General features: G+C 36.5%; 4 protein-coding genes across 14 annotated transcripts; 2 read left to right on the forward strand and 2 right to left on the reverse strand.

The window, feature by feature from the left end:
• Positions 1-3,770: 3,770 nt before the first annotated feature.
• LOC103708551 (Got1/Sft2-like vescicle transport protein family) lies at positions 3,771-22,048 on the reverse strand. Of its 9 annotated transcripts, none has more exons than XR_015972577.1 (9): positions 21,928-22,048; positions 20,119-20,205; positions 16,061-16,152; positions 15,884-15,964; positions 12,298-12,395; positions 12,136-12,211; positions 11,990-12,032; positions 6,964-7,025; positions 4,342-6,841 (listed from the first exon to the last, which is right to left on the reverse strand). XR_015972577.1 is itself a non-coding variant. In XM_026805207.4 (8 exons), the coding sequence occupies exons 2-7, from the start codon at positions 20,144-20,146 to the stop codon at positions 12,000-12,002; spliced, it is 408 nt and encodes a 135-aa protein (XP_026661008.1). In that variant the 5' UTR covers positions 20,147-20,205; positions 20,431-22,013; the 3' UTR covers positions 3,771-4,303; positions 11,990-11,999. The 9 variants fall into 9 exon arrangements, 7 of the variants coding, with proteins under 7 accessions (XP_026661008.1, XP_008791740.1, XP_088565721.1 ...); XR_016398188.1 differs by having other exon boundaries at positions 6,152-6,837; positions 20,431-22,013; XM_026805207.4 differs by lacking the exons at positions 4,342-6,841; positions 6,964-7,025 and adding an exon at positions 3,771-4,303 and having other exon boundaries at positions 20,431-22,013.
• Positions 22,049-29,495: 7,447 nt separating this feature from the next.
• Positions 29,496-31,910, forward strand: LOC103708600 (Proline-rich extensin-like family protein). The gene is made up of 3 exons (XM_008793611.3): positions 29,496-30,102; positions 30,878-31,482; positions 31,585-31,910. The coding sequence occupies exons 1-2, from the start codon at positions 29,526-29,528 to the stop codon at positions 31,438-31,440; spliced, it is 1,140 nt and encodes a 379-aa protein (XP_008791833.2). The 5' UTR covers positions 29,496-29,525; the 3' UTR covers positions 31,441-31,482; positions 31,585-31,910.
• Positions 31,911-36,300: 4,390 nt separating this feature from the next.
• On the forward strand, positions 36,301-39,651 carry LOC103708552 (dolichol-phosphate mannose synthase subunit 3). The gene is made up of 4 exons (XM_008793524.5): positions 36,301-36,453; positions 37,467-37,601; positions 37,710-37,817; positions 39,031-39,651. The coding sequence occupies exons 2-4, from the start codon at positions 37,500-37,502 to the stop codon at positions 39,088-39,090; spliced, it is 270 nt and encodes an 89-aa protein (XP_008791746.1). The 5' UTR covers positions 36,301-36,453; positions 37,467-37,499; the 3' UTR covers positions 39,091-39,651.
• Positions 39,652-40,715: 1,064 nt separating this feature from the next.
• Positions 40,716-59,207, reverse strand: LOC103708553 (uncharacterized). Of its 3 annotated transcripts, XM_008793525.5 has the most exons (11): positions 58,593-59,193; positions 58,299-58,393; positions 56,608-56,665; positions 55,912-56,106; positions 55,225-55,301; positions 53,822-53,904; positions 52,490-52,541; positions 45,956-46,024; positions 41,523-41,609; positions 41,370-41,431; positions 40,716-41,269 (listed from the first exon to the last, which is right to left on the reverse strand). In XM_008793525.5, the coding sequence occupies exons 1-11, from the start codon at positions 58,708-58,710 to the stop codon at positions 41,128-41,130; spliced, it is 1,038 nt and encodes a 345-aa protein (XP_008791747.1). In that variant the 5' UTR covers positions 58,711-59,193; the 3' UTR covers positions 40,716-41,127. The 3 variants fall into 3 exon arrangements, with proteins under 3 accessions (XP_008791747.1, XP_038986800.1, XP_088565723.1); XM_039130872.2 differs by lacking the exon at positions 45,956-46,024 and having other exon boundaries at positions 58,593-59,207; XM_088709597.1 differs by lacking the exon at positions 55,912-56,106.
• Between the last annotated feature and the right edge of the window lie 3,305 nt (positions 59,208-62,512).

A 62,512-nucleotide genomic window follows, 5' to 3' on the forward strand; every position in this document is an offset into this window, starting at 1 on the left:
GGCTCAACCCTCTCTTGGGTCATCAATTTTTTTTTAAGCCAGATGATTTAATTAATACGAGTATAAATATTTGGGTAGAAATCAGAATATAAAATATTCAAAAATTAGGCAGGCAGATTTATTGAAAAGTTTCATAATATAGTTCTAATATGATTGGCCACAATAACTCGCAATCCAATCAGAATATCAATATTTTGGGTAGAAATCAGAATATAAAATATTCAAAAATTAGGCAGGCAGATTTATTGAAAAGTTTCATAATATAGTTCTAATATGATTGGCCACAATAACTCGCAATCCAATCAGCAACACTATTAGCTTCCACAGGTCACCATTGTTTAAAGATATTTGATTTTTATTTATTTTTTTATCATTGAATAGGATTTTTTTAAAAAAATTGATCATTGAATAGGAATTGCATGGAACACCATCTACATTTCGCATATAATCAGTCCTAAGCATGGATAAAAAGAAGAAAGTTGTGGTATATTGATAGCCATCCTAAAATTATAGTTGCATCCTATGAATATAAATATATATAAGAAAATTATTGGGACGGCCTCTACAAGAGACGTGTTGGATCGGACTCTGACTGTATTAAAAAGTGAGTAAAGGTTAACTAGGACATTCTTTAAAAGGGACATACCACACTAAGCACCCAAATGCAGCAACAAGTAGGCAAGAGTTCTCACACTTTAATGGATGGGTACAGATAAAGAAGTTAGTTCAAAAAAGTAGAATTCATTTAACAACTTGAAATATAAGATTGTTGTTTAGAAAATTGATAGAATTAATAAATACAATGGCCAAGAGGAGAGTTAACATAGCTTACCTACAAAAGACTACGTGGATAGGAGAAAAAGCAAAAGAAATTGGATAGTGGGTTATAAACTTTGATATACTGCGAAGGATAGAAATAAAAATAGAGAAGAAATTATTATAGATGAGAGTTTAGAATATGAGGTTATAGATATTAAGAGAGTAAGAGATAGAATAATCTTGATAAAATTAGTATTTGGAAAGGAGTCTATCGACGTCATCAATGGTTATACTCCTCAAGTAGAATCGAATGATATTATAAACGAACATTTTAGGACATAGATGGACTAATTCAAGATATTCTTAATATAGAAAAAATATTTATTGGAAGAGATTCAATTAGGCACGTGGGAAAATATGATGTAAGTTTGAAGGAATGCAAGGAGATTATAGTTTTGGAGATAGAAATAAGAAAGGAAATCTCATTTTAGAGTTCATGATGGCATATGGCGTAGTAATAACTAACACCTCCTTTAAAATTCTCATTTGATAATTTTTAAAAGTGGGTGTAATACTACTCAAATAGATTTTTTTTTTAATACAAAGGCTGATCGAGATCTGTATAAAATCTGTAATATTATGTTGGGTAACTATTTAGCCACCCAACGTAAACCTGTGGTTTTGGATGTGTATTAGAAATTGAAGAAAAGGGCTAAAGAATAGAAATTCGAGAACTAGATAGTAGAATTTGCAAGAAGAGAAATAAATAGCTTTTAAAGATAAAATGTTGAAGGAAGAAAAATAGGATGAAAAAATCAATACCATATGGGAAGAGATGACTAACATAAATAACTACAAAGGTGTTAGGAGAATCAAAAAGAAAATGGTCATCCAGTAAGAAAACTTGGTACATAATAAGAAAGTTCAATAAAGAAACTTAGTAGCAAAATAACAGTCTTAGAGAAAACTATTTAAATGTAAGGATAGAGAGGTATATGAAAGCTATCAAATGACTAAGAATAAAGTCAAGAAGATGGTACACGAAGCTAGATTCAAAGCATATGAAGAGATATTGCAAGTTGGAAAATAAGAATGGAAAAAAAATATTTATAAGATTACAAGACTAAGAGAAAGAAAAAATTAGAAACTTGACTTATGTTAAATGCATCAAAAATGAAAATTGAAAAATTTTAGTTAAGAAAAATGAGATAAAAGAAAAATGATGAGTTGTTCTGATGAGTTGTTCTGATAATATATTTAATAAAAACTATGCAAATGATTCTGGATGCATTACTAGTTCTATTAAGAATAGTAATATTAAATATACACGTCGAATAGAGTATCTCAAGCTATGAAAAGATGAAAATATAGACTTGACAGAATCACTATTGAGGTTTAGAGGTATTTAGGTAACGCGAATGTAACTTGATTGACTAATTTATTTAATAAAATCTTAAAGACCGGTAAGATGCTAAATAAATAGAGGAAGAGTACAAAGTACTAATTTATAAAAATAAAAGCAATATTCAGCATTGTTCCAACTATCATGGTATTAAACTCAGAAATCATACTATAAAACTTTAGTAAAGGATGATTGAGCACAGAATGAGATGTGACACAAAAATATCAAAAAATCAACTTGGTTCTATGCCAGAAAAGTCGACTATGGAAGCTGTTTTGGTATTTTGAAGGTTGATGGAACAATATAAAGTATAAGAATTATTAATGGTAACACCAATGATTCTCCAATTACAATAGATTTACACCGTGGATCCTCTTTATGCTAGTTATGGATGAATTTACTAGACATATTCCTTCATGCATGCTACTTACAAATGACACAGTCTTGGTAGATGAAACTAAGATTAGAGTTAAATTATAAGTTGGAATTGTAGAGGAATGCATTAGAATTCATAAATTGTAGGTTACGTAGAACTAAGACAGTAGAACTAAGACAGAATACATAAAATGTAATTTTAGCAAAATTAGAAATAGAGATGAAGTTAAGTGAAAATTAAGTATCATGAACTTCTTAAAAGTGATTATTTTCTATATTTGAGAATGATTATTTATAAGGAGGGATTGAAGAGGATGTTATCCTTAGGATTAAAGCAAGTTGGATAAATAAAGAAGTACAACTGGAATATTATAATTATAAAATACCTGCCAAGTTGAAGAAATTTTTTTTTGTAAAACCACGTACAACCAGCAATACTTTATAGTATAGAATATTAAACAATTAGAAAATAAATATTTTCAAAATATGTGCAGGCAAAATGAGAATATTGAGAAGATGTATGGTAATATAAAAAAAATTAAATAAGAAACAAAATTATTCTTTAAATAACGTAGGGTAGCACAAATCAAAAACAAATGGAGAGAAATATAACAAGATGGTTTAGATACGTACAATGTAGGCCAAGTGATATACTAATACAAAGGAGTGATTTTGATATATATAGAAAAAAATATATAGAGAAATAGACTGAAAATCAATAAGGTAATAAGAAAGGATTTGATATTACTACATCTTTCAAAAAATGTGACCTCAAACGGAGTGGAATGAAAAAAAAAGATTCACATTGCAGCCCCACTTATTTTGGTGTCTAGGCTTAGTTGAGTTCAATTGAGTTGTATAGGAAGTGTATTGTGTATCATCTTCCACATTTTATTCTTACAATCCAAGAAATATCCTGCAATAATGCGCTGATAAATTTATGCAAGACATCAAAAAAGGCAATTAAATATGGAATAAATCAGAAAAGCAACACCAAACTTGAGTAGTGCTAATGATAATAATGCCTTAGGAAGCACATGAAACGATCCTTAGATATTTATTTCCATTGATAGAATATATAGACGCTGAATCTACCAATATCTTTTCTAGGTCACGCAATGTATTGTTGACTTGTCAATGTGGCTGATGAATATGAAGGTTAAAAAAGATAAGAGGTAATAATAATCAGTAACAATATTTCTCCAAAAAAAAACCTAATAATGAATAACAATAATGAAAGTAATGCATGGTGCCAAGAAATGGATAAATGTTTCCCAAGAAAATGAAGCGTCTCTGCAGCGGGTACGGATCATTGAATGAAACGAATGGTTTCTCTTTTTACCACCTCATGAACCTCATCAAAACACTTCAGCTACCAACAAATGAGCAGTGCATTGAAAACCAACCTACTGCTATTCTACTTGGTTTCGTGCAGTTCTGCTGCATTTAATTCCATAATAATCATCTTTTAATGATCATTTCACTGCTGCAGCAGAAATCAAGCTTTTCACGTAAGTGACAATCATTTTAAATGCAGCATTTATTCATATCCCTGTTTTTGTGAAGATGACCACCAACTCCAATTCTTCAAAGCACACATCACATGCAGAATGGCTTTGAGGAATGCCCTCAGGACCTATCCTGGGGAAGTTTCTTCCTTAAAAGAGGGTAGTAATTGGCCAACGGAGTTAGATGCTTGCTTCAGCTACTGTCTTCCAGTCATTTAAAGAGCCAAACTCCATGCTGACCTTTACTGCCTTCACTTTTCTGCCACAAAATTTAGAGATGGCTTTCATTTCATCCCATTGAACAATCACAAGAATTTTCATATCAGATATGGAGTGAACAAGGAACAAAAATCATGGGTGGGCATTATAGAATATCATATAGGACGAGAAAGAGAAAATCCAAAAGTCGGGATAGGACAATTCCTACTAACGGAGTCCGTTAATCCTGTAACTTAAAAAAAATTAGAAAAAAAACTGTGCATGCCAAGAAAGATCGTCCACGAAAAGAAACCGTTTGTATCCTTTTCTTCCTCATCAAGCCTCTCCATCGATCTTCCTTATCAAGCCATCTATCCCATCCGTGAGTTCTTTCTTCCCCTCTCAACTCCCTTTCTTCTCCTTCAAATCTCTCTTTTTTCTAAAATCTTTGCACCTGAGAGTTCATAGAATGTAAGAAATGGTGCATATATAATTTTTTATGTTAGATAATGCTAGAAAACTATGCACCAGTACTGATCAACACTATATTCTAAAAACTATGTATCGATTTATCTAAAGGTATGTATTGACTTGCTAGAACTAATTTACTTGATGTATATTATATGGACATGTAGTATATACTAGTAAAAAACATGTTTTAGAAACTATGTATCGATTTAACTAAAAGTATGTATTGTATCATTACTAAGTATGTATCAAATAAGCTTACAATATATATCAGAAAGTTGACGAGTGTGTATCACCAACCATATAATGTGTATCAGTAGATATGATGTTCGAAAAACTATGCATCAATCTGCTTAAAGGTGTATATTTGGATTACTAGATAACTAATTTGCTAAATGTGTATCATCTAACCATATGGTGTGTATTGGTAAACCTCATGTTCTAGAAACTGTATATCGATTTATCTAGATATATTTTTTGATTTGTTAAATAACTAATTTGCTTGGTATGTATTGCTTGACGATGTCGTATATATCAGTAAAAAGTATGTTTTGGAAATGAGGAAGAAAGAGGATGTTCGCATAATTTCCTTTCCTTTTTTTTTTTTTTTTTAATTACCGGATGACGACTCTATTAGTAAGAGTCTATAATTTTTAGGTTTCTTCTTTAAAATGGGCACTAGAAAACATATGACAAAATAAAAAACCTACTTCATAATTTTTCTCTAATGCCCGCCCCATATGATTTTTGTTCGTGAGTAAAGTTTTTAAGTTACAATCTAATTGGAGAATGTGCGGTTGCACAACAAGGTTTAAACAGCATAGTAAATTCATACTTAATTGGTGGAAAAAGCCACCTGCACATTTGCAGCACAAGTACCGTATTAAAGTTGCGAACTAGCTATCCAAAAAGTGAATATTATGAAATCAACGGGACAAATATGAGCAGTGACCCTCTCTTTCAGAGCTGATGGAACCATACCATCAGAGGGTGAAGACTGCGCGCTAGAATGCCAAAATGTTTTACCAATTGTGGAAAGCCTGAAACTTCCCAAATGTAACATAAAGCATCAAAAGCATAATGGCTGTCCAGTGCAAAATGACTTTCAGAAGGACAACAAATTAGACAATTTATAGTACCATCTATGGTGATCAAGTCCAAATGCTTTGTTCTATTTCTGTGGATATTAATTTCATAGTTAAATATAAATCTTAACTGGGTAGAGTCATAAATCTTGCATAGATTTCTAAGGCTTTACTGTAATTTCATCCTTCTCAGCATGTCAACCCTGGCATTTAAAACATCAACCATTGGTTTATATATATATATACACACACACACACACATACACACACACACATATATATATATATACACATACATACATATATATATATATATATATATATATATATATATATATATATATAACATTGATGCACATCAGGAAGGAAATGGTGTGAAAGGAAGGCGCAAAATCAATAGAAAGATAAGTGGTGATTAGAATTTTATCAAGGTAGTGACACCATCCTGGAAATGTTTGAAATTTCCAGAGGCAATTCCTTAGAAACACTGAACAAATAAAGTCTAAAATTAGATGATAAAATGGAGAATTCATTGAAATGGTCAAGTGCAACAAAGATAAAGATAAAGATAGGTTTTGAGGAAGCATTGAGGAATTGTTGAAAGTAGCATCATGATACAAAAAATCTCTAGTCAATGAAGACATGGCAAAGAAAGATTTCTAAAGAAATTAAGCAAGCCCTAAACAGATAAAAATTGTAAAATCTTAAGATTATAGTTAGTTGAACAAAGAGGGAATAAGGTAATAAATTTGATCGTACCATTTTTCTAGTGCTTCACTTATAAAGCCTATTATCAACTCACTTCATTAAGAACAAGAATGATTTACTGTTGCATTTTGTTCTCCCTGGTGGTTGGTTTAACATGTGAATCAGCCTGACCCTGAGGAGCATTCGAAAGGGATAGCACGTAGCATCAGCAAATGATGCTAAGAATGCATGGTAAAGGTTATGCTGAGCAGCACTTCAGTTAAGCTTTCATACACCCTGTGGTGGAAGCTTTATATTAAAGAGTTGTAACCATCAACCTTGAGATTCCTGAGGACTATCTACGAACAGTAAATGGACTGCAACTGTAAGTCTCCATAAAACTAAAGCTTCTGAAGCATAACTGTGCAAAAAGATCCACAGAGCAAAAAATTGAAGGTTTTATGAAGGCTGTATCATCTACCTCCATTGTATCCACAATAGCGAAGCGGTATTCCACAGTTTCAAAAGCTTTAGGCACCATTTCTGAATAAGAATTCAACAAAAAACACCTTGGATTGGTTATGGATCACAAACCTCATTTTTAGCAACATTATCACATTCATGGGATGTGGAAAATTTGCTTAGCAGACTGATTACAGTGTCAACAATTTATATCCCTTGCAACAGAGATTGGTTATCCTGTATCTGTAATTCAAGATGACTAGTCAATTATGCAGCTCCATTGATTTATGCCAAATGAGTAGAACTACCTTAGTGCACCTAAAGTCGAGAAAATAGAATTTCCCAAAAGTGAAGGCTTCTATTGTTAATCCATAAAATTATAATCATAACCATCCAGCCTTATCCTCTTGGCTTTACGGATCCTCATTCTTCAATAAATTCTATTTAGGGTCCACCTCTGATATCATTTCAAGCTTTTCTGTATCTTTTTCTCACGACCTCCATCCATGCTACCAAAGACCACCTTCTTTTTCTCTATCCTTCAACACAAGTTGAAGTACCTCTCCTTAGATTTTCATAATGAATATCCATACCATCATAATCGATTTTCCATCACTGTTATTAGTTTGTGCAACTTCTAAACTCTAACATACTTATTTCTCTACTTATCTTCGCTAGTTTTACTACATTTTCATCCTAACATTTTTTTTTTTTTTATGATATGTTCAACTTATTTTCTTGAACCCTCTTTATTGCCTAAACACTCTGAGCCATATAACTTTGCATGCCTCACTGTTGTTTAAAACTTCCCTTCAAGTTTTAATTGTTCGTCTAATAATTGATTAAAAAATAGCAATTCCTATGAAATGTCCACTACTGCTGCTGACCATTTAACTACAAGAGAAAGGAACATCAATAAAATATATACTTCTAATAAAATTTATATAACTGATAGACTTCATTAATAGCACAAACTTACTTAACTAGGTATGGTCAAACCGGTCAAGCAAACTCCCAATGACCTCAAGATATAATACTATGGTCATTGCCTCCAAGATAAATAGCAAAAAATCTTTCTGTTAATTTTGTAGGCTCTTTGGTTGGCATATGGTTATAGTAAACATGCAACCAAGTATTAGGATCATCCCAAATTTTATATTAATTCAATAATCCATTTAACTTTTAAATCATCAATTTTGTCCTTGGGGGTCAAGGACTCAAGAATTAGGCTATCATATGCTTTGTGGCCGCATTGTAGAAGCAATCATAGATGAACATAAGCCTCAAACCTATACAGGTCATGCTTTGGTTTCTCAAACACTTAACCCTGCAAATTTTTCATACTGCATCTTTTCCTTTCAAATGCAATATATATACCATTAGAAAGCTTATCCTTTTCACACAAACACCCCTGCTGTCACAGTCCATTTGGTGAAATTAGAGTAAGCACCATAACCTTATACTTAAATTTGATATTCTAATTAAAATGACTAAAATTCCCTCTCAAAACTATTCCATCTAGTCCACTCGACCTTCATTGCCTTGTGAAGAAAATGACCAACTAAAGAGCTGAGTCAAATCTAACCACTTCTGTGATGCGCATCACCTCTTCGCTGAAATACCACCCTGGCCTAGACCACCCTTACCTTTGGCTATGTCCATGATGCCACCACCATGGAGACTCCCCATCTCATATCTCATGCTCTCCAACCCCTCAATCCTTGAATGGTTAGCCCCCAACCTCAACCTCATGTCTGTGGTGCCGTGTGCAAGTGCTCGACCAAATGTCAGGCACTGCAGTGTTGCCGCGAAGTACACCTTATCTTGGCTGCTGAAAAGCAGCAAAGGCAATGAAAGCTCATCCCAATAGTTGCCACCCCACTGCTTAATTTCGAAATCCATGCCATCGTGCATGACAATGTCAAAAGGGGTAAGATTGGAGCCAGTGAGTTTGCCCTCAACAGTGTGCTAAACACAATAGATGGTGATGCTGCCAATATGGATGGTGGTGGCAAGGGAGAGGAGTAGGGGAATGAGAAGGGTGAGGGGTGCTACTGGGATGTCATGGGAGAGATGAGAAAGCTAACTGGGCTTGGTTTCTCTTGGTTGAGAGGAATGGCTAAGGGCTGATGCGATTATAATAAAGAAAGATGTTACGGATTCTTGGAATGTAAGTAGTGAGTGGTTTTGATGAGAAAATTGGAAAATTTTGATATAGCTCCAATTTGACATGGAAGTGTATGAAGACCTGTACCTCCAAGATCAACAATCTCTCATCCTTGGCTTTTAAGCGGCCTTGACGTGTGCTCCAAGACCAACGTCTCCACCCTCATCTTCTAGATGTTCGACAGAATGCCCTTCTCCACCAGATGAAGGTGAGGGAAGAAAAGTTCATGATTGAGGGCTAAGCATCCTCTAATTTCTTTGCTTCGTTCGACAAGAGAAAACGTAAGTTTCCTCACGGGGCCGGACCAACCATTATTCGTCTTAGATATGAACGTAGAAATGTGTGGAATGAAAATTATTTTCCATAGCATGACTACTAGTAGGGGTGGCAATCAGGTCAAATGCGGGTCGAGTCAAAAATTCAGTAAGGAAAGCGACTCTTTTCTTTTTCACCGGGAAAGCCAGGTGTGGCGATCCAATCCCAGTTGATTGATCTCGACTTTACCAGCTCAACCCAAACCCGACCTATTTATTAAATAGGTCAAAATTTTAAATCTAAATTTGACCTATTTATTAAATAGATAACTCGTCCGACCCACATAACTCATTTATTAAACAGGTCAAGTCAAGTTAAATGGGTTAGACGGATTTTTAACAGGTTAGATGGATTTAAATAGGTTAAACAGGTTAAGCGAGTCGAGTTAAAAAGGTCAGAAACAAATTAAGCAGGTTTCAAACAGGTTAAACGAGTCGGATCATAACCCGATTCAATTATAAAAGAATCAAAATAGGTTAAACAAGTCAAAGGTTTAAACCTGAACCTAACCCATTTAATAAACAAGTTTAAACGGGTTGATTCATTTACGACCCAAACATGTTTATGTCAAACCAAACTTACTTAAAGCAGGTCAGATTGACGGATTGGATCATAAATTGCCACCCTTAAGCATGAGCAGACCGACCTTGATCAAGTCTTGACTGGCAATCATTCTCGCCCTGACCTCAATAAAAAGAGGGCAGCAGGGTGTCCTTCAGCCAAGCCACCAGAGCGCTACCCCGTGTGGGAAGGGCAAGAGGTTTACGAGAGCAAGGTGGGAGGAATATAGAATTAAGAAATTTTTGCAAGGACACTAGGCAAAAAATCCTAACCTAGAAGTGAATATCATTGGAATACATTTTTTTCCCCCACAAAAAGGCATTTTAGTCTTTTGGGACATAAACACCCTTTTTTTTTGCTGAAGGGGACGTAGACTCCTTCGAGTACAAATATGATGCACAAGGGTAACCTTGCAAAGAAGAAAGCTTTTTTGAGAGATATATGCAATTAGCACTTGTACGAGGATAAATATACAATATGAGAAATCTGCATATGTATACAAGCAAGGTCGAATATATAGACTCATAATATACCCGCATACTAATATCAGAGTGTATGCACTAATTTACACAACACTGAAAAAGATCTTTTCAGAATTTATTCGAGGATTCTCCCGTGGTATAATACAAATAAAAATGCCATACATCTAGCTAAAATCTTCAAATTAAATACTATTTGGTTTTTATATTCATCATCAACAACAACAATATATTATTGGGTTATATACAAGTACAGCTGAAAGTTGCAAAAGCTCCATCAAAGGATTATGCAGATTCTAGGATTAGCTATCATCTTGATGCCAATGTCATAAAACCGGTGGCAAAATCCTAGCTTGGAAAACATAGGTAAGAGAGGGACTTATCATGAAACTTTTATGACCAGTTGGCAAGTAAGGAGATTACCTTATTAGTTGTGGTTAAAGTTCATGTAACCAAAAAGCAACACTCCAAATTTCTTGGACTTGCAGAAAGCTTTTAGAGAAAGGATAACATGATAACTAGTATAAAGAATTGTGTCAATATCAAACTTGTAGAATAAGACAAAGAACCAAGTGAAATACACTCCCATATTTGGCCATCTTACTGAAAGAACCAAAAATGACAACACACTTTTATAAGGCCCCAGAACCATTGGACCCAATGAAATATCCAATTGATAGAAATTTCACATTTTGATCAAAATAGTTCAATGTCATGGAGGACATTGTGGTCCTGATTCATATTTTGCTCCAAAATGAATGTCAGAACTTGTAGGAAAACTGAAAGAGACAACTACAAAGGCATTCCTTCCAAAAAGTTCTCATCCTACATAACGAGTACAAAATGCAGTCATATATAGTATGTCAGAAGGCTATATGTCTTGTGCTACTAAGTAAGTTATCAAAGTCAACCGAGATCAATAACAAAAGCTAGGAAAGATATCATGTGTCATGACACATCTGTAGGTGCCGCATCCACCACCATGCAGTAATCTGAGCAACAATTCATTGGATTTAATCGAGGACAAAGTTGTGTTGGCATCGGCTGCATAACATTGTGAATCTTGCAAACCAGATCGGCAAGACTGTCTACACAATTACATAGTGGTAATGAACAAAAATCCAAAGCCCCAGCATGCATGCATGTCTATGTGAGTGCAAATGCAATTTCACGGAATAAGTGAAATTCTCTTTCCTATCACATACGGCCAAAAATTCAAATATCATGAAACCATGTAACTATAGACACAAAGATCAAGGAATGTGAAAGGAACGAAAAGTTGAGGGGACCTATTGAGAACCATAGGTCCAGTCAAGTTCCCCTTACAAGATCTCCAGTATAGATCAAGAAAGAAAGTATTATATATATATATATATGCCTACAAACACATAGTAAAACAACAGCATAAAACATTCTACCCTAATTATAGCTGGAAAAGTATTTGAAGAAAAATAACTGCCACCTAAATTGAAAACTCTAAAATGAAATTAGATTATTAATTATATTAATATAAAGAGTCTCACCAGTATATCTTCAGCCAAGCATCTGCCTCAAGCGATTGAAGAACTGTAACAAAGTTTAGATTGGCAAAAAAACTATTTAATTGCAAAGAAATCAAGTATATGAAAAAGTAGGTTCACTATATATGATCATGTAGCTGCCATCTTACCAGAAAAGGGTATTGCAGAAGCCATCCCATCACTGGTATCTGAGAAAGAAAAACCTTGATAGAAGGCCAAAAGCCACTGCTTGAGAGAAAATGGAGGCTGAGAAGTTAATATCATTGAAACATATACTCTAAGATCTCAAGTTTTAAAGATCAGAAAATAACCTGAATAGCACAATTGAGCCACACATTTCCAAGATGATACCAGTTATAGGCCAACGGACAAATATGAGAAAGAGCCCAACAAGAAAAGGTATAGAACCCTGCAATAGCAGAGTGATTAATGAAAATCACATAAATCCCCTTTAATGCTTCTTAGTAAGGCACCAACTATCAAAATATGCATACTAAGTTGGCCAAAGGTGTAAGTTGCAAGTTGAGTGATGCATGGGCATCGACTACAAGCATCAACATATTGGACCCGTGCTAAGCAAAAACTTGGCAAGCTAAAGCTTGCTCTAAATAACATAGTGCAAACCCAAACTAGTGGTGGGCCAACATTAGCAGGAATAGGCCTAGCAAAATGAAGTTGTCATCAGTCATGCCTAGCCTGATCTAAGAGGAACCTCTCGGTCCACCACTTTAGAGGAGCTTGGATGTTCATGGCTCCAAAAAAAGCAAAAGGAGACTATAAAGAAGAAACATTCCAGCAGAAAGAAAAGAGGCCACTGATGAAGTCAAGGCAGTGATAAGCAAAAATGCAGATGGCACCAAGGAAGATTTTTAAAAGAATTAAATAAGTTAATCGAAGCAGTGGCAAAAGAAAGGAACATGGCAAAGGAATAGCCACCAGTGGAGAAAATGAGCACAGAAAAAGAATTGTTGTGGGGGGGGGGAGAGAAGGGGCAATAGCAAATGTGGTTGAAAAACAGACATTGGCAAGGCACCTGTTATAAGTTTACAATCTAATCTAAATATTTACTTTGCTTACATAATGAATGCAACAGCATCACTATTAACTTTTGCATTTTATGAGATCTTGCTGAGAAACACATAAGTCCTATATCGAGCCATTAATGTATGGCAAGGTCTCATTATATGAAATGATGCAAAATTTACAGGCTTGTATCCCAGTCTACCCTAGTAACCCATAAAGCTTGGATAAGTAGCTGATAAACCCAGGTAGACAATGGAGTTGAAGCCGCATTACTTTCTCTCTTCCTCTGTGCATGCACATGTGCACTGAGTCCGCCCATTATATGCAAATCCGTAAATTTCTGTTGTTAAAGGTGACACTGAGGTGCAAGGCACAATCAGGCACAACCTCAGGGCCTCACCTATTTCAAGACGAGGCAACTTCATCAAGGCACAAAAAAGGCACGCCTCTGATAGTGCATATGTTGTGTCTATATGCCCGTGGGAGGCTGTGCGTTGCATTTTGATGACTGTGTCCATATGTTTCTCTGTGTGTGTGTGTGTGCTGTATGTGATTTGCATGACTTGATATTTATGCAACTTTCGATGAGTCTGGCTATGTATGTATGTATGTATATATATATATATAGCACTGTACTGTGTTTCTTTGTATTTTTATTTTCAAATTGTTCAACATCATGAATCCATTATATACATACATACGTACATATACATCAACATATATTTATGTATGTATTTATATATGTTTATGTATATACCTCCTCCACAACCCCCCCAATTGCAATTAGTGTGAATTTTCAGAGAATTTCCCATCTCTGCAATCCAGTGACCCTGTCCAGTCCAATGGCCACTAAAATGTTATGGCTTCCTTATACTCATGTATTTTCACCATAATTTTCAGATTCATGACATCTCACTACCATTTCTTCAATAAACTACCATTCAGTAACTACCATTTCTTCAATAAACTCCAATATATCCATACACACACACATATATACACATACATACATACATATACGCATATATATGTATGCATACATATGCATACATATGTCTCTATGTGTGTGTGTGTGTATGCGTATGCATGTGTATGTATATATATGTATATATGTATACATGTAAATGAAAGTCTTCATAAGATTTCTTTCTATTTTCAATCCTATGGAAACTTCAGATATAAACGACCATCAATTAGAATCCTTATTCAACTAAATTCCTATTCAAGATCATCCTAAGACTCTCTCTCTCTCTCTCTCTCTCTCTCTCTCTCTCATGTGCCATTCTAAGTCCTATGGAAACAAAAGATAGAATTGGGATCTTTTCTCAATGAGCTCCTCAATGGCCTCACCCACTCACCAGCACAATTCTTCATAACTGAGTGCACAATGACCTCATATCTCTCACCTGTTTTGGCTGCTGGATTCCTCCAAATCGTCATTAACCTCTCATGCTCACGACTTGCTTTGCCTCGAGGTTTTCCAAATCTTTTGATGAAAATCAACATCTTTTCTTCAGAAGGCAAGTTCCTCTTTGACTATGTTAATTTTTAAAAAATATATATGCATATGCAATCTTGGCTCAATACAGTAGCATGTGCCTACCTATGCAGTTTTTGTTTTTAATTGTACATCTAGTAGCTGTATCGATTAGTATCATCAATACATATTCCTTCATGGTATTTTTTATCGTGTAGTTTCCCTCAAGCATTTCCAACTCTTTAATTTGAAATTACAGAATACTCAAAAAAAATAAAATAAAAAATTAAAACCTTTCCCCTAAACACTTTTAATTGATTGATAAAGCAACGCCACAGTTTCCTCAAGCAACGTGCCCCCTCTAGGGATGAATCTTGGCTTAATCCTTGCATCTATACATATTCTTTTGAGAGAAATGGAGGGGAAAACCCACCTGAAATTAATATGAATACGCCCTCGAGGATTAAACCTTACTACAACATTCTTCTTTCTTTCTTTTTGAATCAAGTTAAACTTTTTGAGGAGTCTAATTGGTTGTGCCAGTGTCCAGGAGTCAGACGACATGTTTTTCTTTTTATTAAATTAAAGAGTCGAGCAAACACTACAATAAACTTGAGTTAAGGCCTATGACTTGGCAAAATATCTCTCCCCCTGTGTGTGCGTATGTGTGCGGCGCATGCACAACTTCTATGTGCATGAGAGAGAGGGAACCTTACTGTTCTCAGGACTTGTGAAAATTGCAATTATTTAGTCTAAAACTTTTGATTTGCAACCCTTGAGACAATTGTATGCTTCCCATGCCTCTATACCAGCATACCACCAATGGATGCATATACATAAACAGACACAAAATACACGTATATACATAAACACCGACGCACGGCAAGCTATATGATGTGCCAACAGCACCTATCTGCCCAATAAGATGCATCATGGTTGGCAAACAGAACATAGCCCTGCTTACATAGTTGCATGCATGTGAACCTAAGGTTTAAACTTCTCAATAATACATTCTTGCTTTCACATTATTATCTTTGCTGAATCAAGTTTAATTTTTTGATGAGTCTAAATGGCTGTCCATAAATCCAAGAGTGGGCCTTTTCTTTTAATGATAATGATGAAATTTTCTTTTAATGATAATGATGAAAGAGTCAAGCAAACACCATAAAACTTGAAGATGTGGTCCTACATGCTTTCTTGACACAAAACATAAGTAGAAAAGGAAGGATGAAAAGCTTCATAAAGATGTCATTTTATCTTACATAATTTCAAGCACACTTTTGTTGCATATTCTGTAAAGCATTTGGCAAGACAAAACCAAGTAAAAAGACTATAATCTTGAAAGTCACAAAGAAACAAACCTTTCAGTGCTTCACACAACTATATACTCATCTTACCTTATAATACATTTTCTTTGTGAAAAGTTGCCATGTAGATTGCCAACCAAGTAGAACACCAACACCAGACAAGCAAAATAACTGGCAGAGAAAAAAGAAAAAAGATGGCATAATGAGCTTCTATTTACATCTTTATTCTGGAAAAAAAGACAATTAAAACAAGGTCAGGTATCTTACATTACCCAGAGCCAGCAAGCCCCTGTCAAAGAAGAGAATAACACCCAGAAATGAGAACAGAATGCCAAAGCCTATCAGACCTATGCCAACCTCTACATCATTTTCACCAAAATCAGAGTTCTTGGGTTATTTTCAATGCTTTGAATGTACGATATAAGGAAATGAAAAAACAAGAAATGGATATAAACATAAAGAACTCCGAAGGCAAAGAAATGTCATGATAGAATACCATAATCTTCAAACAAAAAAGATGGAACCATAAATGTGACTTTTAATTTTTGATGCCAGCTCAGTTTTCTCGTGATCCAGCTTAATGCGTCATTAGCATGCATTACACCTCAAACACTCAAGATGCTTTTGAAACTAGGATATTCCTGAATGGCATACCCATCACTCTATACACTGGATATGCAAAAACCAATCATCCTCACATTAATGGCATCAGGTTCATCTTCAATTCTTTTGGAGTATTTATGTATGTATAGTGGCTCCCAGAAACTGCCTTTATAACAGATACTAAGATGCATCATCCACAACATATGATGAGGTAATGATAAAAAAAGTACAGCATCAAACAAGTATTAGATAACACAAACTAAGCATTTATCTTCCATTTAAATAAGCTTGGTATCATACTGTGTCAAACTGTAGCATGCACCAAGAAAGATGGATAAAAGAAATTCTCCATACAGTTACAGGCCCACCTACTTTAGAAAAAGAATTTTGATGACTCCTGGATCCGATAACAATACCTCATTGAAAGTTTGAGATCTAAGCCCTCCCAAAAAATGAAATTTTACATGCCACTGAGGCATGTTCATGGCAAAAGATGACAATGTACATAGTTACAAGGTTGACGGGTCACTATTGATATTCTTTCTGAGCTAGGCATTTTGTCCTGATACAAAAAATGATATTAGATAATTTATGCACTATGAACAAAGCAATACAAAATGTATCACATAGAAGTTCTCCGCAACTCTATCAAAGCCAAGGTCAGCACCTATGCCAATAGGTCGGTGGTACAGTACAGTACGGTATTATGTTGTGCCATTCCGGCATGAACCGATAGAAAAACAAGCACGGGAGGGGGAGAAGAAGAGAGAGGAGAAAAGAAAGATAGAAGGATGGAGGGAGGGAGAGGACGACGAAGAGATAGAAGCGGAGGAGGGGGACAGGGAGAAGGAAAGAGAGAAAAAGAGAGAGAGGGAGGGATGGAGGGAGAGGGAGAGGAAGGGAGGGAGAGGCAGAGAGAGGTGTTGTCGGAACAGAGCCTTTGGCCCCTTTTTATATTTATTTTTGAATTTTTTTAAGTGAAGTTGGCAGCCACTGCCGACTTCAATTTAAAAATTAAAAAAAAAGAAAATAATAAGTAAAGTTGACAATGGCTGTCGACTTCACCTAAAAAAATCAAAAAAAATATTTAAAAAAAGGCCGAAGCCCCTGTTTGAAAATGAAACTCCCCAACTCCAACAACATGGAAGAGAGAGTGCTTCGAAAGCCCTCTTTCTCCCCCTTCCTCCCTCTCTCTCTCTCTCTCTCTCTCTCTCTCTCTCTCTCTCTCTCTCTCTCTCGTGCCCCATCAACCTCTCCCTCCCTTCCCCTCTCTCTTTCTCCCCCTCCCTCTCTTTTCTGCTCTCTTTTCTTCTCCCTCTCCCCTTCCTTCGTCAGTATCTCGATACAAAGGCCGGAACCATCCTGGTCGACCTCCGGTATAGCTCAGTTCGCCCCAAAAAAGGCGGTACCGCCAACCTTGATCAAAGCACTCTTTGCACTCATCATCTTTGTCATCCTTATAAAAGATAGCATTTGAAAAGATTGAACGACAATAATGAGCATCCAACAAATGTCTATCTTAGAAATAGCAACATGGAAAATAATAATCTACACATGCTAGACCAGAATTATCAACTAGGGTTGGAAATAGACTTAGGCAAGCCCATCATGCCATGCCAGATTCAGGTTGAGCCTTGAGCCTAGTGCGAGAGGGTTCGAGCTCAAGTTTAGGCTTGGGCTGTAGAGTCCAAATAAATGTTTAACCCAACCCATGCCTGGTCCAAAGCCCAACCCGGCCTGGCGACCCCCAAACACATTACCCCCACCCCCACCTTCTCTCCCCGGATCTCTCTCTCCTCTCTTAATATCTCTCCTCTTGCTCTCTCTCTCTCTTGATTTCCCCTAATCTCTCTCCTCTCTCTCTCTCCCAATCTCTCCATCTCTCTCTTCTCTCTCCTCTTGTTCTCTCCTTTCCCTTTGGATCATTCTCTCCTCTCTCATTTTATGTCGGCCCAATTGTGGCGGTGACACACTCGACGATGACAATGAGGTAAATTGGGATCATCTAGATGTTGTAGTGATCAAGATGTCAAGAACAAGGGAGTGGGAGTGGGAGGGATGGTGGAAGGCACAACATCAATAGACAGCTTCAATTTTTTTTGGTAAAAGGAGATCAAGTTTTGAGATTCAAATCAATCAGCGCCTTTCAATCTGGTTGGGCTCAGTTAGTTGAGCGCATCTAAGCTTCAAGCTTGGCGTAAGTTCGAGTTTAGCTTGGATTAAGGCCAGAACCTCAAAAAAAAATTCGTAACAAAGAAGCGCATATTTCTTTTTTTAGGTGGAGCCCCAATAGCAGGGAACCTAAGTCGGTCAATTAGTCCCAACCTTATTTAGAACAAAGAATAGATAGTCTTTCCAAACTTTTCATATAGAAGGGCCTAAGAAGCATGTGCAATCCTGAATATTATGAAACATACTAGAAATCTACCTATTTGGTCATTGCATGTGAAAATCTAAAGAAATACATGATATAGGAATTTAGAAAAATGATAGCACAATAGACGACATATTTAGTACTTCGTTAAAATTGAATTCGATAAAACAGAGGTAGTAATAATAGCTATTTGTTTTCCTAAGGGGCTTGAAGTGGTAGGAACTGAATCCAGAGACAATAGCAACATTCTATAGCTATTAGACAAAAAGCATGGCATTTATTGCATGCAAAGAGCAAATGCATGTATCAGAAATAAAACCTATAATCTATACTTGCACAATCCTTACCTTGATAAACAAGAACAAAAATTGTAGAGTAAAAAAGAAAAAATAACTTTCATTCTCAAATAAAAAACTTCAGTTAAGCTTTCAACATGTCAAACAATTTGCTTTTTTCCACAATTTTAAAGATTTTTATTTTTAATACCATATGATAATTTTACTTTCTGCCATTATTTCTAGTTCCAATCCATTAGGTGCAAAACTTTCATTTTTGAGCAAATGTTCAAGGACTAGCTGAAACTTAATCCAAAGGCTTATCAAATCGCGCTCCAATACTAAATTCTTAACCCTAGCCCTTGTGGGGAAAAAAAGACGATCGTCAAGACTATGATTCACTGCGACACTCAACAAATAAAACATAGAATAAGTGTGGTTCCATGAGTCATAAACCAAATAAGGAAGAGGGAGAAGTATCTAGCACCAACATATACACTCTGAATACAAATTAGTATTATTTCCAACAGTCTCAAACACAAAAAAGGGGGACTTTATAACTTTCATCACCTCACATCCTCAATTCCACATGTAGATCATTTTCAACTTGTTTTGCATTATGAAAAAATTTTGTTTTCTAAGAAGTATGTGTAATTCGCAATTGACTTAGGGAAGAGTGTTACTGTGAGATGTGAAGTGTTTAGGATGTCATAAAAGTTATTATGCATGTAAGTCATGCATATCGACTATGTGCAGCTAGAATGTTGTTATGGCATGCTTAAATTTACTTGCACATAAGGGACACACAATCCATGAGGAGCAAAAGATGAAGATAACTGGCCACTAAAATATCATGCCACTTCAAATTTTATTTTTTTTCTTAATCAAATAAACTCTTAAGGAACACTGGGCACAAAAGAACTGATGGGATCTAGCAGATAAAATAGCAACCTTTGTTGAAAACAAATTAAATGGAGATTTACAAAAGAGAATAGAAAATAACTAGCATGAAGTACTTGTTTAGTTTCAGATAATATAACAAGATTTCCTATATATCAAGTAAGGGACTTCACTTTTCAGCTCACTAATCTCGTAGGCCATTATGCCACCAACTGAAGCAGACCTACACAAATCAAGCTAATTCCTCCACGTATATGGATCTGCAACACCATAATGTTTAAATATCAATCTTTTGCAACAGGAGACCGGAATCTCAAATGAAAATGTCAAAGGGAAAGTAACAAGATTAGGTGTAGTAGCAGACAAATGCTTATACTATATCTATAACCCACAAGTACATAAGCAATCTTGCACAGGTAGATAACGTGGTTCCATGTTACTCAAATACAAAACTGATAACTACATATTCAAGATCAAAACAAAACCTTAGAAACCTCAAGAAAGTTTTGCATTTGAGCAGGTGCATGTCCTATGAACCAGTTATACTTCAATGGCCTTTGAGATATCCACCAACATGGATACTCGAAGAGAAACTGTTAGTGCTCATTAAGTATAAAAATACAGCAAAAAGGCAAAATATTATAGGATATACAGATTATCCAGAGTACTGGACACAAAATCTTAAAACGGCCCAATAAACATCAAAAACAAACTTCATCTCTAGCAAGTAGCGATGCTAAGTTATTACTTGCCTGATTATTTTGACGTACACATGCAACAAATAAAAAGGATAACCCAACTTGCCTAAGAAACTATTCATATACAGAGAGCATCATCAATGAATATCCAATTATAACAGAAGAAAAAATTTACCCAATTTGACATCCGACTTCATGCTGCATTTGGAAGATCTCTGCATTCAAACATCAATTCCATACATATTACGCTTAGCATTGCAAATCTGACTACACATCTCGAGAACTTCATTTCTTCGCATCACACAGCTCCTAGAGGGGACATCTTATTGATTAAAATGCAGATCACATCTCCTCTCATACTTCCATGAACCCATTCACATTACCAAAAGTGATTTATACTTGCTAAAGTTGAATCTCATTCAAGAATTTTCAACAAAGTTGGCTACAGGAGTAACCAAAATGCTGATGCCATAAAACACCATATCCGATGAATATCGCGTACAAGGAGAGCCATGCAAATTTCCCAATCATTAACCAAAGAAATCTTCCTGAATTCATCATTTCATAATGCACAAGAATGTTCCACAAGCTCGTTCTAACTAGAAACACCGTCAACCAACAAGGCGAAATTAAATTAAGATAAAATATAAATGACCTACACTCATCAACCAAACTTGACATTGAAAAGCTTATAGCTCTTTCCAAGTTATCTTCCTTGCATAAAGATCTTCTTAAGCGGTAAATTAAGCGGGCAGCCAATATCCCCCTCTAAGAACTGGAGACTTACAGCCCATGTCACACATACCCTATATAAGTTTACCAGCACAAACATGCAATGAACGCGGCACATTCAACATAAAATAAGGGTGTAATTTAGAATAAAAAAACGTATAGTTTTTGATTTACAATAAAATTCCAATTTTCGAACTCATGCGCATGCAAAACGTGCCACCGTTCAATTTCCGAATCTCGGTATTAATATAACAATTGTGAGAAGCCCTCAACTAGGGTTTCTTGAGAATCTCTGCCACGAGATAGCTAGCTCTCAATTCCAAGCCAATATGTACAAAATTACATGCCCTAATTTGCTTCAAATCTTGAATCTCGAATGAAATAACTCGCATCACGCATAATATTGATGTGTCCGAATGTGCTCATAACAAATATCAATTAACATCGCCGAAAGATTAGACTCGCAGAAGGAAGAAAGATGAAGAACAAGAATTACACGCATTAAATAGATAAGATTCGTACAACTTTCTACATACCTTGGTAGGTTTTTACCTTTTTTTTTTTTGCTTTGATATTTTGAGGCGAAGGCTTTGGATGCGTTCGAATATTGGGGTTTTCGGAGCACACTGATGCCGTCATTAGCCATCACCGATCGGGACTCCGTTTCCGGACACTCGCGGTGGGAATAAGCTTTCAGGCCCCGTTTCGATAGGGTTCTTATGAGACACGTGGACTGGTTTTTGGCTAACTAACGAGAAAAGGATAAAATTAAAAAAAATATTGTATTAGCACATTGTGGCAATGATGCATACTATACTAATTTAGCCGTTATTTTAATTTTTCATTATACAATGATATAATATAATATAATATTTTGATATATGAAAATGGCAGTAATATTATATAATAATATATTATAGTATTACACAATATTATTCTATTGTAACATTATTTGAAATATTATTTTCAATATGTGCAATACATATCATAAGCAAGATGCATGTATTTAAGTATTGACCGGTGCTATGCTAATTGCTGCAATGGAGGCCATCAATTAAAAAAAAGAGAGATAATTGAGGTGCCATTTTGCATCGCTTTTATTTTTTCTATTTTTAGAATTATAAAAATAAAAATTCTATTTCTACTGTATCTAATTTTTAAAAACATAAACTTGTTTGGTATGATTAATTATTTTTAAAACAAAAATATTAATGGTGATGGAAATGGTAGTGATTGGAGTAGAGGTAGTGAGGCGATGATTGTACTGATGGAAGGTATGGTATAGCACAAGTGATGAAGATGGCATCGGCTATATGGTAGAGATAAAGTGATGGTTGTGGGCCTCGTGGCAGCAATAATAGCGACATTGGTAATGCTAGCTATGGCAGCAACAATAGTAGTGCAAGGGTACCAACGATGTGGTAGAGGTAATGGTTATGATAGCGGTGTGGTGGAGACAGTGATGGTAGTAATACTGATGGTAATGGTAGCAGTAGTCAAGATGCCAGCAATGTGGCAGAATTGGCAATGATAGCAATAATATGTTTTTTTTAATGCAAGGGATGCAGAGATAGCTACCTGATTTTTATAGAGATTAGAGAGAAAAATTACAGCCCAAACTCTCCCAAATTCTAACAAAGATCCTGATCACATAATGTAGACCTGTCATTGAAGGTGTGAAGTCCTTTCGAGGCTATAGCCACAACAGTTGAATGTTTAACAAGCAAAATCCTAAAATTCCATTCTTTCCAACATGCCCATACAATAGCTACGAGAAGCATAAGAACAACTAATTGAACTTTTTTCTAAAGTTCCTCTAAATCCAGTCGGGACAATAGTAACTAAAAGAGGATTGAGAATGTAGCACCCTAGGAGCCAAGCATATATTCATCCAAATAGATGAGAAGAAGTGGTAGTAAGAAAACAGATGGTCCACCATCTCTGAAATCTAGTTCCACAACACACATTCACCATGGTTTTTACCTAGTTTCTTTCCAATCATCTCTATGATATTTAGTTTTTTTCTCCAACATAACCAAAGGAAACATTAAATCTTAATAGCAACACTAAAATTCCAAAAAAAAGATGTGAACCTACACTTAATGCCCCCTTATTAAGAAATAGGTATAAAGAAGTCATAAAAAATTTGCCATTACTGCTTGACTTATGAAAGATCTGATCCTCCTCCTGGTTCAACGATAGCAACAACATGTGCCAGCAGTGAGGGTGGCAACAGTGGTGACAACGATGTCGGGGTACTGGTGGTAATAGTTATGGTAGAGGTGGTGTTGGGGGTGATAGTCAAAATATGAGTTTATTATTTTTAAAATATTAAAAATAAGGATTTTTTATTATTTAGAAATAATAAAAATATTTTTAAAATCAAAAAATAAAAATAATAGTACTAATTATAATTTTTGTTTTGATTTTTATAATTCTATTTTTTAAAATAAATAATAAATAATAAAAACAATGCCAAACAAGTTCTAAATAGCCAAAACAATCAATCTTTTAGGAAAGGAGCTCAAAAGAAGTCTTTCATATCCTCAAGTTGGACGTGGTTTTTGGGGATAGGATTCCGAATTGGCTAGCAGAAGTCCTCAACGGGAAGCTTCCACAATTTCCTGCTTATGTCATTGAACATGGACTTGTACGTAGTACGAATCCAAGGGATTAAAACCTTCCTCAAATCATTGTCAAAGAAAGATCTAAACTCGGACCAGACAATGCCAAAAACTCATAAAATCCAAATTTCATGTACATTATTCTAACCCCTCCCTTATCCATCTAGATTACATGTCATGCACTTTGATTAGCTTGCAATGCATGTAGATTTCTTCGGATGGGAAACCACATAAGAGATTTGAATTATACTATTAAGGCCTTGTTTGAAAAATCTAGCAAAAAAGACTCTTTGGGATGGGAAACCACATAAGAGATTTGATTTATATTATTAAGGGTTCGTTTGGAAAATTCAGAAGGATTAGACTGAATTTTCTGCTGATGTTGTAGATTGGGCAATCTATTTGGATGATCCATATCAACCCAAAGCTCCTAGCTCGGATCCTGTGGGAGGATAAAAAAGTTTTCATGGGTTTTTTTTACTTATTCTTGCATACCAACAGACTCTTAGACTTGTAATTAGACTAGAACTTAGATGGACTTTCAAAAGGTTGTAAGCTAAACGAGCCACGAGGCCTGACTAGAATATTCAAACAAGCCCTAAGGAATATAATTCTCTTGGCCCCTTTGTTCCTGATTCAATAAGTTATCAACCTAATCTCTTAACTTTCTTGCTTTCCAGTTAGGTATCTAAAGTACAAACGAGACGATGTTAGAATAAGATTAGAGTTTATGCATCTAAGAAAGCAAGACCGCCATCTTGATCATTCCTTCTTGTCTTTGTATTAGTTGGCAGTTTGTTTAATTAGTGATTGTAAAGTGCATGTATTGCTATGAAGTACATATCAATAATAATGATTTAGGACTAAGGCATGCCAATGCCACATAACCCATCTTTGTCAAGCTAGAGAGCAGGTCTACCTTAGTTTAACATATCAGGTTAGTTGAACCTGGAATAAGCACAACTATCATGCATGGTTGAAGCAAAATGGTAATTTCTCGACATAATCATTAGCCATTTCAACTATTAGAAATCAAAACTTTCAGTGTATTTACCTTGAAATATCGAAGGCCTGCAATGTCAGTTCCTTTTCACATGGCATTATGCCACACTTAATTCAGCTATCCAATAAAAAGTTAATTTAATTACTAGATAAAAAAATGAAATACAAAGAATTAAATAATGGATGGAATAGTCTGCTTCAGCCTTTTATTCTTATAAGCGGAATGATCTAATACTAGATCAAGAAAATCCCAATTTTGGCAAAATCAATGGCTTAATGGAATTCTTGGGCTGTTCATGTTATATATAAGAAACATATACAAACAATTTTCTCATGACCAAGCATGAGAAGAATCATAACTTGTACTTTAGGAAATCATTTTGACTTTGTACTTTAAGTTGGCTAGTCTTTATTGCCAGATTAATGAACAAAATGCCTTGTTGAAGCCATGGTAATCTACATTTGGCTCTCCTTTCTTCTTTTTTTTTTTTTGAGAGAGAGCATCTATAAGGTTATGTTTAAACAACTGAACCATCATCTGTTTGTGATTTTGTATAATATTCTAATAGAGACTTTACAACTAATCCACAATCCTTAATATCGCATTATATGTTACATACTATCATGTATGCCTAGAGTTGGATTTCAAGCCATAGAATACTACTTATATTCCAAGGCCACCAAATCTTGTCAATACTAGTTCATTCACTGTTCATTTTCCTTTTCTTTGGGGTCTATCCATAAGTTCATGGAAGTATCCTAACCTCTTAAACTATGCTTATATATATATCTCTGATCAAAAGAAAAGGAGTCCTGCTGTTATTCTCATGACCATTCCTTTTATTGCTAGAATTCTCACCTCTTGGGAGCTCCTACCTTTGCTATCAATACTCTTTTAGTTCTAGATGGCAAAGTCAAACAACTCAAGCAAAATGCCTTACAAAGTTGCTAGAGTGCCGTATAACCCCACAGTGCATTGGCTATCTAGAAATCTTAAGATTTTGAGATTCTAAGAAAGGTTTCAAGTGTTTAGACAGGTGCACCTCAACCTCCAAATATGTCCCAAAGTATTACTTGTAAATTGGAATTTCAATTTAAGATATTTCGATGTTTCCATCTTGTACCTTCCAATTTTTGGCCATTTGATTCTCAGAAAGCCTTTCATGCCCTTGAACTCATATGCGCGATTTTTAAAAATGCTACCATAATTGTTTTAAAGGCTATTGTAACAACTTCGACTACGCTATCTTACATTATTAAGATAAATAACATGAAAAACATAACAATCATTGTTTTTTTATTATTACATGTTATAATGAACTGCTAAAAAAAATAATAATAACCATTACTTTTACTTGTAATTTCTTTGATAAAGTAATTCTTTACTTTTACTCCTTCCAAAAAAAATTGTACAATCCAGTAAATATATTATTTTATCTAACAAAAATAAAAGAAAAATCAATGCTGATATTTTCTATCATTTTCCTTTTTTATAATACCGTTATGATAGTCATTATTTCAATAATCATTTTTCATATTAAAAATTCAATACAATATTTTTGAGATAAATAATAATTGTTATAATCATTATAACTTTCGGTTTTGGTGAGATATCCTTACGACAAAATAATATGATATTTAAAATCTTACTTACATGAAAATGAAGGTGGAAAAATCCAAAATCTCAAGCCATCCTTTGACTTTAAACCTTTCCAACCCCGCCAAATGGCTAGCAAGTATGCTTTGATGATTTGGTCAGCATCTCCCTTAAGACCAAAGCATTGAGAAAGACCATCTATTAGCTATCTAATTGATAGAGGGCTACGTTTACACGTAAGCATATACAATCCAATGATAATGATGGATGAAAAAAATGTTATACCCTAATACATCGCATTGTCATCATCATATTAGGAATGCTCTTATGTAAACCAATTAGTGGATTAATTGTTGTCAAAAGCATCATAATGTAAGATGAAAGAGAAAAGTGTCTTATTGGATATTAATAGTTGTTGTGTTATTTTCTAGCATAGAACTAAAAAAAAAACGAAAAAGAAGACAAAAGAAGAGGAAAAAGAGGAAAAGATTTTACAATGGCAAAGCTATTAACAAATGGTTTAATTATAATTTGCTAGTTTCCTACATGTTGTGTTAAAAGTCCAAAATTCAATCTTTCAATTGATAGGATTCTCCAAACATATTGACCTTATTTTTGTTTTTGTGAAAAATGATTACCTTAAGTTTTTGCAAAACACTATCCATTTTCAACTTTATCCATTATTATGCTCTTACTCCCTAACAAAACTGCATAGGTTGTGCACATTCATATTAGTAATTTTATGAAAGCACATATAATACAAGTATATGCCAAAATATTCTTATAATAGTTACAAAATTAAGTTATAATGATTCTATATATGAAGTCTTCAACTTTGCATCTAAAAAAATAAGTGACATGTTTTCACAAACAAATGAAAACAAAATAATTTTTCTTGGAAGTTTTCTATCCATTGAAGAAACAAATTAACCACCCACCATGACATTTCTTTTGATCTCGCTGTTTTCTGCTGGACTATTTCAAAGTTATAATAGAAGTTCACAGCCATCCTGAAAAGGAAAACATTACTATTATATTATATATTATAGTTTGGTAACTAGAAATCTCTGCCGTGTGAGGACTGAGGTGGCTGCCAGTTCTGGCCGGTAAAACGGGTCCAATATTCCACTTGAACGTGCCAAGTACTCTATACCTTCTCCAACTTTTTTATTACTTGCTGTTTTGATAACCTCATTATTTTCTAGTTTGTTTCTATGGTATGATACATCGTTATTTTTTATTTTTTACTTATTTTTATGATAAAAATTAAAATAATTAGAAAACCTGAGTAGCGAGTTGCCTTGCGACCAAAATATATCGTACCGGTCTGAATCGAATGATATGGAGTATACTGTACCGTATCAATTCAATGCCGATATCCATATGGATGGCATACCGACACTCCGTACGTCACAAAAATCTAGTATTGTACCGTACCAATACTGTGCCAGTGCGGCACTGGTACAAAATTCGGACAATATAGTTAGATTTTTTTTAATGATAAAGAAAGGATATAAGGAGCCATGTGGCTTTATTAAAATAGATAAAAGAAATTACTACTTGGAAAAAAGAACAAAATTGGTTAGAAAAAAATAGAAAAGAATTTGGAACCCAAATAAAAAATCAGACAGTATGTCAAAAGAGAGTTAGAAATATCCTTGATTTTGCTCCTACTTATCCTGAAAGCAGGCATCTTTTTTTGATTACATAGAATAGACCGTTAGTTATTAAAAATTTGTTTGGTGCTAGTACAAAATTTGTGCTAGTTTATCCTATGTTGGTTCGTAATCCTAAGGTGGAAATAGTATTAGTTCACCAACCTACAAACATGCATGGAATTTGGTGTTACCCTCCTATACCTGTGGGCCCATTACTTAAGCGATTGGATGTCAAATTAAGCTTTGCTACTTCGGGGAGGGAAAAGAAGCTTAGCTCTTGTCAATGTAAACCTAGATACATTGGTTAGCTGGAGTTGTTGGGCCCGTGATAAGGTAAGACGGGCACAACAAGTCTTCTTGTGGCCTCTTTATCAACTTTCAGATAGATAATTTTCAACAGAAAGACACCTTCAAATCCATATAAAATTAGTTTAAATGTTCCATATCCTCATCCAAATTGCACTAGTGTATCATCCACAAAATGCAGGTTAGTAATTTGATGATAACCATGACTTTGTCTTAATCTCTTTGAAATGTTCTTGCTCAAGGAAAAAAACAAGATGAAGAAGAGAAAAGTATTTGAAATATTAAGCAGAGCAAGGTCATTTTGGGATTATGACATTTCAGGCATGCAGGAATGCAACGTCGACGGAATAGGTCAATAGCATTAAGGACCATTCACACTTAACATTAACTTCTTTTCTTGTTTTTCTTCTTCTCTCCAAGAGAAAAGCGACCAGGTCTGTGAAAAAAATTAATAGAAAGCCTTGAACACATGCAAGTTGCTGCCATTTGTTGGAGTCCCTTCAGAAATCAGCAGCCCGTCTTATTATTAATTGTATAAGGAGGCAGGAAAAAGTCTAACTCGATGTCACTATTCGATCTATTAGTTTGTCAACATGTAACACATAATTCAGCATCTGTAAGAAGTAACAATTTGAAAAATGATTACCAGAATATGTGTACAATTAGACTTCAGTACTTTCTGTACCTCTTGAAGAAAGTATACTACGTGATTTTTTTTTTCATTGGTAATTGCAGACCACTAATGTGTACCTATGACTCGTTCATGGCCAACTTCTCATTGAGAAGAGAGAGAGAGAGAGAGGTAGGGGAAGGAGAACTATGGAAGGAGAAATGCTCAAAGACTAACCAGGACAATAATAACCTTTTTGACAGCTTCTTTCTAACGAATTTCCCCTATAAATACACCGTTGTGAGACAGGCTTTGGCATCCAAAACCAAGTCCCATCCTCTCACCGGCTGGCCATGAAGGCTCAAGTTGGCGACCCCCGAAGGGGTCATCTATTGCCGGCCCTTGCCGTCGCCTTAGCCATTCTCTTCACAAGCAATGTAGCAGCCACCGTCTCCGGTGATTCGTATGACTATAAGTCGCCGCCACCACTCTCGCCTTCACCTCCTCCACCATATGTCTACAAATCCCCTCCTCCACCATCACCATCTCCTACTCCTCCACCATATGTTTACAAGTCTCCTCCACCACCTTCTCCTTCACCTCCACCACCATACAAATATGTGTCTCCTCCACCTCCTGAGAAGTCACCACCTCCGCCATATGTCTACAAGTCTCCTCCACCACCTTCGCCATCTCCTCCGCCACCTTACCACTATGCATCGCCTCCACCACCAAAGAAGTCCCCCCCACCACCCTATTATTACGAGTCCCCACCTCCACCATCAAAATCACCTCCACCGTACTCCTACAAATCTCCTCCTCCTCCGCATTACAACGAGCCTGTCGTCAAGGTAGTTGGACAGGTCTATTGTTACAAGTGCTATGACTGGAAAGACACAGTGGATTCCCACATGAAGAAACTCTTTGAAGGTAGGAATTTTTGAGTTAAAAAAGGACAAAATTATCTCGATTCCAATTATTCCTAGGCCAACATTATGAAAGAAGTGATATATATACTACTAATTAATTGGTGATTCATAGTATACAATGGCAACTTTCCATTATATTTGGAATACTTTTGAATTTCATGTTTTTAGTCATGAAAAATTGGAACCTTTATAAACCGTGTCAATTGGAAAAAAAAAAAAATCTTGCATTTCTCACTAGCTATAAATGCATCTATATCTATCCTCTTTCTTTTTATTTAAATTCCATTGACATTTCCCTATCAAGTTTCCATTACATAGAAAATTCAAACATTGGAGAACGTACTGAAATTCCGGCATAAATGCTATTGTCATTGGCTGTTGAAATATGATGTTGCAGCGGGATTAGATAAGATGAGTTTAGTTTCTACAACTATATATTGTTGTATAGATTATGCAACAAATCTCATATTATCATCAAAACCCTTGACAATATCGCAACCCTTATCCAGAAACTAACAATTGCATGCATTTAAACAATCGCCAACTTGTTTGAAAAATCGTGATTACTAACTAAACACAAGTCATATATCCTCTCTCTCTCCCTCACACACACACACACACACACGAAAAAAAAAACTTCATGTGGGCAGAGATAACAATAATAAATAAAAGAACAAGGTTGAAGCCCGAGTCCACTGATGTTGTTCTTGACTCATTAGTTAATAAGATCACCAGCTCATTCTACGATGTATGTATATATATATATATGGTTTCAGGTGCCACGGTTAAGGTGACGTGCATGGCCGGCTCCAAGGCCTTTGTGGCCTACGGCGAGACCAAGAGCTACGGCGAATACAGCGTCGTCGTCGAAGGCTTCCCCTTCTCCAAGTATGGCGCTGAGGCTTGCAAGGCCGAGCTCGACGCCGCGCCCAAGGGGTCGCCCTGCAACATCCCCACCAAGCTCAACAAGGGGGCCGAGCTCAAGGTTGAGTCCAAGTCCCACGAGGAGGTAGTCCTCATGGCCAAGCCCCTCGCCTTCGCCCCAGAGAAGCCCTTTAAGGAGTGCAACATGCTCACGCCCCCCTACTACTACAAGTCTCCCCCTCCTCCGACGAAGTCACCACCACCTCCCTACCACTACATGTCTCCTCCTCCTCCTGAGAATTCACCACCACCTCCCTACCCCTACACGTCCCCACCACCACCGGAGAAATCCCCCCCACCTCCCTACATCTACAAGTCCCCGCCACCACCCTCACCATCTCCTCCTCCTCCCTATGTCTACAAGTCCCCTCCACCGCCGATGAAGTCCCCACCACCACCTCCCAAATACTACTAAGCATAAACCCATCGATGGCCTCTTTCCCTCCTTCCTAATCATGTAAGTGACTCTTCATGTATACTTGTTAGTTTTGTGAGCTCATCACCTCTCATGCTCTCGAGTTGCTTTCCATTTGATGCTCATAAAATGATTTCCGTGCAGGTTGTAGGGCTTGGTGGAATAAAGGAAAGGGTGGAAGAGATGCCAAAGGGAGGTCTTCTTATAAACTGGTTGTGACAGATTGAAGGGCACGAGTGTTAGCCTGCCCTAGAATATTAATTAGTAGAAAGCTTGGACAAGGACCTCGAAGGGGAAGAAAAGATCTAGCGAGGGTTGGGTCGTTGTTTATTTTATATTATTTGTTTCCTAATTACATTCTGGTATTTGTTGTACGTATTGGGCCCATTACTTGTAGGGACATTTGTTTTAAGAGGCCGTGCTATTGAACTATTTGGACAATAAAGTATGAAATTATTTGAGTATTCATTAAGTTCCCTGGGGCCCAACGACCCACCTCTCTCTCTCTCTCTCTCTCTCTCTCTCTCTCTCTCTCACACACACACATCTTCGGCAAGGGATTGGATGAGCGGCACAATGTATTTAGGGGCCTAAAGTCATTTTGTCTTTGAGGCTTTCTCTACAATAGGCCGGTCCAAGGCAAACTCACAGAAGGGCTTTTTTTCTTTCCATTTTGCCTTTGAGGCTCTTCTTGCAGTGGGCCTTTTTTGAACCGGGGTTTTAGGCAACCACTTCAGTCGCCTGAGGGTTGGGGCGGCCCTAATCATGCGTACCTGCAAGAATCAAATAGAATGATCTTATCGACCAGACCCACACCATGTATTAGGATTATATAGATAGCGGGTCCCTAGGCCGCCAACCACAAGAGAAACCTTAGATGGCCGGCCACATAGCAAGGGACTTAGGTGGCTACCAGGTATGCTAGAGGATTGTCGAAGTGGTGGTACAAGAACACCTATAAACCCTAGACATCTCGAGAAAAGGACTTTTTAGTATCATCTACGGAAGAAAGAAAGAGAAGAAAAAAAAAATATAGGAGGAGAGACTTCTAAACAATTCTTCGACGATACAAATACTTTGTATGGTGCCTAGAGAAGTTGTCATATCTCCAACTCGAGATCATAATTTAGATTGTGGCAACTGCTTCATACTCATAGAAAATTCTCTCTAAAAGTATGCAAGATATTTCCTAATAATATCATAAACAAGCAGCAAACTAAATTTAAATAATTAATATTCAAATTTTAATTTAAATAACCAGAATCAAATTTTAATGTCTCATAAAACCAACAATATTTAGAAGATCTTACATTAAATTCTAATCAAATCGCATATAAATTAAAGATATCAAATTCGGCTTCTAGTCACTCTCTTGAACATAACCCTGTGCATCTTAGTTTTCAAAATCCGTAAAAATAGTAAAATATGGAATAATACGCTAGACAAGCTAGTAAGCAATGAACATTTTAACCAGATTAAGCAAAAAATAAATTAAATAATTATTTAGAGAAAATAAGCATATAGATTTCATTAATTCAAAACCAAGTCTTAGTATATAGTATTATCAAAACACTAGGCATGCCAAATTCAATCTTGCTTAAAATCAAATTCCGTTTATAAATCCAAATTCTTTTAAATCATCAAGTTCATCTCATCAACCATAAACTATGACTACATTTTTTCTATGGCATGTCATAATACCATATATCTTCTTATGGTATGTCGCGCATTATCTTGTTGCAAAGTCCTTCGGAATCGTGTATCTGCTTGCGGTATGTCCCTCATCTTCTGGCGACATAAACTTTTAGGACAAATCAATACTAACATATTAGCTCCTATTGGTAGGGTCCTTAATATAGTCGGGCTGAGAGTGCAAATCAATCATGTAATTAATATCTTAGTTTAACAAAAATATAAGAAATCATGCAATATCGAAATCAATCGAACATGTTCCATATTTCTGGACATGCATCATCATAATATTTCAAAATAAAACATATTTAGTAATAAATTACCATTCATCAAATCATGCATCATGAATAATGTGATTCAAATTTATTAATATGATAATCTTATAATTTGACAATAAATCTAGAAAAATAGTCACATTACTTAATTTGTGAGCGAAACCAAACTACATGTCCAAATAATTTCGAAAATCCTTCTCAGCACCTAAGACTTTGGTGAGCACTGAAGTTTCCAGCGAGCACCGTGAGTCAAGGCCATTGGATGCCAAGAGAAGAAGAAGAAGAAAATCAGCAATGATCTAGTGGTAGGGATCTGCAAAACCTGTGAACAGTAAGGCGAAAGAAGGTGTAGGAGTCTTTAAATAACTGTTGGAGGCTAGCTTTTCTAACTTCTATAGAAAATCAAGATGGAGGAAGAGTCTCTCTCCTACTCCAAGTTGAACAAAGCTAATCCTTTTTTTCGTCTCCTACTCCAACTCTGACACCTGAGCTGATCAAGTAGACTAGGCCCAGTTTCTTATTAGTTAGGCTGGGTGCTACATTCTTTCCCCTTAAAAAAAATTTCGTCCTCGAAATTTTCTTACCTAAGTCTCAAGAGTTGAGGATGCTTTTCCAAATCAAGTCATAATACTTCTCAAATCAAAGTTATCGTATCCGACCAATTTCAGAATAATTTAATTCACAACGCTTTTGTTGTGCAACTCTAATTTAAACCACCAATATTCTCTAGATTCACTAAATGTCTTTCTATGAAAAGATCCAAAAGTATCAAATAGATAATGTATAATATTTTTTTCCGTCTCCTACTCCAATTCTTACATCTGGGTCGGTTAAGTAGGCTAGGCCCAGTTCTTTATTCGTTGGTTGGGTATTACATAAGTATTCATTCTTTTTTCTATATCCTTATTATTCTCACATTCTCTTTGTTGATATTAATCTATCTTGCTATGCATATAATCTATATTTTTATAGTGATTTGCTGAAAAAAAGGACAATTAGAATTTAATTGCTCGTTGCATTGTTGGACTGCATTAGTGCCTTTCAGTGACACCTTAAAAGCAAACAGAATAATGTAATAAAGTTAGAATTAATATACAGAATATTCAGTGTAAGCATTCATTGCTATGCATTAATTATTTTCAATCCTATACTTAGGTACTGGCTATATTAGAATTGCTTCATTATCGTAGGATACCAACAAAATAAAGGCACCAATTCTGATGTGCTTTACTTTTAGCCAGCATGGAGACTAGAAGTTATAAGCTTAGCCAGTATAGAGAGAAGCTAACACGTAGAACACTATATTTCAGTAGATTTATCCAATGAACTTATTTTACTTTACAAATTCTATGGTTATTTAGACAAGAACAATCATTTGGAAAGGATGCATAATGGTGCTAAGGGTATCACCTTATCTCTATTATTTATAAGATGAGCACCAGTGGCATGACTCCTCTAAAGTTCTTCCTATACTCTCAATATATATATCCTCTAATCTTCTCTTGGATAATAATACTTCCTAAGAGAGCACAACTCCACTTGAATGCTCCTAGTTTTTTTTTTCATGTTTACTTTTTGTTAAGATAGTTCGCCACCCAGACTAACATGCATCATGTGTGCTAGATGGTAACTTGGTTTTAACCCAAAGCTGTATCTTTAAGACTAAATTTTTTATAAGTATTGACTTTTAGCTTTATTGAGCTAGATAAAGTTGAAGTTAAAGGGAAATGGATAAGCCATCTTCTCATTGCAGTCTTGACATTAAAAATGGATCTCTTCTTTCAAAATGATTTTATAAAGGCTTCTGCTATGCCGAAACAGAAAGTTATTTTGTAATCCCTACTATATCGACTAAATAGTGCTTGTGAAAATTAATCTCGACATATTCAGCATTTAATGATTTCTCAACTCCGTATCAAACTTAAAAATTTTCATCATAATGATCTATCCTATCATGTAGGTTTGATGTAGCCTACCTTGAGCTCTCACGGGTAGGAGAATTATTCGCTGCACTGCATGCACCATGTGGCCATGCATGCCATCACTCACAATTGCTTGTTTGTGGGCCTCATTCATCAAGTGTACATCTCGATGCACTGCTATAGGAATAAGCGGTTGTGATTGATGGCGTGCACAACCATATGGTGCACGCAATATAGGAAATAATTTTTTTGCTGGTGGATAGCATAACTAGGCTCTCATTTTTAAGTCATGGTTTATAATGTAAATAGCAAAATTATAGCCAGACAACAGATAAGAAGATTAAAATAGTTATCTGATTTATGATTCAACATTAAAAAAAAAAAAATCATAATGACACCCAAAATAAATCTACCTCAAAATAGAGAAAAGACAATTATGCAGCTGGCTGGATTACCTTCTGCGAAACTCATCACTTTGGTGGCTTAATCTGGGAGAACTACGTGTCTGCTCGTTCTTCTTTGTGCCATCTCTTTTTTTCTAATTTTGTTGGCTATACTTATACCTGTCGTGTGTGAGACGTTGTTGTACAAAAAAAAAAAGAGAAAAGAAAAAAATATCATCTGCCTTCGATCAAAATAAAACTTGGAAGTTTTCTATTATTAAGAAACAAACTGAAGACAGACGCAAATATACAATAAAACAAGGAAGCCATCTCTAACCATCAAAAGAGAAATCTTGCTTGAAATCAGAAGAGGGAGATGTGAAGAGATGGCCCAAGAGGAGCACCGGAGAGGGAAAAAAAAGACGAACTCGAGGGCCCAACTACCGCTCCGCTGTGCCAGCACGTACAGCAAAAGATGGTAAAATACCAATGGATGTCTTCCACGTCACGATGAACGTGGTGGGGCCGTGCAATTTATTTTTATTTTTTTCCCCTTCTTCTCTCCCTTCGCGTCTCTCACGACCTGATCGAATCCCTTTTCTTCAATCGATTCATCTCGCTTGATTGCTCTGTCTCTTGGAATGGTTGATTAGGGTTAGGGTTTTGCTCCGCAAATCCAGGGTCCCGGTCCTTGCCTTTGTTCCTTTTGTGATCCATCGTCGCCTCCGCCCCGGGATAAAGGTATAGTAGTATTTTATCAGATTTTATATAAAAATGTCATTTTTTTGGATTTGGATGACCGATTCCTCTTCGTGTTTCCGATTGATCTCTGAATTTTAAGTGACAGTCTGTAAATTTTTGTGATCTCTTATTCTCGGAAATTTGGAGGAAGATTTCAGAATGAGAAACTGGAATTTTGATTGTTTCCAGTGTTCCTTTCTTGCAGTAGAAGAAAGAAAATTAGAAGGAAAAGTTTTATAATCATTAACGCACTTCTTGAAAGTTTGGGTTTTTAATCAGCAAACATTGTGTGCTTCAAACAATAAAGATAATAATGAAGTGTTGCGTGGACCAAAATATAAGAAAAGATCCAATTAGTAAGTGAAGACGTTAAATATTGAATTAATTCTTTTGTATGGTTGGGTTAATTGGTCGAAACTCGCGTAATGTTTTTTCTAAACAAAAAAAAAAAAAACTCTATGTCATAGGCCACCGATTCCTCTTGCTTGATCTTTGAAGCAACTCTTAGCCCCTTGCCAAGGCCTCAGTCATCATTGTATATTTGAATCCATTGTGTAGATCAGAAAGGCCCAAGTTAAAATTGCTTTATGACTCACTCCAAATTAAATCTCAGTTCTGTCACCGAAGAAAAAGAAAGCAAGGAAAGAAAAAACATTGTAGAAATTTGAAATTATAATCCTCGTGTATTAATCCCTTCAAACACTAATTAAGTTATCTGATTTTTTAAATCTAAAATCTTCACTAGTATACTCAACCCTCTGTCCTGCCAATGCACCAAATTGAGATATGACTCAAGCAAAAATGAACATCTGGCGATGATAAAGAAAATAATTGTTTAAGCAAATTGTGATTAGGAAAAAAATATTTGTGTAGGTTATGACTGTAATTACGAATCTTTTGCATTAATGATTGGTCGGCAGTAGTCGTGAAGTTCATTTTTCCTTGATATCTCTGATTAAAAATCTTTTTTCACTTTATGTTTATTGACTTCATCATTTTAACTTCTACAATAGGTAATAGCTTCGAAGCAACTGACTTGTGAAAGAATGAAGCATGTTTTAAAGATTATGGCATTGCTAGTGGCTATCTCTGCATTTTGGATAGGCCTGCTGGAAACATCAGTTGTCCCACGCAGCTATACTTGGCTGGTCAGTTTCAAATAAAATTTTCATAAATTATGTGTTATAAGGTAGTCTTTTTTCTACCTTTTCTTTTCTTTAAGTAAATCTGCCTTACATGTTACCATTTTCTTCCAGCTTCCAATCTACTTAATTGTTTCGCTAGGATGCTATGGTCTTCTCATGGTTGGAGTTGGTTTAATGCTTTTTCCAACATGTCCTCAAGAAGCTGTACTGCTGCAAAAGGTTCTTTGGTTCATAACTTGTCTCAACTCATATTTCGTCCTATTTTCCTAATTCTGCATATAATACTTTTGTAGATTAGTTTGTTAAGGCCCCCCACCCACCCAACACACACACACACACACACACACACACAAAAAAAAGAAGAAAAAAAGACTAATTGGATATGCTGCTCTACTGGGAAAGGAGATAAAAGGGGGCCCTTCCTCAAAGTTTCAGAGGATTATTTTCATTTGTAGCATCCTTGTCATTATTTATGTGTTTCGGTGGTTCAATAATCTTTTCATTGAATGTTATTTGTTTTAAGGGTTGATCTATGTTCTAATATAGTTGGAACAGTATATTTTGTACTTTCATTATTAATGCCCTCCTTAGGGCAAGCAATCAGGCTTATTCTTATAAATGCTGTGTCTTGTGACAAGTTTTATACCCTTTATCTGTTCCTGTAGAATGTGCATGGGTAGTTAAGGCATTGGATGTGTAGCCCATTAGCAGAAATAATGAGCATATGCAGTTAATGATCATCCTAAATAACTTCAGAAAGCTCAAAATTTGGCCTAATCAAAATTTATGCACTTTTTTTTTTTTCAAGCAAACTTACATTGACAATAGACTTGCTGATCCTCTCATAGAGTCTGAATTAGGCACATAGACCTTGGGACACAAGACCTGCTGCATGTCATGTACAATTTTAACGAACAAGTTATGCATTATAGTTAAATCCCTAACCAGGGATGAAAACTTTAATGTAGCTTTGCGGTCTTATTCTCAACCATAGCTGGAATCATGAAATTGGATGAGCAATATGGATGCAAGGCTTGTCAGTCCAGTGATGCTTTGATTACCTTTAAGTCACTCTCCTTACAAAGGATATTCTACCACCATGAATCCAATCTTTCTTGCACTTTCTCTTCCATCTTCACATGCATTGAGAGATCCACAAGTGCCTTATGGAAGACTGACAAATAAATCCTCATCCATATTAGGAAAATAAGCTACTTACAGTCTTACAGAATATGGTTAATCAAACCTTGTCACTTCTGTTGATGTTAGTTTACAAGCTGATTGTAAAATGTTCTCAAAATTTGATGAATTTTGCTCTGACATCACACACGCATGTGCATATGTTTTATTTTGTATTGTAGGAATGCAGGGTGATTCCTCATATTACCAGTGTTATCACACATTCTGATGCAAACTTATCTTTGTCATGCAGGATATCGCAGAGGCCAAGGAATTCTTGAAGAATAAGGGGGTTGATGTGGGCTCTGATTAAAGTTGTTTGGACCTTCCAGCAGCTGGCTTGGTGCCTTAATTTCTTTGCTGACGTTTCTTTGCCTATCAGAATATATGGAACATTTAAAAGAACATGGAATTCATGAAGCAGGCAGCTCCTAGATGGACATTTTTCCCCTTCTCCATTAACAATGCATATAGTTTGCAATTGGCTTTCAATCATAGATGCTTCTAATTTATCTTCATAACTTATTTCTCTAGCCATTTCTTCAACTATGTATTGCTTGCAAGCTATTAAGGTGAAATGCAAGCCCTGCTATACCCCTTATGTTGTATGCTCCATTGGAGCCATTTTTGACTGTAAAATTTAGGAGTTTAGCAGGCAGACTTGCCTAACGATTTTGCTGTAGTTGAAGAGGGCTGATTGGAAAAACTTGATCAAGTGGAGACATACACAGTTAATGTAGCCTCTCTGGGTTCAAGATGCTTAGTTTGCAAGGCTTGTGATTCACATGTTCATTGGGTATTATTTCATTCATTCTACAGACATCATATAAACTGAATTTTGTTTTTGTATTCAAATTTACTAGTAGTTCACGCATGGCCACATTTTGTTGAGTTTTGAACTTATAAAATGAGCCCATCTGTATGCTTCATGGAGTTCCATGGAATTTAGAAGTTTCACCTTCAAATGGTAACCGTAAAGATTGGTATGGGGTTTGATGAAGTACTCTGCATTGCATAATTGGTTTCAATCTCTCACGCATGACACAGGTTTGGGTAGAAGAAGTCAGATTGGGACAAATAATTGGAATTCAGGGGGAAAAATGCAGAGTTCTCACCAGTAGTTCACAAAAAACTATATACAGTGGGTGACAATTTATACATTTTTCATCAATGCAAAAACAATCATGGATCAGCAAAACATGGTTTGTTTTATGAATTTCCCCCCTCAATAGTAATAGAAAAGATAATGATTAATTTAATTATCCATATATAATTATGAATCATTGAGCCGAGGAAAAACCTGTGAATTTCTCAAAAAATTTCAGATGGTTAAGAGAAAATCATCATTATGCCCTCAGGTAGAATATACACAGATCGCACCAGAGAGAGGTATTAAGTTCAAGGAATTGTGGCAGTTGGCATTAGAAGGTTAACATGAAATGGTTTTCAACAATTTTGCTTGAAACTTAAAAGCCAAGGCAGGAGGCTAGTGTGGGAGTACCAGAAAATATGCTCAGGAAGAATTTAGCCGAACAACCTGGAAGCCATCATGCCTTCAAAATCTATAGGCTTTTGATATTAATTAGATATCACCCAACAGTACTATTTAAACTAAAGTGAAAAAATTGACTGATGATACAATGTTCATTCTTTGTAAAGCTTGCCTGGAGAATGAAAATTTCTGATCAGATGGACAATGAAAGTCGAAGAGTTTAGAGAATATAAAAAGAAAAAAAGAAAAAAGAAAATGTAGATACAATATATTCTCTGATATTGATTCATTTATATGTCAATGCATATAACAAAAGAAAAAAAAGCACTAAAAATGATGGATTACAAATTGTACCCAAAAAAATGATGGATTATACACAAGTGGAGCAACAAGGCACAGCATCATGCAATCAATAATTGATACATATTTCATGAACAATTCATGAATAATTAAATGGATGACTGGATTAAACAGTGTGAATGATAATTATGTGGGAATAAATTGAAAACCTATGAAGCCAATGTCAAATTTATGAATAATAAATAATTCCTCAAAAAATTTGGAGGACCATGTCCCTACAATGGCTGACAAGATGACAGTGCACTCATGGAACATATAATTTTCATGGAAGTATGCACAACTGCAAAATCTGCTGAAACAGTTTTATTGGAACTGCCAGGCATCTTTTCTTCACGATTCATCATCAAAGACAGTCGCTGCTGCTTTTCATTGCTCCCCGCTGACAAGAGAGTGGTAAGGACCCTTCACAAAGCTCTCCTTTCTTCAGGCTCAGTTTTCTTGGCAGCCTTCTTAACTTCCAATGATTATTGTAGAAAAATCAGAGATACTTGATGAGTATTAATGTTTACCATCTACAGCTCTTGAGCTCCCACATGTGGTAGTATCCAAATGATCCATTGCAGCCTCTTCATCCCTCTTCGTTCCCTGTGCATCACCAGCCTCAGCAACCTGGGCTCTCATTTCATCCTCTTCCGAGCATCTGGATTTAGAATGCCAACCAAGGGTGACAATCTTTTTTATTTGGCTTGCATAGGAAAAGGTTAGTGAAAAATAAAAAAAAATTATCTAGTTTTCCATACCCTGAATAGACTACAAGCCCAACTGCAACAGCTGCAAAAGCGATGAAATACATCCAATCAACCTGCAAGAAAACATAAAGCCGCACCACTTTCATACTACAAGCTTGTTTTCATCAAACAAATTACGCATACTGCATGGGGATAATTGACAACCTTTTCATGATAAGCAAATATGCGGATGAGAACTGCCCACATGTCCGAGGTTAGCAGTGAAAGGTTTAGCATTGTTGACCCACTCATCTGCACCAAAAAAATAAGGCAAAACAGATGATGCCGCAAATTCCTGATGATTTATAATAGTAAGAATAGCTTAGTCTCTTTTTGATTTTCGCTTGACTAAGTTTATTTACATATAATTGTGCAGTTGTATTGAATTGAAAGCAAATGTTGCAAGTGACAAGAAACCTGTAAATATAAAAAATAAAATCTAGAAAAGAGAGATTAGTGTTCCAGCAAAAATGCAAGGTAACAAGAGTAAGAAGGAACTACTTGCAGTTTCTGCCTTCCACAACTGTGTTTATCTTATGTCTCCTGTAATTTGCGTATTAATCACAAAAATTGCAATAATGCCTTGCAATTATGCGTTAAATTGATTAACTAGAGACAAAAGCCAGGTGCGTGCATTCATGTGATATTGTCCCCTCGTTCACCACATTCATGTGATATGTAAGCCAATAATTTATGTACATTGAATATCAGCAAAACAGCTAGGTAAGGATGTCTAGTATGTCTTTATGTGTTTGCAACTGTGTGCAAATCAGCCGTTCCCTGTTAATAGCATGTGGTAGCATCTTACCTAAAATGACACTACTTAAAGCTTCAACAACAAAATATTTTTATTGAAGTGTTACACGTACATGTACATATATATTTCTCTAGTATGGGAAGGGTTATTGCATTTCCATTATTAAGCATATCTCTATAAGGCATTGAGACAACGGACTACAATTCTGTGTCATAGTTTAGAAATGTATAGTTCGTTTTGTATGCTAATATTAGATTATTTTATCTTTGATCTTGATAATCTTCAACATCAATCTATCCCATGATTCACTAACTCAATTGCACCCAGTATTTAGATATCCAAACGGGTCGACCAAGTCGACCCGCCACCCGAACCCCTTGTTGAGTTGGGTTGCCTAAAAACCCAGAATTGCAAATGTGCGTGCAAAGAGAAGCAGGATGGTTCTCAATTCAGATGACAGGAATGTAGAAGAATGGGTCAAAGAAATGAGTAATGAAGCTTCTGGAACAGAGGAAGAATGAATTGGTTCTGGATGTTTTAGGATGTTGACCAGTTTACTTATAGCTGAACCGCGGTTGAACTAGGAAGCAATGTCCCGGCTGCCATAGTGGTTCAGTCCGGGTCACTGGTTTCTAAGCTTTGCGTTTCAATTGTCCCATATATGTTTTTATTGTATTTTGCATGCTATGTAATGTTACAAGATATATAAGCAATAGAAAAACTTCGACACACATCATATAGGATAACTAAGGCAATAAAACCAACACACCTATAATATTTTTTGTTAAAAGCATAGCATTAAAATAATAAAACATAAGAGAAAAGTAAAAAAAGAAAAGTTGAAGGCCAATAGGCTGTACCAGGGGCACAGCCATATGAAAGCATATCGGTCGATGTGCTTTGTCAATATTGTTACAAGATATATAAGCAATCGGAAAACTTCGACACATCATATATAGGGCAATTAAATAAACACACTTTCCATATTTTTGTCAAAAGCATAGCATTAAAATAATAAAATATAAGAAAAAAAAATGGAGGCCAATTGGCTTTACTAAGGGCATATACGCCATACAAAAGCATGTCGGTCGATGCACTTTGTCAATATAGTACATGCTATGATCCATACCATACTGATTGTCCATCAATTCAGTACTGGTACTTTGATTTTGACTCCTTTCCTAATATCACAATTAAAGCAAGGTCAACATCCACACAATCAAGATGACCCCAAAGGTCATGCATCTTGAAGTTGACATGAATGGCAATATTAAGGACATGACCTAGTTGCAAAAACCAAAGATTTGATCCAAGGTCCGCCATACCGGTACCGGTAGGCGTACCGGTGGCGGACCGGACCGGTACGGTCCCGTACCGGTTCTTCAACAATAAACTACCGGTACCGGATTCCACGCTGATCAGGTACCGGTCCCAAGCCGGACCGGTACGTACCGGCCCGTACCGGCCGGTACGGCAGACCATGATTTGATCGGATGTACTATCTGCCAACATCAAGTTAATTGGCATAAAGTTAAAAGTACGCATCGAGATGTGCGAGGAAGTTTAGACAATTAGGGTTTTTAATTAAGTCATTTATGACTAGCTTCGTTTTAGCTTTATAAAAGCTTTCTCAATTAGTAAATAAGCCAAGCTTGAGCCTGAGATGTAAGCTCTGCAATTTGGATCAAATCTTGACAATTGCATAACTTGTAGACAAACATACACAAGAACACAAATGAGTATATAGGAAGAAGAACTTATCTCAGCTAATAAATCCCAATTTAACAGCCAAAGCAAGTATTAGCATTTAAATATTTCAACAGTTAGGTTGAGATCCAAAAAATGAGATTAGCTCAAATGATATCCAAACTATCAAATGATATCTAAACTATTAATTTCGACTCTTGCCAATCCCTTGAATTACCTATTCACTAGTCAAGTCAAGCTTCAACTTAGAAGTTAGGTAATAAATTGTAATTGAGCTGAGCTAAAACAAGCCAACAGAATTTTGAGCCAAGCTCGAGCATCACCTGTGTTGCTCACACTCAAACATTTAAAAGAACAATGACAGTAAAAGTTGAGCAAGTTATTAGCCAGAAGAGAGAAACAAAAAGCCTCTTGACACTCAAAAGAGTGCTATATGAAAGAAGCGAAAGGAAGGGTTCCAATAATGCTTAAAGCCTCTCATATATGAGAAAAGATGTGCTAAAGATAGCCAAAAACTATACCAACTACCAAGGCCCAAAAATAGAAAAAGATACTAAGTCAGATTCAAGTGGGTTTGATTGTGGATTGGAGAATGGAGATATCGGTATAATCAAGAGTTTCGACTAATGGCCCTAGGAAAAGTGAGGAGATCAAAAGCTAACCCCTGTCCCAATTCAGAACCTGAGAAAAGTTACTAAAGTTCTGCTTTAGGTAAATATCCTTTGTCACTGGACAACGACATGAAGTAAAACTGTAAAAGCTTTAGTTCAGGCCTTTTTGATTGTCCAACACTTTGTCCAGTGGGAAGAATATAAATTATCCCAATTATTCTGACATAGTTTGGCAACCAATAGCAATCGAGTGAGCAGTTCGTAGAAAAAATTTAACTTGTTGGCAACTTTACTATTGCATAAATGTTGAGGGGGTCAGATCATGCAGTGGAAATTTATAAAGATCAAGCCAGTCCATGCAATAGGATAATTTTCAGCTACAGCGTAAAACTTAAGGATCAAGACCTAAAGTCGCAAATATGCAATTTAATTTATGGCAGTCAACTGATGCCAACAGGACTTAGTCCAACTGATTGGCACCCTCTTCTCTTGGGAGAAGTCCCAAGTTCAATCGCCAGTGGTGGCACAATACCACCTTATTTCTTTTTCTTTTTTTTCTTTTTAAAGCAGTCAATAGCCAATAAGATGAAACAAGATACAGCTATATCACCTAAAATGTCACACTCATATGAGGCCAGAATATAACTACATAAATGGTTACCTGGAATGTCTATATAATATAGTTATCTACAGCTCTAGCATAACCACAACTCTACTGAAAAAAAGGAGAAAGAAGCTAACCTGAAATCAATCTTGAAGATAAACAGCATTATTGCCCATGTTAAGATCAGACAACTTAATCTATCCCACTTTACCATGAAATTTCTAAAAGATAATATTGTATTCTGTCTCACTAGTTATAGGTCTCTGTTGTTCTTCCCCTCTCTTCCTATTCATCAGCCTAAACCCAAACCTAGTTCCAAGTTCCTTGACATCAGATAATTGGTTTCATAACATTTGCAGTCATCCAACCCTCATAATTTATACTTTAACTGAAATAAATTTATACATTTATACGACTGGTATATGTGATAAAAGATGCAGCACATAATGTAAAATGTTTCAATAGAGTAAAATTGTAAAGTACCTTCTTGATAAGTCAAATATGGAGTTGTTTTTTCAATTTATAAGTTTTTTATGTTCATCAGTTCCTATTTCTTAAGTTGGAGCATATAAATCTTTTATTAATGGGGTAATTTTCCATACAAATGATGAACTTGGCTTTGATTACTTTCATCACATTATATTTCAATACTTCTTTTGAAGCAAAAAAGTGCTTACCAAGCATATTTTGCCACATTCGAGAGAGTCCCTATCCTATGTTGTTCAAGGTGGAATATTTGTTGTTTTCAGTTCCATTGTTAGTTTGTTAAGTGTGGCTGATTAGCAAGCCTCCATTTAAAGTTACATATATTCATGACCTCATATGTCAGAACAGCACACATAACTTGTCGTACCCTAAGTCATCTGTTCAGTGCAACAAAAAACAGCATGAGATGAGTAAAGCAGCTTTCTGAGCATACCTTTAGTAAGATTGGGACAGTAGAGTAAAACATAAACATTGCCAATGAAAATCCAATAAATGGTAGCACCTGAAATCAAATTTGAGGAAGACATAAACCTCAAAACTCTGTATGAAAAATATTGTATTGGCAGATAAAGATTTTAATATGTTCGAAAAACTATTGGTACAACACACCCTTTCCAGGAATTCAGACTTAATCGTAATAAAAAAGGACGATCCATTGTACATCATTATAACACTATCAAATATAAGTGGCAAATTTATTTTTAATGCTTCTCAACACATCATGTCTAAGACTACTGATGCAAATAGAAGGAGATTAGGTAAGTATCATCTATACTATAACCATGGTATGCTGAACAGGCCAGTACTGACCGGTTCAGCCCGAACTGGCCCGTACCAGTCTATACCGGCCCGTACTGACCCGTACCGGCTAGACTAAATTTTTTTAGGCTTTTCGAGGCCAAACCAGTGGTACCAGTTTGGTACCGGTTCGAACCAATCCGAACTGGTACCAAACCGGTCCGGTGGCCGACCGATATGCCTACCAGTACCAGTTCAGCGATCCTTGACCGTAACAACAATAAATGCCACTTAGAGTATTACTATTGCCTGTGAGAATAAAGCTCAATATTATCACAATTATCTTTGTCAATAATTTATATTTAGGGCATATTTAAGGCAATACCCAAGTTACTATAACCATGTGAAAACTGAACTCATCTGTAAATTATATTTTTTGTTTTTTACTCTAGAGATTCTAACTAAATCCCTATATTTGTGGAATCCTTGTCTAAGGTTCATTTGATTGAATATAGAAGATGAGAGAAGGAAATGGTGAGGAGGACTCGGCTATCAATTTAACCAGTTGTTGTATTGTCTGGTGATGTGGATGTATTGGTTTCCAACATATGAGTGCTCGGTGATGAGTATCTTCTTACACTAATGGATTTTTTTTACAACTTTTAGAAGGCTTTTGTATGGAAAGCTGGAAATTTGGATGCAAGGTCAGTTCCAAAATCACTAAAGAAAGGCCAGGCAATAGATAGCACCAAAAGCTCACACGGGTGGCCAACACCCTCCAACTGTATAGCAAGGGATCAAGTTCAAATCTACTATCTATAATTGTTGGACCAAAATCATTGTCAAAACATAAAGAAAAGAAAGTCCTCAAATAACAATTTCTGAAACACCTTTAATTTGTTCATGCTCAAGCTTAGATCAGTTTACCGTCATAAACGATCTTCCTTGTACTTCATGCCTATCTTTCCAAGTGCAACAACTTAACTTCCACTATCAGTACTGGAGGACAACCAGCACTTAACAGTTGAAGCCAATTTATGTAATTAACAATAAGATGCAGGACAGTCTACAAAAGGGAAATGAAAGGGCTGCAGTAGCAGGCCTGTTATAATGATTTGCTGAAATTTCAGGTTTAAACTTGAGTGTTCAATCGAAATGACCAAGAAAGTGAATGTTTTTGAAGGAACAGGACACCTTATGACTATTATCAAAACTATGGTTTAAGACTTAAGGGCCTCAGTTAGGTTTACTAATCAAAATCCAGCAAGAACTAGAATTTTCTGGAACAATTCTGATATTTATATGAAGTGAAACACCTATGGAATTTTGAACTGAGCTTTTTATAAAAATAATTAGAAGAAATACAGGTTAGTACTTGAGAAAAAAAAATAGAAAAGGGTAAAGAAAAGAAATGAAAATACCGGACTCACTCTGAGACCTAAAAATCACACCCAGGGCCGAATGGTCCCACGCCTCTATTGCAAAATCGCATAAGAGAAGCGAAAGTTTTCATTCATTTCTTCATTAATCAATCATCCAACTATATTACATAAAACCATCAAACCCCTAATTATTACAAAATGAAACCCTAACTATTTTTTCCTAATCCCAAAACCAACCCCATAAGGTGATGTTACGATTCATGGTTACTATAGCATGAGTAGTACCATGTGAACAGTATCAGAACAGTACTTCTGCATACATTGGGACCGTCAAGTTGTCAAATAAGACCACCTTTTAATCTAAGCTCTGAATTTAATATAACCCACTAAAAATTAAATATAACCAGAAATAAAAGGAAAATACAGCAAATTGACTGCTAAAACTAAATCTAGGAAAAGTCCCTCAGTCCTGAAACCCTCTGATGCTACACATTACGATCCTCAATCTCCATCATTCACTTCCACTGCATAGGAACTCACCTCATCTTCTTTTAAGTCAAAGCTCCACTGATTAATCTTCTATATAATGGTTAATTGGTGATGAATGCTCAACACTGGATGTTGCATGATGCTAATGAAAAGAACTTATCTCCAGTTGTTGTCCAATCCCTTCAAACATGAATTTACTTGAGTAAAATAAATGTGGAATTGCTTTGAATAATCCCTTTATCAAGTTCCTAGTTAGCTTTGTGCATGATAGTGTTGCCTTCAGCAACATAACATTACCAGTATGTATTTCATTTGATGTGACAATTTCTTCAGATTCTTCAAACCTAACACATGCAACCTTATTATATTCATAACTTCCACAAATTTTCTCTCGTCTTATGTGATACTTTCCTTAACTTTCAATGAGTCCGATGATTTGTCATCCAAGACTGCCTGACCTTCAGCAACCATTTTAGAATCTTGTATATACCCTTCTTGTGGCATTTTGATTGCCAATTCATTCCAAATTTTTTCAAATTTGGAATCTTGTATATACCTTCTTCCAGTCTTCTTTCACTTCTTGAATCCTAAAGTTCTCCTTGTTTTCCATAATCTGATTATCGCACTAGGAAAATTTTCTGGATGCTAAAATTGATGGCATCTTCTCCTTCATGTCTTCTTCATGTGCTTGGCAAAGTTCTCGGGCTGCTGCTGATTTGATATTATGCTTTTAATGACCTAAAGAGTTATCAGTGCCATGACGCCTTGCCTTTAATGTACACCCTCAAATCTACTAACTTGGAAATTTTATAATTCAGCTCACTCACAATTTTGTGTTGAATAACAATAATTAGAAGCTTGTGGAGATTCCAACATTGTGTCAAGTTTATTCCACTCATCATGTTGTCTATCAAAAGATCCTTAGAGCTTTCCTACCAAGACTGTCCATGACAAAGGTAAACGTTGGGTAACCTAAATTCTAATACCAAAAATAATTGTTAATAACCCTTACATCCCTGAATGAAGTCATAGCAATACAGGGTTCCTTGTTAATCATACAGTCTGCGTATTCCTACTGCTTTTATTTTTTTTTGATACGACGGTGACTCACACTAATCGAGCATGAGTACAACCAATAAGATCAAAAAAGAAAAGTTGACGGAGAGGGAAAGGAACAGACTCGTGACTCTCCCAGAGGATCTCTCCAAAATGATGTGTAGCATAGAAGGCGACCTAATCAGCAACATTGTTTGCCTTTCGATAAACATAAGTGGCTTGAAAGAAGCCAAACCCCCTCAAGAGCCTGTATATGTCCCGAAGCAGTGGGTGCCAATCATCATTTCTGTGTTGGCCTTAAATCCATTCGATCACCGTAACCGAGTCTCCTTCAAGGTAGATGTTGTCTGCACCCAGAACTAACCTTGCATAGGTGATGCCCTCCCATGCAGCTCTCAGCTCTGCTCCGATGTCAGTCTCATCGAAGATACATCGACCTCCAGCTACGACGAGTCTGGAGTCATGATCTCTGATCACAAAGCCCACTTCTCTGCCTCCATCCTAAGAAACACTGTCATCAAAATTTACCTTAAAAAAACTAGAAGGTGGAGGCTCTAAGAAGGCAAAAGCAATCCTGGTTGATGCAAAAGCTGAGTGAGAGTTCCAAATATCCCTAGCCGACCTAGGTAAACCACCGCATTAGTACTGGTAACAAGGAATGTTGAACCGGTCCGGTCTCTGACCGGTCCGGTTCGGTGTTAAAAAACGGTTAGGCCGGAACCCAGCGGTATCAGGCCAATACTAGATGCGTACCGGACCGAACCGGACTATTCCGTTCGGTATGGCTAGGAATCGTGCGAACCACCGTTTCGCACCAACTCCGGTGCCACGGCGCGCGCGTTGTGTTAAGGTGACCGGTTCGGTACCGGCCGGTCCGATGGCCGACCAGTACACCTACCGGTACTAGTTCAGCGATCCTTAATTGGTAACCTCCGCAACATAGAGTAATGTTCTATCCACTACTATCCTCGGGTGCACCCTTCTGTCCTTGAAGATCCAGGCATTTTTGTCCACCCTTCTGTCCCAGATATTCCTACTGCTTTACTCACAAGACTTTTCCCACTACCACCCAACTTACCCCTCCAAAAGTCTTCTCATCAACAAGATGCAATCATGATTATTTCCAGCAATTTAATTATAAAGATCGCTAAATCTTCATTCCTCCAAGCTTTTTTATGATTGGATACAACAAGTTCTACTCTCATAATATGTTAATTATCCTAGTTTATGAGAGTATCACTCAGGTCAGGTTTACATACCAGAAGATACACAACTAGCATGCTTTATGATAAATTGTCTGACACCATATAATCATGAAAAGGTAAATCTACAATTAGAAGGTTAACCAAGTTCTCGAGAAAATTCTGAGCTCTGCTGGATGTGATGTAATGCCAAACTAAAATGGATTAAGTACAATTTTAAGGTAATACTGAACTTTGAACCCATTGTACAACAAACCTTTCCATAATAACCTCATTCACATTGTGAACCATAGATCAGCACTAAAAGGAGAGAGTGAAATGTACAATGTCAGATTACAGCCACAGTCTAGGTATATATTTTCTTTACACCATCTGGTTTATGGGGTTCTGGAGAACAAAAAAATGAAATATGATTGACCAACCACAACCTATTAAGGAACACACAAAAATCAAACTATGCGACAGTTCTATTATAATGTATATTTAACCTACAAAATTGATCTGGGTATTGTCAGCAGTCATCAATGTTCAGTCTATTTACCTAGCAACTTCCATGGAGCAGGATTAGATTCTTGTGAGGCCGGCATATCTCAGGGGTCACCTTCACAGAAATCTCATCATTTCATTTCCTTTAATCATATAGAAAACAGAAGGATGCGTAGATATCCAGTTGCGATGTCACCTGTTGTTTTCAGGATCCTTGACTGAATGTATATAACAAGTACATCTTTCTTTTTAAAACCATTTGTTCTCCCAATTTTAAATGTAATGGAATCCTTTTCAGTCAGGTCAGTCTCATACTTCCGCCAACATAACACATGTCGGAACATGCAACAAATGCAGTACATCCATATATTGGAAAGCTTCAGACAGCTCAGACTAATGCCAAATTGCTTATAGTTGTTACTTGCTAGCTTTCTATCTCATTCTATCTGCAAAGTTGTCAAAAAAATCTCTATGGTTGTATATGTGTATAAGAAAATCTGGATTCAAAGTTCAAACATTATGCCAAGAGCAACACACTGCAGCTACTCAGCATGCTTAACAAGAGAGTAGAATTAGAAGGTTCTCATTATTTATGGATGTGGACAAAGATTCCCATTTGTGTATCTTTAAAACCTTGCTTTGTAAATTTGAGAACAAGAAATTTGCTGGCATAATGAGTTAGAAATTAGAAAAGATGTTGTTCAGAACCAAAATCAAACAACTTTTCATGTTAGTGTGACATTGGATAACTCAAATAAGTGCAAAGAAAAAAAGACAAAAAAAATGGAAGCTTTCTAACTCCAATGGAAGCTTTCTAACTCCAACTGATAAAAACTCTTTGGCCTCTGCAGTCAGAAACATCTATGCTAAATTTCTACCCCCTAATTGTTAACATAGTGATGTCACAACGAAACCTGTCTAATAAGGTCTATCATATGGTCTGTCGTACCGGCCCATACCGGCTGGTACGAGCCCGTACGTACCGGTCCGGCCCTAGACCGGTACCGGATCTGCGTGGAATCCGGTACCGGATGTTTTTTTGGGAGAGCCGACCGGTATATGGTCTGTACCGGTCGGTACCAGCCGGTACCGCTTGGTACTGGCATCGTACCGGTGCGAACCGGCCAGTTCGCACCGGTATGTCAATTTTTTTTTCAAAACAACCACAACGCCGCGCCTTACCGGGCCGGTACGGTACCGGTACCCTACCGGACCGGTACCCTACCGGACCGGTACCGTACCGGTCCGGCCGGCCAGCGGTACGCCGACCGGTACCGGTACGGCGGATCTTGGTCTATATCAATCTCAATTGGTTCCTGAAATAGCCAGACACGAACAGGAAGTTGATGCCAAATAAGTTGTCAAAGTGTCTTATCTCAGCTGGTTGGCATCGACTAGACTCTAGAGTTTGAACCCTGGTGGGGGGCAACACCACCATATTTCTCAAAAAAGGGGAACCGATAAAAATATATAGGTTTTTGATCATGCCACAGATTCTAAGACCATACCACAAATTAAAATACAATAAATTGTTACCTCAAATGCTAAAACTTTTGTGTGCTTATAGATTAGTAAGGAGAGGGAGGGGGGGGGGGGGTTGAGAGAGAAACTTACCGCACTAGTTGTCCAGTGGATAGATTTAAGCTCATTTCGCTCGAATATGCTTCTGGAAGAATACTTAAGGAACACGTTACAGCACCGAACAAAAAATTATCTTTTTTGAAAGTAAGAGGTATACAATTCCGTATGCAAATCAAAACATGAGAATGCAATAGACTCAAAACTCTAAATTTGTGTTTACTAAGGCATTGTTTAAAGGGGAAAAAAAAGAAAGAAAGGATAATTGCCATTTTGGCTCAAAGCTAAGCAGCTCACTAAGTGTCGATACTGACCCAGTGTCTGGTGATGACACTAGCCCAGCATTTACATGCCAAAGACAACTGTGGAAACCATGATTGATGTATATAGAAGAATAGGGAGCTCAGTTTTTCAAATGACATATAAAGTCCTCTTTCTCTATTTCTAGGATAAGTAGCAACCTATTTGAATCCAAGTAACATCTACAAATTAGACGAACAAAAGCCTAATCTGATATCAAATCAAAAATACAAAAAAAGCTTTTCCCATATCAAAAATGCAAAATGAAAGCTTATGCCAAATTCATTTACCTACTTGATAGATCAAGTTCTTTTTTACATACTTCAAGGGTGGTTTAGATACATCTTTCAATAAATCTGCTCAAATTTTTTTTGTGCGGTATATATTCTGTTGAAATGACCTACAAGTTTTAATGGCAAAGGAATTGGAACCTGCATTAGAAGTCAAAAATTTGGAGTACTTTAATATTCCTTCTCTAGCAATCATCAATTAGAAAGGAAAATGGAAGTCAGTTGTCGCTATGATTACAAGGGCTTGCTGAAAGCCATAAGTAATCTTTTTCTTTCCTTTTAGAGGAGTCATTGGCATAGTTTCTGACTTGATCACAGTCAGTTATTGTTTTTGGAAAGTAAGATTTCTTTACATTGTCACATTGCGCATGGGGTAAGTCTGGAAAATTGTACATGACCACTTGCTGGAATGGCCATTCTACTGCTTTGAATATTACTTCGCTACTCAGTGAAGCAGGTTATTGACCAAGATCTGCTTGCCCAATTTCACATATATAGACTCAGCACCCAATTAAGCTTAAAGATAAAACTTGTAAAAAGTTGCATTGGTGCTTTAAAACTTATCTTAAATTAGTCCGAGTATGACTGTTTACTATACATCATAGGTCCTTAACAAGTTCATGATTTAATGATGAAAGATCAAAAATGGATGACTCCTATAGTTGATAATTGTATGCTATGGGCTTGTTAAAAGCATGCTGTCATGGGTCTTTGAAGACAGTATATATTTTAAATTTGATAATACCCTGTATTTGATAAGCCTAAGGAAAGAGGATACATTTGACAAGAACTGACTATTGCTCCGAAAACACCTAGCATTCCCATCAGCTCAATTCTGTCCCCATTCTTCACAAGAAACTCCTGAAAAAAGTTTAAAGACTATAATTATAAGTCGATAATGATGCTTATTATCATGTCATATCATTACATTGTCTCCATGCTCATAAATTATTTAAAAAAATGCTACTGACAGTTATAGGTGGAAGCAGAAATGAACACGATTAAACCTTCTAACATGTGCAAAAAACACTATATCCCTCTTTACTTGGTATTAAACTTTAGTGCAAAGAACTAAGGGTCAGGAAAGCTAAAGCCAAAACCAGAGCAACCGACAAGAAACATCAAACCCAAGAACATATCAGAAATAAACAAAATATCTCAATAAACATCTCTAGCAGGTCAGCTAGCATACAGGAAGCAAGTCAAACAATCCATAGGTAATCACTAAACTATTTTATTAATATATTAGTGAGAGCTCAGCTGGCAATTTTTGGCCTGGAACAGCCAAACTGCCTAAAATACATGGGTTCAGGTTAGGGTTTTTATAATCAAGACAGCTTTGGATTGTCTGAAACCAAGATGGATCGGCGTAGAATTTGGCCTCCAAAACCAACTGGTCATTATGGACTGGACAAAACCTTAAGAACCTGGACATATGAGCCCTAGGGTAGTGGTTATATTGTGGTGGACCATACGCTAATGAAGACTTGGTTCTTATGATTCTGTAGTTAATAGAAAAGGTGGAGCAGTGGCATGTTTAGAACTTACGTTGTTTTCTTCCCCATTTTAGTTTCTTCTTCCTTCTCTCTCACTTTATTTTGACACCTAACCTAAACCCCTCTTTCCCAACAACATTTTGCTTTCACGTTTTACGGTACAAAACTAATAAGTGAGGACAAAATTGAGTTGGTGGACTGGGTATATGTGCATTTAAAATAGATGGGTTGACCATCGGTTTACTCTTTTCAACCTGATTGCAAGTGGATTGGATATGGGTTATGGGCCTTCCTAACTCGACCTGAAATTTGACCAACCCAAACGAAACTTTACTGGATCAGTTGCCACCACCTAGTGAGTATAAACTAGAAAGTTTCCATGGATACCAGGCAGAATACAAGCATGTACTCCCAAAACTGAGTTAAAATACAAGTAGATAACAATAAAGTGTTTATTATGTGTTTTATGCACATCTACAATTCATCAACATGCATACCGAATTTTGTGATGAATATGTTAAGTTTACTTCTTATTAATAGAAAAATGTGTTAGAGGAAAACAAACAATTCTATTGACATAATCCAAACATATCTGTACATATATAAGAAAAAAACCAAATCTTTTCTATAAACCTGCTTGAGAAAACATTAGCTTTTATCACTAAGTAAATGTTGAATAACATACCTCGCTAACATTATTAATTGCATAAAGTGTGGAACCAGCAATTACTAGCATATCTCCTTTTATAGGGCTGCTTCCTCCTGAATGCCATCAGAAAGGGAGATGAAAACTAAGATAAACTGATGCATAACTGAATGAACAAATTAAGAATACAGCTATAGATAATTGTTGTCTCAACTCTCAACCACCAAAGGTTGGTTCTTGATAAAACAACTCATAGTATTATATAAGTCAATGAAAGGCCTGACTGTTTATTTTACCCTTGTGATGTCATACGTGCCAAGAATTTGTTTTCCTTTACCGCAATGAAGCAAGACCATGAGGATTGAAAGATTCAAAATAACTGTTATGCTCCATGTTTACCAATAAACTAATCTCTAAAAGCAATAGAAACATTTTGAGGTTCAATAACCAAAATCATGCTCACACTCCACTGAATGTTTATGTTTTTTTGTTAATTCTTATTTCTGACTTGCTATCATAATTCTGATTAATCAGTTTACAATTATTTATAATTCCTTCATCCAAAAGAAAAGTAGGGAACTTTTGGACATATTCTACCAACATAATTTTGCAGATAACCCATCAATATTATTGATGAGATACGCAACTCTCCATTCAAGAGTATAAGCAAGAAAGGGAATCAGATTGTGGAATTATTTACTATACACTTGTAAAGCATCTAGTTACCTGCTCTATCAGCTGCATGCACATCAGAAAATACGACTAGGACAAGTCCAGCAACACAAATAAATACACCAGCAAACTTCCTTAATCTGTATTTTGTCTTTAAGAACATCCACGTAAGGAATATGACACACGGAATTGCCCAACAATCCAGAAGCATGACACTTGTCAATGAAGTGTACTGATAAGCCTTCACCACTACATATAAAATACAAAGTTAGTAGTTTCTATATAATGCAGCTCATCATTATAAGTTAGCAGAAAGATTTTTGTTTTTCAGTCATATAGTGGAAAAAAGCAGCACAAGAATTTAAGTGAAATTAAGTGAACTGTTACTTGAAATAGGTACCAGAATTTGATAACAATGGGGAGCATTCAAAATGTTGGTGCAATATTACACAGAGAGCCCAGATTGTTGGTTCGGAACTTAATGGTCATAATTCAAGATGAGAACTCCTGATTATCTAGCTCAAATATTTGTTTAGCTACAAATACCAGATAAATCAGACCAGAGAAGGGGAAATAATGGTGCTGTTATAATATAGAGAAGAGTTCATTTAGTTCAGAAGCCCGCCACATGAAGCAATATGATGGTTAATCCAACTAACGCCCCAAAAGAAAGATGTAATTTGCCATAAAAATTCATTATAAAAAAGCTGTAAAAGAATTTGAGTAATTCGCCATAAAAATATCGCTTACCAAGAAAATTGGCCTCCACATCAAGAAATCCTAGCAATAGATAGTAATACCATTTCATCTGCATAAAACAAAACATAGGAAATGGGTATAACTGTGTGAGTACATGAGAGGAACTAGCTATTCTGGGTTTAACTTGACCAAGAACTAAAGTTACCATTCACATAAAACCTTTGGATGTTAGAGAACTATTTGGTTTTATTTAGAAGTCAGAAAGTGAAAGGCATTTATTTTGAAAAGAAGAATCTATAATGTCCAATAACTACTCTTGATAAACTGAAAGTAGAATCTCAATAGATAATTCACATAATTGGCAGTGAATGAGTTTTTTCTGCAACATCAAGATTTACTAAGATGTAAACATTTGAAAAGTGAGAGACTTTAATACTGAAGCCATACAAATATATTAAACCATGCATCTTCCTTGGCCATCTGGACAAGAAATGATTTATATTATTGTAAAAGAGGAAAAGATTTACCCTTCCATTCTCCTGTCTAATGAAAGAAATACAGTTCAGAATTTTCACATGTAAACAGCCACCAAAAAATGGATGCAAACAAAAAACACTGACAATCCTCTTTTGGCTAGCTCTTCAATCATAAAAAAAGGCTAAAGCAAACAGAAAGGAGAATAAACTAACCGGCATGAAATCAGTTTACACCTTTCAACTAACATTATCTCATTAGAATTAAAAAGTAACCAAACCTTCTACAGAGTGGTTGTATACTGCCAAAGTTACACCTTTCATCCCTACAGATATTAATGTTTACTGCACACAACTGAAGTGCATAAGAATATGAAATCACTCAGTTCTAACCAATGATTGCTGAACCGAGCCGACCCGGTTCTAACCAATGATTGCTGAACCGAGCCGACCCGGTTCTAACCAATGATTGCTGAACCGAGCCGACCCGGTCTCCGACCAAGTCGGTTCTCCATTGGAAAATGGTTCCGGCCCCCTAGGGGCCGGAAGTTGATTGGATGTGGCCAGAACCGGTTGGAACCGGCCAGAAATTGACGGAATCGGATGGTTCCATCCGGTTCAACGAACCTTGGTTCTAACTACAGATATATCTTGATTAATATCAATTGCCAAAGCCCCCACATGGAGAGACATACAAATCCAAACATTCATCACATGGGAGGGAGGGAGGGAGAGAGAGAGAGGTGGATGTTACTAGTATTCTAAAACCATACATATTAATGATTAAGCAAAAAGACCAATAAGATGTAAACTACAAATATTAAACTACCTTCTATCCTTGTCTATTCTATCCTTGTGATGACGCTTAAGCTACCATTTGTACTATTCTATCCTTGTCTAGATTCAAGTAGACTAAAACCAATACATTCTAATGACCAGGCAAGAAGACCAGTCAAACTTAAGCTATATATTATTATTATTTCATAAACATTAAAACAACCCCTGTGCCATGCTATCCTTGTCTATAAGTGGGACTTAGTACTAGACTAAAAAAATCATAGCAGTGCAATGAACCACCGCTCCTCCCAAAAAAAAAAACACACACACACACACAAAGAACGAAAACAGAACAGTTAAACCTAAATGAGAGATAACCAATAAAATATGCTTCCAATTACCAATAAAACAATACCACTATCACCAAAAGATTGGAACTCTGGAGAAAAAAATAAAGAAAATTCACAAACAAACAGAGGGCAGATCAGAAACCTGGAGCGGCTTCTTCCGGTGGATCATGTAAGCACCATAGACTATCGCCAATAACACATAATTGAAGAACGACTGCGACGTCGGAGCATCGATCCCTGAATCCAACAAAACCCAAACCAAACTCCGTAAACTCATAACCAATTAAGAAGCAACCCACAAAATCCGAAATGACCCAACAACATGCAAAAGATCCCATCTTCACATGTCATTGACATTAAAAATAAAAAAAAACAGCACCCATTAGCTATAACCAAAGAAGAGGTCGTGTTTTGGAATCGAAACGCGATACAGGACCTCGTCTAGAGAGCTCTGAGGAGGTGAAACCCGTGGAAGTGATCAGAAGCGATACGAACTGCCCTAATCCAAGGCCGATCAGAGTCGTCCTCGACCAGAATCCATCAAAGTTCACCATTGCTGCACTAAAACCACGATCAGAAGTCAAAACCCTAGATTGCTCTCCCTCTCTCTCTCGCTCGCTCGCTGGCCTTGTTCTGTTCCCATGTATGCTGCCCGGAGATATAAAGGAGCGAGCGACGAATCCCAGAGACGGCAGGCGATATGGGGTTCGGGTTATATCTTTCGGGTTATTCCATTCATCATCCGCTCAGATCTGGAAGCGATCATTGCACGATCCAACGGTGGATTCGCTCGAAGGAAGGCGAATCCTTCTTTCGCGCGAAAGATACAACTCCCGTCCGATGTAATGATTAGGTTGGAGCTAGAGTTTGACCTGTGGAAAACAAATGGTTTAATATTAGCCAGCGAAGGAAAGTGACCGTTGAATTTGGAAAGCGCTTGAAACAATCGGGAAATGATGCTGGTGTGAGCCATGTTCTCTTTTTCTTTTTCCTGACTGCGGCGTAATGTTGGGGCTTGCTTTTCTCTGTCTTTGGCTTTTTCTTCTTTTTTTTTACAGGGATGGATGGATGAGATTTCAAGATGATATGATTGGGTTGTAGAGGAACTGTGGTCTTTTGGCCAACCAGACCTTGCGCAAAGTGTTGGAATATATTCCACTTGTCCAAAGCAACTGTATGAGGACTTTGGAGTCAGCAAGACTAGATGGAGAGGTTATTATGATACAATTGATCAACCACAGCAACCATAATAAAAATAATCAAAATTTTGCCCACCTATAAGATGGATCAGGCATTAGAAAAGAATATCAACTTGATGTTGATCCTTTCATGGGACTTTATCAATAGTCCTATTTTATTTATATGCTAGCTAATTGGTATGTAGAGAGAGAGAGAGAGAGAGAGAGAGAGCTAGCTGGGAGGGCTGGTAAAGCAATTGATTATGAAGTAATGTGTTGATTATTTTGGACTTTGCTCCAAATAGTGGCTTTGAGAGGGACCTATTTGCAAAATGACATTTTATATATAAAAGGTACATGTTACCTCTTTTCCCGTGGGATGAAGGGCTTTGTTTTGTTTTTAGGTTGAAAGGGTTTTTCAGCCGCCGCCGCTCCCATCTTCTTCCTCTCGTGCACTCTCGGTCTCCTGGCAACATCTGACTTGGTTTCCCTTTTGTCTTCACTCGCTGGAGGCTTTCTTCCTTCTTCCCTTCTTCAACCGTGGCTTCTTCCTGTGACTTCCCTGTTTCTGTGAGCCTCTTTCTTCTTTGCTGTTCATAGTAAATGCAACAAGGGAAGGTATGGTTTTGATACTCATTTGATCTACCATTGGAGCCGTAGAAAGGTTGATTTGCATACTACACTTTTTGATCTATCATTGTGGCTGCAGAAGGGTGATCCGATCAGGTTGTTTTTTGCTTTATATTTGGTTTTATATTGCCTCATATTGTGATCATTTGGCAGTCCATATTTTGGGCTCTTATGTATCTATGCTTGTACCCTATTGGGAAGATTGATATAGTGGATTGTTCCTCCTCCCCGTGGATGTAGGCACTCGCTGCCGAACCACGTAAATTTGGTGTCTTTGTGCTTATCTTTTCATGCCTGTGATGTGTTTGATGGAATGTCTGAATGAGTCCAATTCTTAATTGGTAAGCCGGATACAGTGAGTTTGTGCCCATTAATCCCAACAATTGGTATCAGAGCTATGGCTACTGTTGGGCAACAAAATTCATCTAGGGCTAACGATTCGGCTTCTGTTTCACATTCCACTACCATAAGGCATGAAGTGGCTGTATTTGATGGCACAGGGGACTTCTCACTATGGAAGGTAAGAATGAAATACCTGTTGGTTAAGGAGGGTGTAGCAAAAGCCCTCAAGGGTATGGATGCAATCCCAGGAGATAATGAGGCTGTCAAAGAAGAGATTAATGAGAGAGCACTAGGAACTTTGTTTTCGGGTTTGAGTGATAAAGTCCTGCGAAATGTTGTGGATCTTGATACAGCTAAGGGAGTATGGGAAAAATTGGAGAGTCTATATATGGCAAAATCCCTTACTAATAGATTGTACTTGAGGGGAAAATTGCACACATTTCGTATGGCAGAAGGGACTTCACTCAAAGATCACTTGGATGAGTATAATAAGCTCCTACTTGATTTATCAAATATAGGTGTTGAAGTAGATGAAGAAGACAAGGCTTTGATCCTTATCTACTCATTGCCTAAGTCCTTTGAGCATATTACTACTACTATGCTCTATGGAAAAGAGACAATAAGTCTTGAAGAGGTAGAAGCTACTTTGTTATCCAATGAGCTTAGATTGAAAGTACAGTTACAACATCAAGTTCAGACTCCAGCTCAAGGACTTATAGTTAGAGGTAGAGATGAGCAGAAGAAAGGTGGACAAGGTAGAAGCAAATCCAAAACCAGATCAAAGTCTAGGTCTAGAAGACCAGGTGTTTGTCACTATTGTAAGAAGCCAGGCCACTGGAAATCAGAATGTAGACTACTACAGTCTAAGAAAGAGAGGGAACAAAAGGATAAAGAAACCGTCTCAGACTCGGCAACGGTTGCAGTTTCATCAGCAGGTCACAACAGTAATGATAATGATGCAGTATTTACAGCTGCTTGCAGTGTCAGTCATCCTGATACTTGGATTGTGGACTCTGGAGCATCTTTCCACATGACACCTCATAAGGAATGGTTCTCTTCTTTTAGATCATGTGAGGGGGGCACCGTTCTTCTTGGAGATGATGGTATTTGTAAAGTGGAAGGTGTTGGTACAGTTCAAATTAAATCTAATGCAAACACTGTCGTGACTTTGGACGATGTCAGATATGTTCCTCAACTAAAGAGAAACCTTCTCTCAGTACATGCTTTCGATAGTGCAGGTTTCGAGGGCAGATGGGGTAGAGGATCAATAACTATCAATAAAGGAGTATTGACTTTATTGAAAGGGAAATTGTGTGGGACCCTTTACTATTTGGATGGTAGTACAATAGTTGGACAGGCTTCAGCAGTACAGTCTTCTACTGAGCAGTTGACACACCTGTGGCATCAGAGATTGGGCCACATCTCAGACAAGGGTTTACAGGAGCTGAGCAGACGTGGTTTGCTAAGTGGTCAGAAGGTTGGTGCACTTGGATTCTGTGAGCATTGTGTGTTCGGAAAACAACACAGGGTCAGCTTTTCTACAAGCGTGCACAGGACAGCTGGTATATTAGATTATATTCATTCTGACCTATGGGGACCAGCCCCAATTACATCCAAGGGTGGATCTAGGTATTTACTCACTTTTATTGATGACTACTCCCACAAAGTCTGGATATACACTATCAGAAATAAGAGTGATGTGTTTGACACGTTCAAGAAGTGGAAGGCTATGGTCGAGAGGCATACTGATAGGAAGTTGAAAACCTTCCGAACTGACAATGGATTAGAATTCTGTTCTACTGAGTTTAATGACTTTTGCAAATTAGAGGGTATTGTCAGACATAGAACCACAGTGGGTACACCTCAACAGAATGGTGTGGCAGAACGCATGAATCGCACACTAATTGAGAGAGTCAGATCTATGCTATCTAGTTCTGGATTAACTAGAGATTTTTGGGCAGAGGCCGCTCACACAGCCTGCTACATTATAAACCGATCTCCAGCATCAGCATTGGGCATGAAAACTCCGGAAGAAATGTGGACAGGAAAACCTGCAGACTATTCAGTACTCAGAGTCTTTGGGTGTCCAGCTTATGCACATGTAAGAGATGGAAAGTTGGACCCTAGGGCTAAGAAGTGCGTATTTCTAGGATACGCATCTGGGGTAAAAGGCTACAGATTATGGTGCACAGAGCCTGGATCCCAA

This window comes from Phoenix dactylifera, chromosome 13, assembly GCF_051530095.1.
Source record: "Phoenix dactylifera cultivar Ajwa chromosome 13, Ajwa_hap1_PhDact_Kaust_v1.1, whole genome shotgun sequence".
In the NCBI taxonomy this organism is placed as follows: Eukaryota; Viridiplantae; Streptophyta; class Magnoliopsida; order Arecales; family Arecaceae; genus Phoenix; species Phoenix dactylifera.

Excerpts from the sequence above, each read along its gene's own strand:
- LOC103708552 (XM_008793524.5), top strand. The coding sequence starts at position 37,500 with ATGAAGCATGTTTTAAAGATTATGGCATTGCTAGTGGCTATCTCTGCA. Across the intron at positions 37,602-37,709 it reads CACGCAGCTATACTTGGCTG|CTTCCAATCTACTTAATTGT; the intron begins GTCAGTTTCAAA and ends ATTTTCTTCCAG. Across the intron at positions 37,818-39,030 it reads AAGCTGTACTGCTGCAAAAG|GATATCGCAGAGGCCAAGGA; the intron begins GTTCTTTGGTTC and ends TTTGTCATGCAG.
- LOC103708600 (XM_008793611.3), top strand. The coding sequence starts at position 29,526 with ATGAAGGCTCAAGTTGGCGACCCCCGAAGGGGTCATCTATTGCCGGCC. Across the intron at positions 30,103-30,877 it reads CATGAAGAAACTCTTTGAAG|GTGCCACGGTTAAGGTGACG; the intron begins GTAGGAATTTTT and ends ATATGGTTTCAG.
- LOC103708551 (XM_026805207.4), bottom strand. The coding sequence starts at position 20,146 with ATGGCCTACGAGATTAGTGAGCTGAAAA. Across the intron at positions 16,153-20,118 it reads CGAGATTAGTGAGCTGAAAA|AGGTTGGCATAGGTCTGATA; the intron begins GTGAAGTCCCTT and ends AAAATGATGTAG. Across the intron at positions 12,396-15,883 it reads CAAAGAAAATGTATTATAAG|GGTTCTATACCTTTTCTTGT; the intron begins GTAAGATGAGTA and ends CTGCTATTGCAG.
- LOC103708553 (XM_008793525.5), bottom strand. The coding sequence starts at position 58,710 with ATGGTGAACTTTGATGGATTCTGGTCGAGGACGACTCTGATCGGCCTT. Across the intron at positions 56,107-56,607 it reads TGTGGAGGCCAATTTTCTTG|TGGTGAAGGCTTATCAGTAC; the intron begins GTAAGCGATATT and ends TTTTATATGTAG. Across the intron at positions 46,025-52,489 it reads TCCACTGGACAACTAGTGCG|GTGCTACCATTTATTGGATT; the intron begins GTAAGTTTCTCT and ends ATTTGATTTCAG.